Consider the following 60,948-nt stretch of genomic DNA (forward strand, 5'->3'; position numbering starts at 1 on the left):
TGGGTAACCACAGTCTGCACAAGCTGCAGCCTCTGAACCATCTTCAAGGGCAGCCCAACATAGAGTGCATTGAATAATCCATTCATAACATTATTACAGAATTGATAACTGAGGGTAGGCTATCCCTGTCCAGGAACAGTCACAGATGACAAACATACTTGTTTCTACCAAGGCCACCTGTGCCTCTAGCGACAGCTTTGAATTGAGGATAGCCCTAAGCTATTTAGCCGTTCCTTCAGCCCCATCCAGAACAAGCCATCTCCCTAATTCCTGAACTCAAAGAGTCTCCTATCCATAGTGTCTCTATCTTATCAGAATTCAGCCTCAGTTTATTGGATCACCACTGCCTCCAGGCATCTGTCAAACACTTGCACAGACTTCCCTGATTCAGATGGAATGAAGAGATCTTAGTTGTTACCCACATACTGATGACACCCCACATCTCTGGATGACAGTTCCCTGCAGCTTCACATAGATGTTGAACAGCAAGAGGGGGGGGAGACTAAAACTATGTGGGACCCTGCAGCATAAACTCCAAGGAAACCAGCAGGTGTCCCCAAATGCTGCTTTCTGCAGATAGGAGTGGAACCACTGTAACACACAGGTGTAAACTTCCAATCTGCAGAAACACTCCAGAAGGACACTGTTGGCAAATACTTCCAAGATATAAAGAAGAATTAACAGTGCAACATTCCCAGCTAAATGTAATCATTTAAAGTCACTAAGGCTGTTTCAGTGCATACCCAGGCCTGAAGCCAGACTGAAAGGAGTCCATGTAGTCCTCTTCATCCAGACATGTCCTGCCACATCCATTTCTTAGGCAAGGGTGTTTGACTGGGCATTAGTTGTCTAATAACTCAAGGTCCAGGGAGGGCCTTTTCAGGAGGAGTCATGCTGACTGCTCTGAAGAACAGAGTGGTATGATTCTCCCCTGTAACAAGGCTTTAATCACTCTATGGACCCACTCAGTTCCTCTTTGCTAGATCTCACCAGCCATGTTGGGCAAGGGTCAAGAGAGCATGTGGTTTGCCTAACCCCTGAAAACATTTGGTCTACATCCTCATGCTGCAATAATTGATCCCACAAATCTCATTCAAACAGTTGTCTAATTACCTCTTCAGTTCTGCAACAACCATGGTGTCAAGTTACGTTGAACTCAAAGTTCTTCACAAATGTATCACAGCACCGAGTGGTGAACTGTTGCTACTTGAAGGCTAGATTTGAGTAGTCCACTCACCACTCAAGAAAGCTCTGCTGGACAGTTCAGTGTGGTGGAGAAGTACACCTTCTTTGCCTCCACCACTGCCATATAGTGAGTGCAATTTGGTTGTAGGTAACCCAATCTTCAGAAATCTACAGTACAAGCCAATTTCATTGCTCATTGTCCCTAAGAAAGCCAGGAGCCTCTCAGGCTCCTTGCACTTAGAGCACACATTTAGGAGTGATTGTGTCAACATCTCTACTTGTCTCATTATTCCACAACATGACCAGGAGCTCACCAGGAGTGCTAGTCATACTGGCTGGAAAATCCCCCTTAGATTCCATAAAACAAGGGTGGGTGGGTAGGTATTGAACTATCTATTTATCTTCTGTATATCCCAACTTTTAGGATTAAAGAATAAAGCAAAAAACAACAACAACCCATCAATAACAATAAAATAGCCCAGCATAACAGCATAGTTTAAATTATTCTTTAAATCATGTGAATGTATCCGGGTTAATAACCTTGAATGCACAAGGAAAGTGGGCTTGCCAAATTTCCCTGGTCAGAGGATGTGGGAAAGATTCTACGATTTAGCAGCTGCTGCAGCAAAGGTCCAAGGTTTATTTTTATTATAATGAGCTTGATCCTGGATTCTTCTGCAGTTTCCACACAATCGTTAAACGATACAGTATGGATTATCAAAATGTTTTAAAGCAAGATTGTCCCACCAGGGCACTTTTGGAAATGGTGGTATGAGGGTAAATTCTCTAGCTTCTCTGAAATTGTGGTACTTAGGTTGCAATCTTTTGTATACTTACAGTTGAACAACTCTGAGTAAGCATGCATAGGACATGGCACCACTGGCTTGTAGCAGCCCCATTTTTAATGTGCATATATATGCTTGTTGGTATAATATAGCTGGAAGAGAAAATTCCACCCAGTGCAGGTTATGAATTTACCCCAGAACTTTGAATGATGGAAGAAGCATACAGCTGGTGGAAATATTCTTTCTGATACAACTTCTATGGGACAAGAGACATGTATCTTTTATTGATACATTACCTGCTTATTTATGTCCCAGCAGTAACTATAAGACCTTCTGTGTTAAGCACAACTGTCCTTGGACAAAGCCAGCTGATAAATCATTTTAACAGCCCTGGACTTCTCTGTCACAATTATTTATGATTAAAAGCATTTATATACTTCATTACAAACAACAGCTCAGGATGGTGTGTAACAAGAATACCAAAACAAAAACACAAAAATTAAAACCCAAATTTTACAGTACATTGAAAATCCATTTACAACAGTACAGCTCCCTTAGTAGCATAAACAAGTCAATTAAAATATTCACGAAAAGTCTGTTAATGAAAGTTCAACCAAGACATGGGTAATGATGCTCAGATGGCATCTGCCTTGCTTCCTGGTGGAGGTGATTCTATCTAAAGGCTGGGCACAGTAGAAAAGGCCTGCCCCCTGGTGGCTACAATATATACCTTCACATGTGGTGAAGGAGCCTGGAAGTTTAGATCTGCAGAGGTCAGGCCTATGTGGAGGAAGGTATTTTCTCAGGTAACTGGGCCTTATATGTTAATGGCAACACCTTAAATCTGGTTCAGTAGCAAATTGGCTACCAATGCAGCTCCTTGAACAGCAAAAATGTAAATGTCCACAGGCCACCCCAGTCAGCAACCAAACCACCAAGTTCTGCACCAGTTGCAGCTTCAGGGCCAACCTTAAGGGAATCCCCTACATACAGTACATTGCAATAATCCGTCTTGAGGCTACCAATACATGGATCATTGTGATAAGCCACAATGTTCAGGAACATTATCCAGGAACAGCCAAAACTGATAAAAGGTATTCCTGGCTGCTAAGCTCACCAGAGCTTCTAGTAACAGTGATGAATAAAAGACTACCTCCAGACTGCACATCTGATCCTACAACCCCAACCAGAACAGGCACACTCTGATTCCTGAGCTTGGGAGCTGCCCACCCACAGAATCATTCTTGCCTGGATTTAGCTCCAGCTTATTGGCCCTTCTTCTTCTTCTTCTTCTTCTTCCATAATAGGAAGTTTATGTCTCAGCCACTGTAGTAACATGGCAACTGAAGGAGGTAAAGCAAAATATACCTGCTAATGGAGGACTTTATTCTTATATCCTCTTCATTCCCAGTACTCACTCTCTTTCAGCCAACTGCAATAATGTGACATGAGGTCTGACAGCTTGGGCCAGAAAAGCCTTTAGTCCTCTGGCAATCCTTTTCAAATGACTGTGTTGGTTCAGATTGGAATCTCTGCCAATGTGTTGGTTCACCTCTCCCCTTGCCTCCCTCCCCTGATCTTCATAGATGGCAACAACAGCATGTCTTAGCTAATTTCAATTCCCTTTAGGCAGCTCCTCTCATCTCAATTTGCAGTAGCGTTATGGACTGATTGCTTTAGACCAGGCCCCATGTGTTAACTCACCCAGCAAGAATGAAGCGTTTTGTGCCTTTTGTTATTGATGTCAAAAACAATAAGTGAGAAACAAATGATTAAGCAGAGGAAAGAGTGCTAAATTGTAATCTTGTCAATGGAATAATGCATATAAAGAGAGAAAGAGTGCACTGAAAATAATATTTATTACGTATAATAATGTGGTAGCTATAAACTTCAGCTAAGAGTCAAATTATTTTTCACAACAGATTTTATTTTTCACAACAGATTTCTGGTAAATGCTTGATTTTATTTTAAAAAATCTAAACCATACAAAGAATTAAAATATTGTAGCATAACTGAATAATATGTGTGTGTTGTATGTGTAAGAATCTAAAATTAAAACAGATAAATTAAACCTTAGCATTTCTACTTTTATGCAGCCTATTCAATTGAGTCTCTCTAGGAAGTTCACAACAAACTAAAACCAATAAAATAGTAATAAAAGCCCCAACGATAAAAAATATTCAAACAGTATGGAACAGTAGCTTAAAGGTTTGCATAAACACAAGGTGAAAGGGCCAGCTTTAGTACAAAATCCAAAAAAATGTAGTTAAAAGACGCTGAGAACAGAAATGTCTTTACTTGGTACAAAAAAGAAAACAGCATAGGTGCCAGGTGAGCCTTCTTGGGGAGGGCAAGCCATAGATGGGGCACCACCACGGAAAAGGCCCTGGTATTGTATTGTATTTTGTATTGTATTGTATTGTATTGTATTGTATTGTATTTTTCCTTCCTTCCTTCCTTAAAAATATTTATCTGCTGACTTTTTGGTAGCCAACATCTCAATAAGGATTCCATAAATACAGAACCATATACAGAATAATAGCAAAGTATAAAACAATGACAAAGAATAATGCATGTATGGCTGTTCCTGAGCCTTACCGTTTTTCTTCAGGTTAAAGCAGTCCTCATGATGTGCATTAAACAGCTGTGACACTGGCCACAGCCAGTTTCTGGGCTGGGAGATGCTACTTTTTATTGCTAATGATACTTTCAATTATTTATTTCCTGGCTCTACTTTGTTTGTTTGTTTTTTGTTAAAAAGGTTGTTTTGATTTCTACTGTTGGCCCTCAACAGACCTAAAAGCGGATAGAAATATTTTAAATAAAGTATATAGCTCCCTCTCCATGAAATCCTTTTCAATAAAGTTACTATGAACATCTTGATCCTAAATCCCAGAGGAACGTAGGGGAATTATTGCAACTAAGCAAAATATTTTCCTTGTTCAGATCTCTGCACCCCTCCAATCTTCACCCCACCATTATTCAATCAATCACATTCACAAAGCAGTAATCTCCTTGCTCAATAAAATCAACACTGAGCATTTTATAGGTATCTATACATCAATGTATAAGAGATTCCATTTTCTCTTTGCAAATAACATTGCCATCAATCCCCATCTCAATCAGTTTTACAAAATCAATTCCTATCTCATGAATCACTCAACCTACCACCACTGTTGCACAAAACCTTCCTTCCTTCCCTGTATCACACAGGAAAGCTGGATTCCTATTTCTAAAATAGCCATTGTTCTTTTTTTAAATTTAATTTTTATTAAAGATTTTCTTGGCTTACAAAAGTACACGCCTTGTATCTTTTTCAGGTTGTACAGTCATTCTTACAAATCAGCTACATTTGTTGTGACATTAGTGTTGCGTACAGTATAAGGTTGGGGAAGAAGAGGGAGGAGAGGAGGGATGGGGTGGCGAGGCTTATATTCCTTTGTATAGTGTATGTGTGGGTTCTTTTTAACATGAGGAACAGGGAGAGCTGCTTTTTTGGCTAGGGCAGGCCCTGAAGGTTTCTCTGCTCTTGTTCTGCAGCTCTAAGATTCACCGTGAAAAGGATTTATAGCCAAGGGGCAGGAGCCCATCTGCAGGCCTGAGAGGGTTTTCATTGTTTCATTATTCACATGTGTTTGGCCCCCTACCTTTATTGTCTCTCTGGTAAGAAAAGAGTCTAGCTACAGATGGACAGTAAAAAAGAGCTGGCAAGCAGCTAGAAAATCAGAGTAGAGACTAGCACAGATAGCAGTGATGAGAGGGAAGAGAGCTTAGCACAAGGGGAGTCTTGTCCAAGGCACAACAGCTGGTGGTTGGGGGTTGGAAGAGCAGCATACAGAAATGACTGTCGTAATATAACATTAATAAGCACCAACAGCATGCTGCATGCTGTGCAGACAACCACAATAGAGATGATGAGAGGAAGAATCAGATCGCAGCAGAAATTGAAAGCAGGAGTGTGGGGCATGGAAGAAGAGGTCTTTAAAAATAAAAATAAATTTACAATCCAGCGCCTGAGTACCTCTAATTCCTGCCACCACACACACTATTGTTTAAATAAGTAACTTGCAGCGCAATCCTATATATGTCTACTCAGATGCAAGCGACTGAATTCAAAAGTGCTTGCGCCCAAGTAAGTATGCATGGCATGGGTAGGCCTTATCAGGCCCAATTGCCTTCTGGATCTGGCCCGCGTATGGTCTGGGAATCGCCGCGTGGATTGCCAGCACACATGTTCTTTCCCTCTCCCTCACATGGCGCCAGCGGCGCCTCTTCCCTCCCTCCTCCTGACTTCTCCCCGCCCTGCCTAGAGAAGGAAGGGGGCTGGGCTATGTTGGTGCCAGCAGCAGCAGCTCTTAAGCAGCCCCTCTCTGGAGCCCTTTTGCGTGCTGCTCATTGTCCCGCTGGTGGTGGCAGCCCCTGCTGCTCTCAAGACACAGGTAAGCAACCACCAGGGTTCATGGTCCTCTTGCATCATCCCCCCCCCCAAAAATATAGTCTGCCCCCCCAAGGTCTGAGGGACAGTGGACTAGCCCCCTGTTAAAAAAGTTTGCTGACCCCCTGATGTATAGGATTTCAGACTTAGTCCATTTCATGTTATATTAGCTCTTAGCCCAAGATGCTATTTTGTCATTAATAGTTTCTCTTAGGGCTAATTCATAGGCTATATACACACTGAGTTAAAGCAAAACTAGGTTGTTCTTTTTCTCAGTTTGAATCAAAGTTGGTTTGGGGGGAAACAGCATCAAAATGCAATATTTCATAAACAAAGCAGGATAGATGTGGATTGTGGATGTGTGTACACCACTTCCCAAACCAACAGTGGGAGTGTGCTGGATATAGAGTGAGGTGAGATGTGAAATAATAATAATAATAATGATGATGATAATAATAATAAAATAAATAATAATTTTATTATTTATAGCCCACCCAATCTGGCTGGGTTTCCCCAGCCACTCTGAGTGGCTCCCAGCAGAATATTAAAAACACGATAAAACATCAAACATTAAAAACTTCCCTAAACAGGGTTGCCTTCAGATGTCTTCTAAAAGTCAGATAGTTGTTTATTTCCTTGACATCTGAAGGGAGGGTGTTCCACTACTGAGAAGGTCCTTTGCCTAGTTCCCTGTATCCTTGCTTATTGCAGTGAGGGAACCAGCAGAAGACCCTCAGAGGAGGGCCCCAGGGTCCAGGCTGAACGATGAGGGAGGAGATGCTCCTTCAGGTATCCTGGGCCAAGGCCGTTTAAGACTTTAAAGGTCAGCACCAACACTCTGAATTGTGCTCGGAAATGTACTGGGAGCCAATGTAGACACACACACCCCCTCGGCCTTGCTGGTGTGGTCCAAAGGTGTATACATATTACTGTTTACTCCAGCTCCAGGAGCTATCACTGTTGGTGTTTGAAGTAATGTACACATGACATTAACTACATTCCATATCTATCCTTTTCAGACCATTTAATTGCGCTTGGGAAATGATTCTGTCATGAGTTCAGTACCTAGTCTTAAGCAAGCCATTCTCTACTTAGCCTGTGTCCCCATGCTATCTGCACTGTGTGAATGCCACAGATCTTTCATTGACTGTTGTGAGAAGTACTAAAATAAGGAATATAAAGCACTTCAAACACTCCCTCTCCTCATGGTCTGAAGTACTGCTTATGTACTAGCCATCCAGTACCCCAGTGCCCTCTAATCACACAATGCCCACTAGGCTTACCTCCCTGGGCACCAGTTGCTCAGCCACTTCATCCACCACCATCAGTTTATTTGTGTGTCACTTTTATCACAGTTAAAGGTAAAGGTACCCCTGCCCATACGGGCCAGTCTTGCCAGACTCATCTCACTCTATAGGCTGGGAGCCAGCACTGTCCGCAGACACTTCTGGGTCACGTGGCCAGCGTGACAAGCTGCATCTGGCAAGCCAGCGCAGCACACGGAACGCCATTTACCTTCCCGCTGGTAAGCGGTCCCTATCTATCTACTTGCACCCGGAGGTGCTTTTGAACTGCTAGGTTGGCAGGCGCTGGGACCGAACAACGGGAGCGCACCCCTCCGCAGGGATTCAAACCGCCGACCATGCGATCGGCAAGTCCTAGGCGCTGAGGTTTTACCCACAGCGCCACCCGCGTCCCTATTTTCTCACAGTTAACCATGCTCAAAGCAGCTCACGGCAACCTCAGGAAAGTTTACATAATAAAGTATAGCAAGCTTTGAAGACCATCCTAGTAACAATAACAATATATACAAATTTAAATAAATGATCCTGCAAATATGAATAGGCCAAATGCTTTATACATGAAATGGACATGGAAGTAAGGTGGGGTGGGATGGAGTTCTGCCATTATAAGCCTCAAAATTCAATAGCTTTCTTCTGAGTGGGCATGCATAGGATTGCACTGTTAGAATACTTACAATCCAATACTAAGTATCCATATTTTGATGCAAGTCCCACTAAGTATATGCAAGATTTCAGCATACCCTTTTCTGTTAGGGTAGTTAAGATTTTCTATGCAACTGGGCAAGCTGGAAGTAGTCATTTAGTTCTCTAGTCATGTCTGTTGTAGTCAGACCAGTAGGAAAGGCATTTTGCTGCCTTTTCCAAGCAGAAAAAATAGGTGACTACGTTCAAAGGGCCGAGATGTAGAAAAGGATGAAAGTGATGGCTAATGGGAAGGAAAATTAGGAGAAAATGAGCATCTGACTGACCAGAAAGGTTAAGTTGTAGGTAGAAATATTGAGAAAACTCTAAAGCGTCAACATCCAATTAAATCATAGGGTCACTCGCCTTGCATAGGATCAAAAGGAGGCTTGTGAGTCAAAGTGGATAATATAAAGGCCTGACTGGATGAGACAACAGAGATCTGTGATTGGATATCCCATTTCTTTACATTTTATAGAGTTGCTATGGAGTTGATACTGATTTGGAGTTGTGCTCCGTCAGCCCAAAGGAGGTTTAGTATTCTGTCCCTTCCAGTATGTATCATTCAAGGCTTGGATCATTGTGCTAGTCATTGCTGCATATAGAATAAACACCAAGATTTTAAAAGCTGAAATAAAAACTCCTTAGAGAGCATAAGGAAGCTGACTTATCTAATTCCAACTCCTGCACAGGCAGGATTTCCTACACTTAAAGCACGATTTCTTCAGCTTACCCACCCTTTCTGACAATGCAGCTCCCATTCAGTGAAATTATGCACCCAGGGATGTCTGAAGGATTTGTGGGCAGCTTGCCAGCCAATGCAGTTTGGGGTAGAACGGTGTCTGGTGGCAATTAAATCTCTTATCTGGTCCCTTCAGCAGTTCTTCATTCTCTCTTTCTCTCTCTCTCTCCTCCCCCCTCCCCCCAATTCCTGGCAGACATAAAAAGTAAATACGAAAACAGTTTAAAGGGACAGAGGGTTATTGTAAGAAATCCAGTGTCTCAGAGGAAGATGTCAGCAGAGAAGATCTGAATTTTAGTGCTTTCTTTTTGGGAGCAGTATCAGGAATTCAGGTGCAAGCCTAGGGAAGTGCTCATTGTAGGCAAAGAGCAGGCCAAGGTTGGTAGTCTAGTGCCCACCCCCACCCCCCACAATGGTAAATGAGGCTGAGACAAGGAGCTGCTTTTTGGATAACCATGGGAATCAAAGTTTATTCAGTGCAAAAATTGTCAATTGCACCATGGCTAGTGCTCAATCTGCAGGAGAAATCCCATTTCCAGCTCCATTTTAGGAGCCTTATACAGCAGTTTTCTGCAAGTAATCTCTCTGACATTTGTTCCACTGTATCTGCACTGCTACTCCTTCTACATTGTATTATTAAAGCCTCCAGATGCCAACACTATACATTTCTTGGTCACTTGTATATTATGAGATTTGTAGTATTTAAATTGTATGAATGCTTTCGTATACTCATGCCTGTATATTTTGCAGCATGTTGCATATATCGTGAGATTTGGTAAGAACGCACAACATTTTGGGGCACTCATTAGTAAAAGAATGAATTCATATTACTATTAGACATAAGCATGACATAAAAATGAGCATTTCCTAATATATGACAATTCTACATATATATATATATAATGAAGCATGTTTAAATAAGGTACCTGGTGACTATGATACGTTATGCACATGTATCAGGGTAGGGACTTGAGCATGATGAAGTAAGAGGAGGGCTAAATCCTTATTTGTCTCCTAACAACTACTTAATCTGAGCCAACTCTGAGGATTACATGCTTCATCCTGTGCAAGGACAGCAGATGCCGCAAGAGCTGTATAAAAACGGGAAAAGGGAGGTTCTTCTATCAAACACTCAAACCACAAAGAAATATTAAAAACATGACTCAAATTCATACACAAGTACTTGATTCCCCCCGCCCCATCCAACAGTTGCTACTGCTACATATTTGACAGAAAAACAAAATGAATAGCAAAGGCTCCTAACAATATATTTCATTGGTCTATATATACCTGGGGCGTATATTTGGTTCAAATGAATCCTGAGCAGCAGATTTGGAGAGGCTCAAGACTCTTCTGAAACAGGCGTCCCACAAACTGTCCCGAGCTAAATTTGGCTGCCTCTGGAGCCCCATTGGGGCTGCTTTGGAAAACCTACAGAACTCAGGCAGACTCAGACTGTCTGTCTCTTTAAAATCATTACGTTTCCCCAAACTACAACTTCTATCAGCCCTGGCCAGCATGATCAATGCCTATGGATGACTAGTGTTGTAGTTTAGCAACATCTGGAAGCCCACAGGTTGTCCATTCCTACTACAGAAGGATAGGGGGGGGGAAGGTGGGAGTGTAAGTTTCTGACTGAGAGCTCTAACTTACAACCAACTAACAGTTTTTTGTAGGGCTCTCCTTTTTCCATTTGATTGCTGTACTTTGGTGTAGAACGAAGAAACTTAACTGTTGTCAACTGGGAAAAAAACCCAACCCCACAGCCTGCAAACTTTCTTATTCATCTTAACTCCTTAATCCCTGTACCAAATCCTTCTGAAATTTTACAGATTACCAGTTTAAGGACTTGTAATGCTCTATGATGTTTAGCATTTTAATATACCCCCCCCCCACAAAAATCAGGGAGGTAAGTAAATCCCTTTTTAGTCCCCCACCCCTTGGTCAACTTCAAAGGTATCTGGCATAAAACCTCCACTACCTACCATTCTGAAATTGGGCAGGTTTCTGACCTAGGGGTACCTCATAATGTCTGTTATGTATGCTGTTTTTCCCCAAAACAAAAAAGAGGAAAAGGGGAATCCTTTTTTCTAACTCCCCCCCCCCCAAAATCTGTATAAAACTGATGGTATTCACCCCTTCAGAAGAGCCTTCCACAAATTTCTACATATTTCATCCAATTCAGCCATAAAATAAACAAAATATAGATTGCTGCCTTAAAAAAAGAAACAAACATGTGTGCCCAACACAAAAATGCCTGAACCTGTTTGTCTGAAATCAGGAAGGTTGTATACACTCAAGAGGGGTGACTGTTTTAAAATTTCATCCAAATATGTGAACAGGTAAAGGATTTATGACCGTTCAATATTTATCCATTACAAGCAATAGGGAGATAGGAAGTCTCATATATGTGAAGTTCTGATTTGTACCCAAGGTAAAGTGTTTGGTCCAGGAGTAGTGGGCTGAAGTCACACCAATCCCTTTCTGTTAGCAGTGCCACTGCTGTTTACCAAGAAGCAGCAGGACAGCAGGAATTGCATGGGTTTTCTGGCAGAGCCAATCCAGCATTCCTGCAGGTTCAGCCAGTCAGCCCTGACCTCTTCACCACATCATCCCTGCCAATAAACAACAACAGTGCTGCTGTCAGGGGGTTATTGGTGTAGCTTCAGCCTACTGAGCAAGTTTCTGGGATTCTTGTGGGTGGGTGTGGACGTCATGTGCATTAAATTCGTGGAGTGTTTGCAGCCTGTGTCCAGTACCTACTCCAACTGTATACATTTGCTTATCCCTAATACAGTGGTAAAGGTAAAGGTAAAGGTAAAGGGACCCCTGAGCATTAGGTCCAGTCGTGACTGACTCTGGGGTTGCGGCACTCATTTCACTTTATTGGCCAAGGGAGCCGGCGTAGAGCTTCTGGGTCATGTGGCCAGCATGACTAAGTTGCTTCTGGTGAACCAGAGCAGTGCACAGAAATGCCGTTTACCTTCCCGCTGGAGCGGTACCTATTTATCTACTTGCACTTTGACATGCTTTCGAACTGCTAGGTTGGCAGGAGCAGGGACCGAGCAACGGGAGCTTACCCCCTCGTGGGGATTTGAACTGCTGACCTTCTGATCAGCAGGTCCTAGGCTCTGTGGTTTAACCTACATACAGTGGTACCTCAGGTTAAGTACTTAATTTGTTCCGGAGGTCCATTCTTAACCTGAAACTGTTCTTAACCTGAAGCACCACTTTAGCTAACGGGGCCTCCAGCTGCCGCCACGCCGCTGGAGCACGATTTCTGTTCTCATCCTGAAGCAAAGTTCTTAACCCGAGGTACTATTTCTGGGTCAGCGGAGTCTGTAACCTGAAGCGTCTGTGACCCAAGGTACCACTGTACCAGCATTTGCCACAGATTGTACAAGGAGCACACCTTGTGCTCCTGCATGACTCTCATTCATTGGTACTTGCTCAATGGAAGTACCCAAAGTCCTATAAAGGACTGACCTTGAAAATAGCACTTGCTTAAGGCAGCAAAATATTTAAAAATTCAATCTTCCTAGAGACACGAATCCCTGGTGAGGGGGGAGAATTTCTTCTTTCTTTTCTTTTTCTGGGCCTTCACATCTCTGTAGCTGTTCTACGCCAGGCACATCTGTTATGGTATATATAGCTACTGCTTCTTCTTCCCTGAATCCCTGTTATGTGCATTGTACAAGCCATTCACAATCAATGTAACATTGTGTGTTCTGCATAAGGCAGTCAAAGTCAGCACACCCAGTACAGCAAGAGAGGGGCAGCACCAAAAATGTCAAGGAAGGCAACAACAGAGAAAAGACAGAGAGGCAACCCACAGTCTCTGAGTGGAGAAATTAAGATTTCCCCAAACATTTCTGCAGTGTTTTTTCTTCAAGGGCAAGAGTTCTCAATTTTCTCCTTTTTTATCAGTGCTCCCTTGGAGTTCTTACTCTCAGAAAGAAAAGCCCTTGAAGAAAACACATTATCACAACCCACTATCGAGGACCATCTTTCTCATCTTGTCCTAGTCTAATGCTTTACTTGATGGGTTGTTATGATAAGAATAATCCTTGGTAATGGATCTGTGATCATGACATCACCTAAATGATAGCTGCTCGTGCAAAAAGCTGTTAAGTCCTATTCCTGTAAACCGATTGTATGAATTGCCCTTAAAAATGCTGCTTTGCTCATCAGTTTCCTAGATAAATTTAAGCCAGCATACCCAAGCAAAGTGACATGCAAATTGGAACTCATGATTTTGTCAAAGATTGCAGTAATTAATAATTTAAATTCATGTTGATCCATGTTGGGGAGGGGGCAAAGTGAAGAGAAATGGATCAGAAAAAAAGTCAAGAAGAAGAAGTCAGGAAGACACTGCAAGACATGATGGGAAAAGACTGAAGGAAAAAGAGACAGATTCAAAGAAGAACATAAAGGACAAAATTCATTGAGTAAGACAACTGGGTTCCTTGGGTCATTCTGTCGTTGCACCATGAGTATGAAAGTGTCTTATCTGCTGTATACTTGATCTTTTGTTCAAATTGTATCTCTATCTCCTTCCTGTGGCTTTTCCTTCAGTTTCATTATCCTGGTGTGTGTGAATGACTTCATCTGATGGCAGCAATCTAACAATAGAAAAGCATTTCTCAAGCAGAGATTCAGGTTCAAAGCTTTGACTACCAGAAGTGGGGACTTCAGGCAAGGTATCAGATCAAAGTTCCTTTCTAAAACAGGAAAGAAGACATATACACTCTCATAAGTAAAGCAGTACACCCAATGTGAAGTAAAGTAATACACCCAATGTGAAATATTTCTCTTCTTTTTATACCCTTTATATTTTATAAGGAAATGCAATGCTAAACCAGAGGGGGAATGGATGGGGAAAGATGAGAAGTAATACGGGTTGTAACTGTGAAAGTAATGCTATTGGTGTTAAACACAGTAGCCGCGAATTGTGTGGAAAAGAAGAGTTGTGTTCACTGAAATAAATAGGTTTGGAGACTCACTGACAACTTGAGAGTCAGTGTGGTGTAGTCACCAAGAGTCAGTGTGGCATAGTGGTTAGGGTGTTAGGCTAGGATCTGGGATACCAAGGTTCAAATCCCCACTCAGCCATGAAATTCATTGAGGGATCTTGGACCAGCCTAACTTACCTCATAGGGTTATTATGGGGATTAAATGAGGGGGAGAACCATGTACGGCACCTTGAGCTCCTTAGAAAAAAGGTGGGGTATAAATACAATAAATCACTTAGTGATTTCTGTGCATTCTTTGTACAATCGCCTTGATGGATATGTTATACCTCCAGCATCAGAGTATGCCTCTGAATACCAGCTGCTGGGTATCACAAATGGGGAGGATGCTGTTGCGTTCACAAAGGCTGCCCATAGACATCAAGGTGGGCACTCTGAAAAGAGGATGCTGGACTTGTTATGCCTTTTGCTCTGATCCAGCAAATTTATTCTTAGGTTCTTAAGTTTTGAATCATAGAATTGTAGAGTTGGAAGGGACCCTGAGGATCATCTAGTCCAACCCCTTGCAATGCAGGAATATGCAGCTGTCCCATGCAGGGATTGAACTTGCAACCTTGGCATCACCAGCACCATGCTCTAACCAATGGAGCTATGAAACATTCATTTGATAAAATCACCTAAAATCATTTCACAGATGTGAAAAAGATATTAGAGAAAGAAACATCAGGCAAGGAGCTGAAAGGTTAGGATAAGGAACTGGAAATGAAAGTATTAAACACTTTTAAAATTATTCATACACATGCCTTTTTATTTTTTCACTGTGAGTTCTTTGGAGAGTGGATAGTATTGGATTGGAACAAAGAAGGTCTGCCTTTATGTCCTTTCTCAGTCCTGAATTCTCTGCTTGGCCTAAGATAAACCATTCACACTCAGCTTTCCCATTGGTAAAATGTAGAGCTGCAAACATGGCATGGAAATGCCCTTTTCCTAAAGGACATACCCTCTTTGCAGGCTGCATCCCCTCCTCCTGACACCAGATTTGATTATTTGGACTTGCCTAAGTGCTCTCTCTGGGTTTGTGTGGGTAGCTAGAAGAAATTAATGAACCTGTGCCTCCACGGTAGCAATCTAGGTTACAAAGCAACCTAGCTTCAAGAAAGCTACTCCTGGCTCTCCAGTATGACTGTAAGACTCATAGTGGGTATGAGAGGTTCTCTGGGGATTACAGGCAGCATTTTCTTAGGCTAGAAGGGCATTCCTTCTCCTTGGCTTCATTAATTTCACTTCTGGCCCCTGGAGCATTAAACATGACAGCAGGATGGTAATTCTTCACCTCTGTGTTTCTAATGGAATGATAATTGTGCATCTACTTGCCAAGTGCAGGGAAGTTCTTGCTCCACAGTCTGTCATGACACTTCCATTGCCAACCCATTTTGCTGACTGAGAATGTAGTTGTTTCTTGGATTCCTTGAAATAAAAGCTATAGAGAGATAAATAAAGCAAGAAAAATGTTCAACATACTAAATTGTTCCACCCCAGCTGTCATTATGCCAAGGCCTAAATGTATAACAACTGACCTTTAAAAATCTGGAAAGTACCTTGAATGAAGAACACAGCCAAAAAATAGAGGAAAATAATCTTGACAGCATGAGAGATTGGTTTATTTAAAATATATTCATTATGCCATAAGTTCTCTTTCCAGAGCCATAAACTACAAGCAGATATGGTTAGACATAGCCAGATTCACTGCAGGATGAAGTAAAAATTTGGAAGTTCCCCTGGTTCGAATGTAACATCTGCTTTAACTAGAATATACATTTGACCTGAAAATAGCTACCTTGCATTCTATTGTACACTAACAACATTCACATATGTTATATGAGTTTTGGTGGGAGAAAGTAGGCTGTGTGCCAATACTCTTCAGTTGCTTGGGCATCCCTTCTAATTCCTGGAATAGCCAAGCTAGCTTCCCAGTAAGGTGATGGGCCATTAAGGGGAACAAAGGAAGGGGCTCTGTGCAAGACAGCAAATGGTTGGGGGCCCCTCCCTCAACCTGGGAATAGTTAGAAGGACAAAGCCAGAGTTGAGAGTTGGGAGTGATGTAAGCTAGAGGCAAATCAGCAAGCTGGGAAGATAGAACAAGAGTGATGTTTGATTTCTGTTTGAATCCAAGGCTGTCGCTATGGAAGAAGCAAGAGCCTCTGGGGCCGTTAATGCTGTGAACCCCTCCTCACAGGCTCAGGTTGTATATGTGTGTGTGTTTAAATAAACCGTATGTCATAAAGACACCATCATCTCCACTTTACCTCATTCCAAAGGGAACACAAACCCAGGTTAAATGCTTGGAACCCTTGGAATCTCTCACTGCTTGGAGATTGGGGTGGTGTGCAATGTTATATTACTTGCCGAAAGGCAGGTGTGACGTGTCTCATTAGATAAAGCAGATGCTTAGAGAAATACAGTTTTATTGTATTTATTGTGTATTGAAATGTTTGTCAGTTGTAGACAACAACAACAACAACAACTTATTATTTATACCCCGCCCATCTGGCTGAGTTTCCCTAGCCACTCTGGGCGGCTTCCAATCAACTGTTAAAAACAATACAGCATTAAATATTAAAAACTTCCCTAAACAGGCCTGCCTTCAGATGTCTTTTAAAAAGAAGATAGCTGCTTATTTCCTTCACATCTGAAGGGAGGGCGTTCCACAGGACGGGCGCCACTACCGAGAAGGCCCTCTGTCTGACTGACTATGCTTGATACTAGGTTAGAAAGGTGGGTTATAAGTTTAAGATCAAACAGAAGTATTCTTCAAAGATGGCCACCTTCTGTCAAGTTAGACAACCCATGTTGTTGTTGTTTAGTCATTTAGTTTAGTCTTCGTGACCCCATGGACCAGAGCATGCCAGGCACTTCTGTCTTCCACTGCCTCCCACAGTTTGGTCAAATTCATGCTGGTAGCTTTGAGAACACTATTCAACCATCTCGTCCTCTGTCATCCCCTTCTCCTTGTGCCCTCCATCTTTCCCAACATCAGGGTCTTTCCCAGGGAGTCTTCTCTTCTCATGAGGTGGCCAAAGTATTGAAGCCTCAGCTTCACGATCTGTCCTTCCAGTGAGCGCTCAGGGCTGATTTCCTTCAGAATGGATCAGTTTGATCTTGCAGTCCATGGGACCCTCAAGAGTCTCCTCCAGACCATAATTCAAAAGCATCAATTCTTTGGCGATCAGCCTTCTTTATGGTCCAGCTTTCACTTCCATACATCACTACTGGGAAAACCATAGCTTTTACTATACGGACCTTTGTTGGCAAGGTGATGTCTCTACTTTTTAGGATGCTGTCTAGGTTTGGGATGCTGTCTAGGTTTGAGATGCTGTCTAGGTTTCAGACAACCCATATTGGCCAGCAAACAAGCATACTTCAACACCAGAGGACCAATGGGCATTTAGGGAGACCATCTGATCCCTTGCAACTTCCTCATGTCCCATATTAATTTATAGGGCCCACAATCTGCCTTTAGCATTAACCTAGCCCTAGGCACTATCCTATCTACGTGGGATCTGCCAAGCATAGTTTGGATTTGTAGTGAGAGCTTATTTATTAACTGGTTCAGAGGAGTTTCTCAGAAGAAGAACTGGTGAAATGGGAGAATCTGTTGTTGTTGGCTGAATCTTGTTGCCAAGATAGGGCCCAGAAGATTGGCTATTGCTCACTCCAAGGAGGAAGGTGCTATTTCAGACAATGCAAGGAGACGTAAGTGGTGCTCTCCTTGCATCCCAAGCTTTTGTAGTCTGCTTTTGAGAGAGAAATTATTTCTGGGGTTTTTTTCCTACCCCCTTTTTCTTCTACCTCCTAAGTGCAATTAGCTGTAACTTTTCCATATTTATGGCCCCATTGCTCCCTGCTATAGCAGTTATGGTATTGGCATCATATGAGAAGCAAATGTGGCAGAGCAGTTCACCTCTGCCTCTCTTGCACCATCTTTCTACATTCATTTGCCAGTGCAAGTTTGCACTGGAAGTAAGAGAATATAGCTACTTCCAGAATAAGACATTAGACCTTGCTTCTTCCATACAATTGTAGGTAGAAAGAAACTCTGTTTTGCAGCAGGAACTTTTATATGTAACAATGAGTTTACACCTTAGATCAAATCCTGTATGAGAATATGATCAAAGAACAAGCATAATGGCATGTTTCATGTAGGTCTGTTAATACAATGATATAAGCAAGTTTATACTGTGAAACAGTTGGAAAACACTCTAATAACCATCTGAGGATTTGACTGAAATGGTTAAAAATGTGAGTAGTGTTAAACACACAGTAATAATTGCTCTGTGGTGGCTCCAGTTTAGTAAGCTGCTTGGGACACACATTGCTAGACACCCCTAATTAACTGAAATAGGCACCTCCTGCAACCAAGGTAGGCACAATTCACCTGGAAATTCTATCATGTTATCTATGTCAAAATTAATGTGCAAGATCTCATACTGTGATCTCATGCACAGGAGAATATGCTAAATGTGTAGTGCTCAGGTAATTGTGCAGGCACCTGCTGTTTGTAATGTCTCTTAAACTGGTACTTAAAGTTGTAGGATGAACAGAGTTGAGACAGTTTTTCATTTTCTGTGTCAACCAGCAATTGGCCCATCAGTTATCAAAATATACCCCAGGCAGAAGTCGTGATCCATAGAACAGGATCTCCACAGCTGTGGACATTACAAAATTCCCTTCTGACCATAGCCCCTGCACCATGCAACAAGCTGTTTCTTAAACTAATGAAACATTTTGAATCAGAGTGATGGTGATGGCGATGATTGTAGTTAATAATACATATATGTAAGAAAACTCTGGGACATTCTGAAGTGCTTCAACACCTTCAAACCACCTTTGGATCTTAGATGCTTCAGAATCTCCCATATTTTTTTTCATGGACATATTCATGCTGACATATCAATAAGACAGTGGAGAGATGGCCAAATATTGAGAAAGCCAGGCTAACTAGCTGTAGTTAGTATTTTGGCTGGATTCCAGGACTGAAATGATTTATTTTGCATTCCAAGGCACTAATTATTAACATATACGTATTGCTTCTTTACTCTTTTTTGGCCCTTCCTCTTTAGCCATATATGCCACTAGCTCAGATTTGAGAGCCAGTGTGGTGTAGTGGTTAAGAGCGGTAGTCTTGTAATCTGGGGAACCGGGTTCGCATCTCTGCTCCTCCACATGCAGCTGCTGGGTGACCTTGGGCCAGTCACACTTCTCTGAAGAAGTCTCTCAGCCCCACTCACCTCACAGAGTGTTTGTTGTGGGGGAGGAAGGGAAAGGAGATTGTTAGCCGCTTTGAGACTCCTGAAGGGGAGTGAAAGGCGGGATATCAAATCCAAACTCTTCTTCTTCTTCTTCTAGTAGAGGAACAGATTTAAAGGGAAAATAAAATGTGTTGCATTTAAAACAGCATTCCAGCCAATTCTGGTTTTATACAGTTTCTTGGTAATCCTTGGTAATCTTTCACCTTTTGTTCCCCTTGGTTTCAAGTATATTTTAAAACATCCATACGCACTTAAGTAAGCAAAGTGTAAGACTATTTATTACTAAAAAGGGTCTTGGAGCAACCTACCCAGTTTATTTTCTATACCATTGCTACTTGGGTTACAAACCATTATAATCTCTTCCAAGTCACAAAATAATGGCTTTTCATCATCTCTGTTTTATTCTAGCATTCCATCTTTCTATTATCCTAAACATATGTAGAGCAAAGAAAAAACAGATGGGATTTCCCACTGCTAGTGCATCCTTGTAATGATGGTTATTTCCAACTCACAAAACACTCAGCTGTCAACTCTGATTTATTTTTGAAGCAAATTTGGATTCGGTTGCTAGTGGAGTGGTGCAGGGTTTTTTTTCCTACTTCCAACATCATCTTTTGTATGTGTGTGGAATGCCACTATCCAATCACAATTCAGCCTGTGTACCATCTATAATAATAATAATAATAAAATCTATTTCATTCTTCTAGTTAACAGTGTGCAATATTTTGTGGTTGGAATTTGTGTTCCAGCAGGATAAAGGATGTGGAAAGGAAAACATATTTGCAGCTTGCTCTCTTCTTTCAAGCTTCCTCATTTGAACATCCCCGTCTTCCCTCAGGGGGAAAGCACGCTATTAGAGATAAAGAAACCCCCACTATGTTCAATCCTGTCTATCAATAATGGATTTTTATCGTATAAAGACATCTCCCTTTAAATAAAACTCGTTCTCTCCTTTCAGTCACATAGCAAGCGATCACCTATTTGCTGAAAAAGCTATTCCCGCCCCCTTTACGGTTCTTTTCCCTTCTGTCTCCCCTTTAATCTATGCAACACGAATTCCAGCTAGCCGACTGCTATGCTAACTGCATACACCAAGGGCAAGGAAATTCCTTTGCAATAAACAATAGCTGTCTTCCACCCCTTTGGCTGCAACTAGGCAAGGTCAGTCCCGCTGCGGCAGCAGCTACAGCGCCTGGAAAAGACCCCCGCCTCCAGCTCCCCTATGCGTGCAGAACTCAGCAGCTGTACATCAGGAAGAGCCGGCCAACCCCATCAGCGCTATTGAACTCAACCCAAAGGAGCTGTCCAACTCCATCGTGGTGCTGAACCGAGCTAGAGCAACACAGCTGGGAAAGCAGTCTATCCGCGCCGCGGTGCTGAACTCAGCAACATCCGCTCAGCAAGGAGCTGTCCATCCTGCCGCGGTGCTGAAAGCTGACTCCTCTCCGACATCTTTCCAGCTGCAAGAACAGCAGCAGGAAGAGACAGCGGCTACTGTGGAACATGGAGGGAAAGGGCTCCCGGAAGAGCAGCAATAAGGCTGACTGTACCCCGCTGTATTTGCGCTGATCGGTTCCATCCCAGCCCGCTCTCGCTGTTTGGACACAAAGCCACCCGCAGCCATGGAAGAGGAGCTGAAATGTCCCGTGTGCGGCTCACTGTTCCGGGAGCCCATCATCTTGCCCTGCTCGCACAATGTCTGCCTGCCTTGCGCCCGAACCATCGCCGTGCAGACGCCGGAGACCGAGCAGCACCTGCCCGCCATGCTGCACCCCCGGGGCCCTGCGGCAGCGCCCGGAGCCGGGGCCGGAGCCTCCGGCCCAGCCTCTCTCGACTACGACTGCGGGGCCGGAGGGGGCAGCGGAGCAGGCGGAGGGGGCGGCGGAGGCGGCGTGGATCATGCGGACAAGCTGAGCCTGCACAGCGAGACCGACAGCGGCTACGGCTCCTACACCCCGAGCCTTAAGTCTCCCAACGGGGTGCGGGTTCTGCCCCTGGTGCCACCTCCTCCGGGCTCCTCGGCGGCGGCAGCCCCTCGGGGTGGAGGCACCAGCTCCTCGCTGACCTGCCCGCAATGCCACCGCAGCGCCTCGCTGGACCATCGCGGCCTACGCGGCTTCCAGCGCAACCGGCTCCTGGAGGCCATCGTGCAGCGCTACCAGCAGGGCCGGGCCGCCGCCTCGGCCGCCGCCAAGTGCCAGCTGTGCGACCGCAGCCCCCCCGAGCCGGCCGCCGTGATGTGCGAGCAATGCGAGGTGCTCTACTGCGCCTCTTGCCAGGTCAAGTGCCACCCGTCCCGGGGGCCCTTTGCCAAGCACCGCTTGGTCCCTCCGCCCAGCCAGCAGGGAGCCCCGAGCGGAGCGAGCGGCGGAGCAGCTGGTGGAGGCGGCGGGGGTAGCAAAGCGCCCGGGGCTGCGCGCAAGCCCCCGACCTGCGCGGATCACGAGCTGGAGAACTACAGCATGTACTGCGTGACCTGCCGGACTCCCGTCTGCTACCAGTGCCTGGAAGAAGGCAAGCACGCCAAGCACGAGGTGAAGGCCTTGGGGGCCATGTGGAAGCAGCACAAGGTAAGGCAAGGAGAGGTCCTGATCTTTGCTCTACAGCTCGCTCGCCTGCACCGCCTGCTGGCAAAGGCTGGAGCGTGTCACGCCAGATCACAACCGGCCATTGACTCCCGGTTCTTTCGTAAGGAGCCATTACCGCCCTCTAGAACTGAACTAGCAATCGCTACAGCAGATGAGAATCCCAACGCTATAGATAAATTGGCACTGAAAGAGTGGTGAAGGCCCACCCTATAAATCACTTTCAGCAGGTATTTATTTCACCCCTAGGTGGAATTTTTTTTGGAATGCCAGTAATGTACATGTACAGGTTTTAAACAAAAGGGTCCCGTCTTTCCCAACACCATTGAGTAAACCCAACCCTAGGGAGCAGGGTCACTGCAGCACAACATGTCTTGAGTCCAGGCTGAATAGAGCTCTGCTACTTCTTCTTCTAGAAATTTGCTGCTGTTCTGTATAATGGTCTTAATTGCTGTATGAACCAGCTCTTAAAGTGTATTGAGGGACAGCTGAACTACATGAAGTGAACTTTGAGTGCATCCCAAGATCTCCTCCAAGGTTCTTCCCAAAGCATTAGAGTACAATTTTTTTTTTAAGTTGCACAGTTCTGTACTATTGCCATTGTATTTACCATTCTAACAACCATTTCTCCCATTCTAAAGAACAATGGGCAAAGAAAGGTAGGAAACTTGTAGATGTCCAGATGTTGTTGGACTCCCATCAGCTCTGGTCAGCATAGCAAAAAGCCATGGATGGTTATTATTGTTTATTATATTTATTTATTTACTAAATTTGTATACCACCCTTCATCTTTTTTTGGATCACTCACAACAAGAAAAAAAAATCAAACCCCCACAAAATACATAACAAAAACAAGAACAAGAATAAACCAATAACCCTTGTCCCCTTCCCACTCGCTCCCACAACACATTTAAAAGGGTATCAGATCTAATCAGCCAAAGGCCTGGTTGAAGAGAATGGGAGTCCAGCACCTCCCTATGATGGGGCTAATGGATAGTGACTTCCTCAAGGCCACCTTGGTGAGAGACAAATAACATTATATTAGAGATACCTGACTAGACCTCTCTTACTAATCTGCTGTGCAACTTGCCTGTGCTTTCCACCCTCGGGAAACTTCTACTAACAGCTTTATAAACCACTTTGCAGCAGCAGAATAGTTCAGCGTGACCATCCTGAAACAACTAATTGTCATAGTAGGAATGTATTCATTGTAATTTGGTTTTTGGGGGATGTTTGCTAAGAAAAGCAATAGGTGTTTATTCAGAGTGAGGGAGGAGAATATGGAAAATTTCCTTGTAGGTTTCCGGCAACATTTTTTTTTAAAAAAAAAAAACAGTTAATGCAATTTTTGTTCACACATCACTACTCTGGATTTCATTTCCATTCTACAAGTCTGTTGAAAAACCAAGCTGTATTAAAGTTGCAGGATAAAATGTTATTTTCTTGGCTCTTAAATTATGGGAATAAAGAATCCTAGGTAAGTGAATAAGCGTAATCAAGTATTCCCTTCTGCTTTGTTATTTTTATTTACTATTTACTACGCATTCAACTATTAGCCATTCAATAAAATTTTAGGGTTTAAACCAATTCATTTCAGTTTTGATATCACAGGACATAGATTTCATAGATAAGAGCATGGCATTTGTATTATTTCTATTAAATACAGTTGTATTTTCTTTACTTTTGAGTACAACATGAAGCTCTTGAGATTGAGCTGAAAGCCAATTATGTCCATTCATCCTTGCTGAAAATAAAGGCCTACAAAGTATTTATTGATTATTCACATTGCACTTGGGTGAAGCGCTTTCTGTTATTAAATAATGCATACATTATACATTTATACATCAGAGCTCTCAGGGAACTGTGACAGTTATGTTCCTGTGGGATGGCTTGAATGCTGCTACTCTATTCTTTTCTCTCATGTGGTAACATTGGGCAGGGAGATTTTTATTTAGTTGCATTCAAAAATACATCTGCTTCATATATTCTGAGGTGATTCAGTCCCCTGAGGATTGTGGCATATGACCTTCCCAAATGTTTGAATCAATTTCTTAAATGAATTAAGTAGGAACTCCAGTAGTGAGTGAAGATTTCTGGCTCATGTAGCTCAGTATTCAACAACACCCATTGACTATTTTTTCTACCCAGTTGGTTGACCTCTTTACAGCAACCACTTGCGCTGCTGAATCATAGAATCATAGAGTTGGAAGAGACCACAAGGGTCATCGAGTCCAACCCCCTGCCAAGCAGGAAACACCATCAGAGCACTCCTGACATATGGTTGTCAAGCCTCTGCTTAAAGACCTCCAAAGAAGGAGACTCCACCACACTCCTTGGCAGCAAATTCCACTGTCGAACAGCTCTTACTGTCAGGAAGTTCTTCCTAATGTTTAGGTGGAATCTTCTTTCTTGTAGTTTGTATCCATTGCTCCGTGTCCGCTTCTCTGGAGCAGCAGAAGAAGCAGAAGAAGCAGAGGCAGCTGCTTTTCAGTTTATATTATAAGACTGGAACTATTCCTCTTCAGAAACTGAAGGACTTATCTGGCTCTTTCAACATTTGCCTCTGTTATTTTTAGTATGATCTTGGGGATCACCAGGAAGCACTGGGGCCATGCCATAGTTAAAGAACCCCTGATCTTCTCTGACATGGTCTTCCTGGTTAGAATCCACTGTACCCCAAAACTCTTAACTGCATAGTCTACATTATTCAGACTACAGCGTGCAAAAGTGGATGGGAGGCTACATAGCCAGGGTGCCTGTGGGGCAAGGTATTTGTTCCATAAATTGGAACAGTCAAAATAATTTCCCTTGATCGTTTAGACTGCCCACCTACTATTTAAATCTTCATAGGCAAACTGGAGCTATTTTGAACTGCACCATGTGGAGACATTGCACTAGATCTGCTTGCTAAATGGCTCCCCAGATTATTCAAAAGATGATTTAAGCATGACAAAAAGGCTGGCTTCCTAGACATATGGGCAGGAGGAGGAATCAGTTTGCAAAATAGTTGCAAGTAGCATATGCTCATGATGGGTGAACGCTCTCTACCTCCTCCCACAGCCTTATCCATGCAGGAACTCATAAAACCTGATGAAATGTGCAGTCCAATTCAGCCCATGGCACTTTGATTTATGATTTAGCCACTATTATGGGGCTCAGGAGGCTGTAAATTACGGAGAATTGCAGCATGCAAATATCCTGCTGCAGCCAGTTTTAAATATGTGGCTTTAACATGCTCTTCGCTTGGAAGAGAACAGTCAGTGAGGATGTTGGCTCCCTGACGTCACATTTACATCCTGCCAAGGATATTGCACTAGGATAATTAACACTTATAGGAGCACAAGATAATCACTATTATCACAAAAATTAGTTAATTGTGTGCTTATTTTCTTTCCAGTATTTACAACAAAAAGGATGAAACAGCATTAGGGGAAACCTGATGCAAAGAGAAATAAAAACACTGTACCTACAAGTTACAAGTTACACTGTCTTCGTGCTCATAGTTTTAGAATTAAGTTGAGTGATTTGAAATGGTGCATCGATCAATAAAGCATTTCATCCCACACCTTTGAAAAAACTGTTCTTATCAATTGTTACGCAAGGTGTAATTTAAGTTGTTGGTGACTCCTCCCAAATGCTTCTTTTTTATTGTGTGTACCATGTTGCAGCTGGCCAAGACACCAACACTGCTGCCTTTTTGGTGCAAGATTAAGACTTGTCTGTTCATCCAGGCCTTTTAAGATTTGGTTTTAAGTTCCTGTGTTATGGTTAGCAGTTTTGATGAGTTGGTTTGATGGTTGTTTTAGTTCTGTGTTGTATAGAGTATTTTATTGTGCTGGTTTTGATAATAGGGACCAGATTCAACTAAGCAGTTGCACTAGCAGGAGCCAAAGCAAGGAGTCCTGCCAGGGCAAGTGGGGCTTTCTGTCCTCTTCTCCCACCTGCTCCCTTGTACCCCCCAATTGGTTATGGGAAGGTCGAGAGAACCCCCAGTGCATTGCACAGGGGAAGGGGAAGAGGAGATGGTTTAGTTGGGCAAGCAGAAATACTTGCACTAATTGAATGGTTGTAATAACACAATGTTGAATTCCACCTTGGGGTTTTGTGCTGGTTGTTTCAAGTTTATTGGCATCTCCAGGTCAGTGTAGCATACATTAATGAACTAGATGGGCAGACAGTAGAAGGCTCCTTTCTTTGTTCCAGTCACTTGTGCAGTTTGGTGGAGAACAAATGCATTTGTTCATGTTCCTTTTTAGACCTGGGGAAACTAGGACTTCCGCCCCCTCCTCTCATGAAATAAGGAGTGCTATCCCCAGAAAAATGGATGAGAATTCTTTGGCAAAAAATCTCCCTCAGATTTCATAGTACAGTGGTACCTCGGGTTACAGACGCTTCAGATTACAGATGCTTCAGGTTACAGACTCTGCTAATGCAGAAATAGTACCTCGGGTTAAGAACTTTTCTTCAGGATGAGAACAGAAATTGTGCAGCAGTGGTGCAGCGGCAGCAGGAGGCCCCATTAGCTAAAGTGGTGCTTCAGAACAGTTTCAGGTTAAGAACGGACCTCCAGAACGAATTAAGTTCTTAACCAGAGGTACCACTGTACAACAAGAAGGCAGCATCTAATTAAAAGTTAAGAAGCTGGTCCAGTAAAAATGAAGTTGGTCTAATAAAAGTCAAATAAAAGTGCAAATACCGATTTAATTATAACCCAATGCTTTTTGAGCTCTTGATAGTAGTAGTTTGAGAGAAGTAAGCAGTGTGAGAACCTTAGATATATAAACTAGGCGCCAAATGACTCCTTAAACCAGGGTTACCATCACCAACATGGAATACCTAGTTGCCAATTTTGGGGCCAGATGGCTCAAAAGTTATATCAATACAACTATTTAGTTCCTGGAATTCATTCTGATTGTGCAGATAAAATATAACAGATAGAATTCCACGGGATGTGTTGCTAATGTGTGAAAACAGTCAAGATCCCAGGATCCCCAGGCATGCACCTCCAGATGGTGGAGACATCAGGCGCCATCCTGGCACCCAGGCATCTTCACTTTGTCACAGGTGACTGATAGCCAGGAGCAAAATGTGCCTGGCAACTGGCGAACCTCTAATGCTGCATCATTGGCTGCATACCCACAACTTAACCCAGTAAATCGTATTCAGTCATTGAATAGTGTTAATGGAGGAGTAGATTTCCCCAGAATTCAGTCCAGGAGTATCAGGTTAAGGGGAAGTGCATGTGCACAGAACTGGGGAGAGGAATTGCCATAGAACTAAGTAGTTACTGGTTATTGGCAGGATTTGCTCAGGACAGACAATGGGATGTCACATCTTCATGCCTTGCTTGTGAGTTTAATCATCCTAGAAGCTTCTGTTGGAAGCAGAACGCTGGACTAGTTGGAGGCTGGGCTGATCCAAAGCAGCTCTTATGGGAGGAATTGCATTTGGATGGGGCTACCCATTTCTGTTTGTGAACCAGCCCTCCGTGGGCTTAGGAATTAATCTCTCTGTTTTAGAATGTGGGCCTCCAAAGTCCTGAAACTTCCCATTCTCAGCAATTTGTAAGCTTCAGTCGGCAACCAGATCAGGTTGCCAGATGAGGGAAGATCAATATTAATCTTCTGCTGCTATTACATACAGAATAAACAATGAACTTTTATCTGAGAAGGAAAAGTAGGATTAATGCTTATTTGTAAAATCAATAAGGAACCTGTCTTTGTATGCTATGCTATTGACAGATTCTGGGACAAGTGGTTAAGAAAATTTTTGGGAAAATAGCCAGAGTCAGGAATTCTTAATGGCTTTAGTCAATGGCATTTACAACATGGGGCAATTTAGCTTCTTTCCATTATTGTGAAGGAACTTGTGGGCTGCATGATAGTTTACAAGGGTTTGGATAGCCTTTAGTGTGGAGGCATCTACTCTTTGGAATTCCCTGTGCATCAGGCGGGTGTCATCTCCATTGCATTTTTGTGGCCTGCCAAAGGTTTTCCTCTTGCAACATGCCTTTTAAAACCTTTATTCTAGTTTGTATCTCTCCTGGATTTGAATTGATTTGATGTTTGCACGTGTTGTTGCTGTTGTTAACTCCCCCCCCCCCCCCCCGGAGATGGATGCAAGCAAGAGGCTGGGCATGCAGGCAGGTGGCCCCGGTCAACAAGTGGAAAGTTTGGCAAGGTCTAGAGATGGAATCGTTTTGGCAAGTTGTAAAGGGAGGCTTAGCTTTGGCAAGGCTTACAGGGAGTGGGAGTGATGTCTTTAGAGATGGGTAAGGAGTGGTGACTATGGTGAGTAAAGGGTGGCTTTGGAGACGAGGGAAGGAACTAGGGCAGGGTAGCAGTGAGGTTTGGGTTATGCAGGTGCACCAGCAGGCATGCTGGATCGATATCAGCTGTTCTGCCAGGGGACTTTTGCAGTCCCAACCTTGCCGTCACCCTGCCCTGCCCCAGCCACATCTAGATAAGCAGCAGTGACACCGGTGTCAGAAGGGTGGCTCAGCAGCTCCACCCCACTCCACTACTGAGTCCAGATTAGTGCTTTTCTCGTGAGAAAGCAAGTCAGTACAGATTAATAATCCCATATGTTATAATCCTGAAAGGAAAAACAACAGTTTGCAAAATTCTGTTAAGAATGACTCTGAACATACAATTTTGTGCAGTTGGAAGTAAGTCCTACTGTGTATAGCAGAGCTGCTTCCCGGGTACTTGTGTGCAGGATCACAGCCTAAGCATGTAAAGAGAGCCCTTTAGAGTGACTAGAGGACCAAAAGAGTTCATAATGAAAGGAGCTGAAAAGAGTGAAAAGAGTTCATAAAGGCAATCTGTCTTGATTAGACACATAACTTGCTCACTACTTTAAGGGGTTCATTTTCTCTCTCCTATAAATAAAAACCTAATGATAGCAAGCACTAAAATGTTAGATAAAGTAACTGTTTTAGGAATAACCTGTAAAGAATAAAGATTATCTGTTTTATACTTGGCGTCACTGGGCTTTCCCCCCCTTACAGGCACAACTGTCTCAGGCTTTAAATGGCATTTCAGATAAAGCAAAGGAAGCAAAGGAATTTCTGGTTCAGCTGAAAAATATACTACAGCAGATACAGGTAATAATTACAGAATTCTAGCTGTTTTGGATTTCATATCAAACTGCAGTAACTAAACAGGCAGATATTAAACATGTTTTGTAGTATTATTTTAATAGGACTATATGGCTACTTGTGTCGCAATCCAGCACAACACCTGACTCTGTGCTAGGTTGTGTCCCAAATGCATTGATAGAACGAATTATAGTGATCACCATTTAAACAGATTGTAATGATAATCAATTCAAGCTTCCAATGAACATCAGTACTGACAATCCTATAGCACCTACAGTATTGGCATTTAGGTACCTGCTTAATACTCATGTGTTTACCCAGGCAGTTCCTGAATGGTGATCCAACTATATCTATCTATTAATCTGATCTACTGATTATTGATGCATTTTGTGCTTGGTTATGAATGTAATTTTATTGTGGATTTTATGCTGTTTATTGCCATATATATCTTTTAAATTAATGTTGGAGGAATAGGCATTTTTTGCAAAAAGAATAAAGAAAGAAAACTGCATTATTTTAGGGCACACTCCTATGCACACTTATTTAGAAGTAAACACTTTTGAAACCAATGGGCATTTGCTTCTAGGCAACTGTGTGTAGAATCTGAGTGTTGGTTTGGTTTATAAAGGTTTCTTTGGCTCCAATCCTGCCCAACTTTTGCTTTTTAGAAGTTGCTTATTTGGTTAACTTTGTAAAATGTTAATCCAATAACATCAGCCAAATAATTTTTTTTAAATCCTGTTCACACAGACACACATACCCAACACATTTGTTATGTTTACCATCTAATCTAATGAAGAGCTCTGGAGAAGAAACTACTATTTTGATTTTACAAAGCTGGAATGCTGTTCATACTTACTCAGGCATAAGTCCCTAAGACTTCAGTCAGGCTCAGTAGAATTGAAGCTACGTGTTTCTTTCTTTCATGACTTTACAGCAATACACATGCCCATGTACTGAAACAATACATTGATTGTCAGCTGTTTTGTTTCAAACTGAATTATTTTCCGCTTGTACACAGTGCAGTTACAAATGAATTTCAGATTGCAATGACACCTTTGAAAACAAATTTGGAGACGGTGGGGACAGTTCACCACAAACTCTCTATGCAAACAAGTCCCATTGAAACGAATGGGAGTTGTGCATATCCTCCCCATGATGCCGAACCATTTTATAGTAACATTTCCCAGAACTGCAAAAAATTAAATATGCTAAAGATTTAGACTTTTTTTAGTGTTCCACCATAACCATTTTGATAGCATCCCCACAGAACTTTTACAACAAGCTGTTATTAACGTCACGACTTGTAATGAATCACACAAACAGCATGCTGCCAAATCCTCATTTTAAAAAAAAAAATCCCCAGGAAGATGAAACACTGGCAATGCATTGAGTAAAAGAGGCTTTCGGTTGTAGAAGGAAATGTGGGGGTCTTTTTGTCTTCAAGGAAAATGGCTTGGACTATGAAGCCTGTCTGGTGGCTCAGTGTGATGCCTTGGTTGACGCTTTGACTCGTCAGAAGGCAAAACTGCTCACAAAAGTTACCAAAGAGCGTGAACACAAGTTAAAGGTGAGTGAAAATTTCATTTGACAACAACCATAAATGCGTATGCTTATTTGAGATAGCATCTGCTGGGTACTGCCCCAAGATCAAGCCCCATTAGAATGAGAGCCGTTTGTTATCATGGCAAATGAACTCTAAAACCACATTTATGTCAAGTCAAGGACATGCAGGACATTGTAGGAGAACGTTGATGGTGGTGGTGGAAACCAGTGTGTTCACCCCTTACTGTGTCTGCTGATTCTTTCCTGAAAATGCTCCCTGGCCATTCCCCACTGCTACTGAAACCAGGCTTACACCAGGATAGATAAAGAAAAGATATATTGAGTTGGCCCATCCGTATCCAATTGTGGCAGGTCAATGCCCCTTTAAACCTTACAACTAGGGCATGCTAGAGATAGCCGCTCCCTCTTTGTTTCCAGTCTATGGTAATCAGAGGTATATTGTATCTGAGCATAGAACTTCCATTTTTTATATGTATTTTATTTTTAATTTCTTTAATGGATTGTCTTAAGCATGAATTATCCAAATTATTTAGCACTATTAAAATTATGATGAAATTCTTATAAAGAACTAGGGCTAAGTAATGACAACTAAGTGGCACTGATGCAGATGGCTGCAAGAGCCTTTGCTTTCCTGCTACTGCTTCCGAAATAAGTTATTTAATTCGGTGAAAGCCCAGAGGATTATCTACTATACATGGAATTTCCCCCTCCCCAGGTTGTTTGGGACCAGATAAACCACTGTACTCTGAAACTGCGCCAGTCTACAGGGCTTATGGAATATTGTCTGGAAGTAATCAAAGAAAATGACCCTTCTGGGTTTTTACAGGTATGTTGCCTCTTAATGTTGTGATTAATGAGAAAATAATAATGAAGTCTTGTACTTCTGAAGCCCCACGTGTGCTCGCCCATTAAGCATTCATCCTGATTTGTTTGGAAGCAGGTTAGAAGATGCTGAAAATTTAGTGAGCACTTACCCTAATTTGTTCAGAGAGAGGTTAGACAATGTTGCATCGAGCGTTAGCCCAAACTTTCCAATGCATCTTCCCCAACCACTTTGCTTATCACAAAAATTCTATAATTTGCAGAAGCAGGTTTGTTGCACAATCAACTGGAATTGTGCAACTGGAATTTTCCAATATGTGACCGAATCCCACTCAAAGATAGTGAGAATCTGGAAGTGCCCTCTGATGCATGCACAGGTCTTGTGCATTCAAACATGGGATACACCATCCATTTCAATGGCAGAAACCAGGGATAAGTGGACTCCTCTGAGACTGGTCCATTTGCATTAGTTTAATCTCTCCCATGTTTTTCTCATAATGGATTGTTCCATGTACACAGGCAAAAAGAATTGCCACGCACTGTTCAAGACTTGGTGGCTACAACAAAAGCTGAGGACACAATTCTGGGCCAGCCCTAAAGTGTCCTATATAGAGTACCTGTACCCACAATTTACTTGAGTCATGATCAGTTTTAAATGATTATTCTATAGCTTGGGAATTAAATGTTTCCCTTTCAGATTTCAGATGCTTTAATCAAACGTGTTCAAGTGTCTCAGGAGCAGTGGGTCAAAGGAGCTCTGGAACCCAAAGTATCTGCTGAATTTGATCTCACTCTGGATAGCGAGCCATTGTTGCAGTCAATTCATCAGCTGGACTTCATTCAGATGAAATGTAGGGGTGAGCTTTTGTAGATTGCTTTTCTTTCTCTCTCTTTCTCTCTTTTACACCAGGATTTCAAAAAGCAGCGGGTGACAGTGAGGCACCTCCGATGGGCCTCAAAGATGGGAATTTCTTATCCAGATGTAACCAAGCATTTGTGTGATGAGAAAACCCTTTCCTCTTCCTGTGACCCTAACAAGCTCAGACAGTAGTAATAGATAATGTTAGACATCTGAGAATATGAAAAGCTTCAGACTGGGCCATCTGCTCTTTTCTTAAGTGAAGACGTTTACTGACATAACTGTAACTTTATAAAAAAAAAATAGCCTTGCCCCATTTTGGAGCATTGCAGATCAACAGCAGAAGTCATTTCAATTACCCATACAATCATGCTTGCCCTCATTCGTAGGCTGCATTATTCTTAAAATGTGTGAGAGAACCATATTCATATAGAGCTGACATTAATTTGTTCCCCAAAATTCTTCTGTGGGCTAAATATTCTCCAGTATGCTCTGTTTGTACATTTTGATATTTGATGCCTGTGTTTTACATCTAATAATATCTGATCTCAATATTTGCCATTTTGCTTTAGTATTCGAGTTCAGAATTTCATAGCTCACATAGAATCGTAAAGCATTTCCGTGTATTCGCTGCATGATATGCAGTGATCATTACCATTTGACAGTTTGGTCAGTTATCATGTGCCGGTATAAGTATTTGTATTGATGGCTAATGTGAAATTGTATTCAGTATGCAATAGTATTGTCTGATGTGAAATAGTATTGTGATTTTTCACCTTAATTGGCAGCTGTCATCCAACAAGATTTGATGTTTGAAAATGGTTAAGGTTTAACATTTGACAACAGGGGAAATGCTGCAATTCAGTGATTCAGCATCTGCTTTCCCTGCAGAAGGTCCCAAATTCAGTCCCTGGAACCTCCAGATAGAACTGGGCATGTCCCCAGTCTGAAACCCAGTCAGTTTAGACAAAAGTGAGCTAGATGGACCAAAAGTCTGACTCAAGCAGTTTCCTATGTTTCTAAATTCTGACAGTAGTTGATAGCCTATGGCTTACTGCATTTGCTATTCGAGCCTAGCAATTTATATATACACAGACAGAGAATATGTGAACGATAAGGCATTCAAATTTTGAATTCAAAATTCAGATGTAGAAATCGTTAATTTCAAATTTCCTTTCTGCTGTAGCGTAAAATTTTGAGAAAGAGGAGAGCGTCATGTGGACATGGCAAATGATGAATGCTCTGAGGATAGTCTATATGAAAGGGAGAAACCTTATGAACTCACAGCCTCATTTATTGTGAGCATAGGGCATATTAAGCAGTTTCCAGAGGCACAGGTGAAACTTTTCCTTTGTCAAAGACACATAGACACATTATAGCTGTATAATCAATGTTGTAGCCCGCACTGGGACCTTAGGGTGAAGGGTGGGTAATGCAACAACAAGTTTTTTTACAATCAAGTGGTGTACCAATTTTATGAAATAAACAAATAATAACAGCTCTTTGAGCTGGTGTATCATTTGATAGGTAAATTCTATTGCGTAAACTTGTCCCTGATTTATCCCATTTGAGCCAGCATATGCTAAAACAATGGAGGTGTGAATTCAGAACCCTAAGGACTGTGGCCCTTGGAGGCTATGTCCCAGGAGGACATTGGATCAGCTGGTGCAGCCTGCACCTTTCTGCAAATTATCCCCCTCAGTTATGATACTCCATTTGTATTTTGTACAAAGAGAGTGAATGCCTCAGCAAAACCTAGCAGCTTCTCTTCAGTATCCCTTTTGGCATTCTGAACAGGCATTGCCCAGAAAGATTGTTCTTGCAATTCTGCTGCTTGGAAGAGCAGGCTAGAGCCCCTACTTAGGATGAAAGCTACTGATGAGTGGCTGCTCCAGCCTGATGATTCTTTTGAGCTGCTTTTTATGGGAATGTGCATATTGCAAGTGCCCAAAGATCAGCACAGGAACAAAGAGGGACAAACAAAAATGAAATCAAATGAAAGACAACAATGGGTCAATTTCCTTTGATGCACTACAGAAGACTGCTAGGAGATTTCTGCTGGAAGGAATTGCATGGTTCATAGGTAAATGATGTTACCAGCACTGTTCATCTTTACAAGAATCATTGGTAAATTTTTATCCTTGTTCATCCAAAGCTCATTTGATTTCAGTTGGCTTAATTCTGAACTCTAAAGGCTCAATCTAAAGCAATTAGGTCAGTTAATTTGACAGCTAAATCCTTGAGGAACAACAGAAAAATGCTTGAATTTAGGAAAGTAGTTAAAGGCAAAAATATGCTCCCCAAAAGGGTATTGTTTCCTAAACTAAATGGGTTATATTAATGAAGCCACTGAAAGAACATCAGGAAATTGCAACATCAAAAATTTAAAAACCCAGAAAAGAATATGCAGATGAGGAGAATTTAAGGTGAAGTCTCTCTTAGATTGTATAATTGCAAAAGAACCTGGTCTCAATTTGGATGTATTTTATTATTATTTGATAGCTTCTATTTGCCAGTGTAAACCACAGAGCCTAGGGCTTGCAGATCAGAAGGTCGGTGGTTCGAATCCCCGCAACGGGGTGAGCTCCCGTTGTTCGGTCCCTGCTCCTGCCAACCTAGCAGTTTGAAAGCACATCAAAGTGCAAGTAGATAAATAGGTACCGCTCCGGCGGGAAGGTAAACGGCATTTCCGTGCCCACATGACCCGGAAACTGTACGCCGGCTCCCTCGGCCAGTAAAGCGAGATGAGCACTGCAACCCCCGAGTCAGCCACGATTGGACCTAATGGTCAGGGGTCCCTTTACCTTTACCTTATTTGCCAGGGCAAGAATTTGGACTGTAATATTTCCATTATAACAGGTGTCTTCTTGTATGTTTAGGCATAAAGAGGGATGCCGTGCTTCCTTTCTTCAGTGACAAACCATCTATATCCAATTTGCCCCATATTATGTTGGGATGTGTGTCCATCTCTCTCCCAGTGCTGCTGCCTTCTTGGTCTGAAGCTGGCTACCTCTAAGGCCAAAGCAGCAGAGATGTTAATTTTGCCACTTCCAGCTCTTGGATTCATAAGCTATTGCCTGCATGGGCTGTTTTCCTTTTTTAAAAAACCCATATATGCAGTTCCTGAGTTTAGTGGATGCTTTCTGAAAAGGACACACCAATTATCCAAAAGGCTCCATAGGGAGAGGGGTAAAGATGTCTTAGATGCCTCTTCTCATCACTCTCTCTTGGCGAGAGTGGTAATCATGGGTGCAGTGAGTTGGGTTTCTATGGCAAGGCAGTTGCAATTTTGTACGTGCAATTTGTACAAAAAGCTTGGGTGGAATGTGAGTTGTCTGGGAAGTTAGAATGAAGAAACCAGGGGACAGGAATGGGTGCAGATGTTCTGTGATGGTTTTCTAGTAGTTAGGCTGTCCAGGGATGTCTATGTTGTACTAGGACAACTTTAAGCTTAAATGAATAATATATATTTAAATGGTGGATTATTATAAATGGCAGAATGAAGTCATGAAATGCTTTTAACAAGCTTCTGTCCTTATTCAACCTTACTGAGAGATGAATGTCTGCCCTTAGCTATGCTATGTTTTCTACTAAGGAGAAGGAAAATGAGGATCAGACTGTATTAAAATGTGTGTGCATTTCTTGCCATTGGTGAAATAACTCTTCCTCTCCAAAAGTATAATTTCATCAATAATACAGAAAAGAAGAGCTTCTTTAGCATTGCTCTAGGAACAGATTAATTAGTAATGTTATGTTAGAGAAATCTTGAATTATTACCTATTAGTAACATAATTCTTAAAACAGCAACTGTAGATATTCACAACCTATTGATACTGTAGATATTCACAGTAGCTATTTTACTAGCTGTAAGGCACCAAAGATTTCAAAACTGGGACTCTTACTGGCTAGGCTTCCAAACCTTGGGTGATAGTAAAAAAAAATTACTCAGAGTAAACCAACTGACATTAATGGCTGTAACGTGGTCATGTTCATCAGGTGGCACAATGGCTCAGTGTGGCTGGCTGTTCAAGCCCACCCAGGGATGGCTGTGGGTAGGATTCCTGCATTGCAGGGGTTGGACTAGATGGCCCTTGGAATCCCTTCCACCTCTATGATTCTTTGACTTCTATGTTCATTAATTTCAATGGGTCTAACTCTTGAGTAAACTTTAGTTGAACACCACCCAGAACTTCATGCACCTCTCGAGGCAGCATGTCTGCTAAAGAGCTTGCAGGCTGAATTTTTTTACCCAAATGTCTAGACAGCATTATGTGCCCCACCAGCTGACTTATACCTTGTCACATGGCCAGGGAAGCCAGCATAGTTCTGCCTGTCCTTATTAAGTCTTATGTTCTGGGCCTGCTCTTCAAACAGAACCTATATACTGTTGTTGTCATCCACCTTCCTTGCGAGACGATGGAGTACAGCTCTGTGGATGAAGTCAAACCACTGTGTAACAGCACTGAAGTGAGCTTCCCTTGGATGCAAGCCTGGGCAGTGTATATGGAGGTCCTGGGCTGCCCAGACAATAATAACAGTAACAGTAACAGTAACAGTAACAATAACAATAACAATAACAATAACAATAACAATAATTTACCGGTATTTATTTATACCCCACCCATCTGGCTGGGTTTCCCCAGCCACTCTGAGCAGCTTCCTGCAAAATATCAAAATACAATCATTCATCAAATATTAAAAGCTTCCCTAAACAGGGCTGCCTTCAGATGTCTTCTAAAAGTCAGATAGTTGTTTATTTATTTTACATCTGATGGGAGGGTGTTCCATAGGGCGGGCCCCACGACCGAGAAGGCCCTCTGCCTGGTTCCCTGTAATTTCGCTTCTCGCAGTGAGGGAACTGCAAGAAGGCCCTCGGCGCTGGACCTCAGTGCTGAACGATGTGGGTGGAGACACTCCTTCAGGTATACTGGACTGAGGCCATTTAGGGCTTTAAAGGTCAGCACCAACACTTTGAATTGTGCCCGGAAATGTACTGGGAGCCAATGTAGACACACCCCCCCCTTGGCCTTGCTGGTGTGGTCCAAAGGTGTATACATATTACTGTTTATTCCAGCTCTAGGAGCTATCACTGCTGGTGTTTGAAGTACATTCCATATCTATCCTTTTCAGACCGTTTGAATTTCAGCACTTCCTTCAGCTTCTATAATTGGGACTCTTAATGTTTGTACCCATACTTAGCTTTCTAGTAATAGTTTTGTATTGGTGTCCAAACAGCCATCTGTCACACAGATTCCCTCTGCTGTATTACAAAATCCTCAAATGCATCACTTCTAACATGTCTCCATCCTGGCTGAGTTTTGATGGGACTCCACCTAGTGCTGATTTCTGTGCTGGCCACACCCTATTCCAAACATTGCTCTCCACTCATTGGCTCTACTGTTATGTCACCAGATGCTTTCCTGCCCATGTGTTGCCTCATGCATTGTGATCTGCTGGCTCTGCTTCAAAGGTTAAACTACAAAATTTCAGCCACAGAATTCTTGCAGGAATAGAAATCCTGTCTGGTGGAATCTAGACACATATCAAAACCGCTCTGAAAATGCTTTTTTTTGAAAAAGGGTTTTTAAAAAAACACATTGAATTTTCCATAAGCCTCACCACGCCATCTAGTGTCACATTGTATATTGCACTTAAAACACACTTAAAACGTTTTATTTGCAGCTGTATAGCTGAGTCCACTGTAGATGGCAAGCTTAACTGGAATGTCACCTACAGGTATTTACATTAAATCCCTAAACTCTTTTGTAGTGAGAATTTTGTCAATAGACGTATGATACACATTTGACGCAGCACCTTTTACCTTGGGGCAGAAAGAATGCTCCACTATATCACCATGTGGGCAGTTAGAGGGCATATGTTGCCTATGGGTTACACAAATCTGATTTATACCAATTGAAATGCCAGCCTAGTTAATATCAACCAAGGTGACATTTCCCCTTCAGCCAATCAGTAAAAGCAAGGGTTTCAGAGATAAAGTGCTGCAACAGTTATGAGCAGAAGTAAAATAAAAGTTAATAACACAAGAACATTAGTCTTTAGTAGAAGAATGTATGGTTCAATTATAGAGATGCAGGTTCTAGGTGAATAAAGGTAAAGGGACCCCTGAGCATTAGGTCCATTCGTGGCCGACTCTGTGGTTGTGGTGCTCATCTCACTTTATTGGCCGAGGGAGCCGGCGTACAGCTTCCGGATCATGTGGCCAGCACGACTAAGCTGCTTCTGCCGAACCAGAGCAGCGCACGGAAATGGTGTTTACCTTCCCGCCGGAGCGGTACCTATTTATCTACTTGCACTTTGACGTGCTTTCGAAATGCTAGGTTGGCAGGTGCAGGGACCGAGCAATGGGAGCTCACCCCATCACAGGGATTCGAACCGCCGACCTTCTGATTGGCACGTCCTAGGCTCTGTGGTTTAACCCACAGCGCCACCCGCGTCCCCTAGGTGAATAGTGAGTGCCGAATGCACACCAATGCCCAGTTGCATTATTCTGTGTTCAGGCTATGGATAACCATTCTGCTTCCAAATAAAGAAAAGAAAAGAAAAGAAAAGAAAGCCAAGAGATGAGTTGAAACGTGGGATCTTGAACAAACTGGATGTTCAGTGAAGTAATCAGATGGTGACTTTGCCAAAGATTCACTGTTCACCACTTTCCCAGATATGGATATTCCTTATGGTTAAAAACAAACAAACACAAGGCAGTGTCAATTGGTCATAAAACTGCAATCCTCGGGATTGTTGCTCCAGAAATGTTCCCCTGAGTGTTAAGTGCCAAGAGAGCTGCAGCTGCAATGCCAGTTGCGATGTGTGTGGACTTTGCTGCTTGTCACACGGGTGAGGGCAGAGTTGCACTAATCGGTGCTTAGTTTCTGTTTCAGTGCCGCCAGTCCCACTCCTGCAGCTGGAGAAGTGCTGCACTCGAAACAACAGTGTGACCCTGGCCTGGAGGATGCCACCTTTTAGCCATAACCCAGTGGAGGGCTACATCTTGGAACTCGATGACGGAGACGGTGGCCAATTCCGAGTGAGACCTTCGTTCCTCGTTGATTTATGTTTGGCATCCTTAAACAACTGCTTGTATTGCCTACTGGCGTTTAGTATCAAATTGAAAATCTTTTCAATCCAGTCTTAACCTGTCCCTGAAGAGGACCATTCCCTTCCCCATGACAGAAGAATAAGGTCACATCCACATCATATATTAAAAGGACAATTCCCCCCCCAAAAAATATTTTTTTATTATTTTCTTCATATGATCTTTTCCCAACAATTCTTATTATCACAATATAATCCCTTTGACGCCACCGAGTCTTGACTTCCCTCTCTCCCCGTAGCTGGTATATACATCACAATCTTATTGCGTATATTATTCTCATATCCCTACTATTACATTGAAGGTATTATTCCAGTCCTGCTAGTGTCTTTAAGCTTTTATGGTTCTCCTTTAAATATTCAATGAATTTACTCCAATTGTTATAGTATCTCTGGTCCTCTTGGGCCCGGATTTTCCCTGTCAATTTGGCAAGTTCCACAAAATCTGTCATCTTCACCTGCCACTCCTGGATGGTTGGTAAATCTTGTGTTTTCCATTATTGGGCCAGTAAAGTTCTTGTGGTGGTTGTGACATACATAAACAAATTCTGATCTTTTATTTTAATCTCTCTTCCCACTAGACCTAGCAAAAATGCTTCTGGTCTTTTGGGAATATCTTGAATATCTTTTTAAGTTCATTGTAGATTGATTCCCTTGTCACAAGTCCACCACATATGAAAACAGTCCCCGTCTACTTCTTTACATTTCCAACATTTTCTGTCTCTCTTTCTATACATTTTAGCCAATTTTGGCTATATTAAAAGGACAATTATACCACTTTAATGGTCACAGCTTCCTCCAAACAATCCTGGGATCCCCTGACAGAGCATCCTTAACAAACTATAGAGCAGAGGGTGATGATATGAATCATGTTTTTCAGTGCTGGCTTGCTGTTTGTGGAATGTCTTGCCAGGGTGTGATCATTATCTGTTTTTAGGCACCAGTCAGATAGCCAATCCAGATAATGATGGGGTCCACGAAACAAACAAACAAAAAGATTCCCTTCCCTAATCTAAGGGGATGGGGCTTAGGGAGAGAGGGAGATTGGACTGGCAAGTGGTGCAAGCAGGGGCAAGCCCCCCAGTACTGCAAATTCTCCTTGCATGGTCGCAACATTAATTGTTTTGCAACAAGAAATTACATGCGGTTTACTTTGAAGGGTCTTACTAGGAAAGATCCCAGGTTAAAAAGAATTTGGTGAACTCAGTTGCTGCCTTTCTCCTTGTCTAGGAAGTGTATGTTGGTAAGGAGACCCTATGCACTATTGATGGCCTTCATTTCAACAGTACATACAATGCAAGAGTCAAAGCCTTTAATTCATCAGGAGTGGGCCCTTATAGCAAGACTGTTGTTTTACAGACTTCTGATGGTGAGTAACTTTAAAGATATGTAAAGTTACTTCTAAAGATTTCTCTTTGTCTAAAATCTATGGAAGCTTTGAGATTCTGGTAGTTTTCGGAACAACTATTTCCAACTCAGTTATAGAGTCCAGATGAACTGCTGGGCCTTGCTGTGTGTGAATAGAAGCTGTTGGTGTGTTGTGTGGGTCAACGACACGCAATTAGGTGACAGGAAACTTGGTTACAGTGAAACCTAATTAAGATTGGGCTTGCTCAGCCTCCATAAGCATCACTGCATTTATGTAGGTGCTTTCACACTTTGTACTTTGCTCTAATATGGACTGAGAATGTCCCACAATTTGATAGACCTATTAATGTTAGTTGGCAAGGAAAAAATAGGTATAAAAGGAGAATTCCCTGGGTACCCAGTACTCTTTGGTGAAAGAACCCCAGTAGGGATTTAAAATCACAAAATATGCAGCAAAGTAAAGCATGGAAATATAGGCTGTTAGACCTTTAAAATATATCGTCGTGAGTTCTAAAACTCCCCTCTTCCAAAGTTCCGCACTTCCCCAGCATAGAAGAAGATCACATGTTTGATGAGTTTAAAATGGTTTACTTATAAACTCTCCAAAGGTCAAATTCATCTGCTTTTCAATACAGCATTCAGAAAACACAGGCAGTGAAACTTGGCCAAGTTACAGTAGGAACACAATAATGCAGTCAGAGCTTGGAGCAACCAGCTCACACCTCTTTACACGTTTTTCTGGTAGAATGAAATACAACAGTAGGCTTGATTACCTTCTACCGAGCAAAGCCTGGCAGGGCAGATTACTCTATAGCATTAACCCCTTCATGTGTTAATTAGATTTAAGCGTATTGTGTATATTAGGTTGGTTATCCCACAGTTAATGCTTTGAATATGTCCAGGGCCAGACCAAAATATTGACTGAACTAAATCTCAGTAAACCTTTGAACTTTTTAACCATCATTAAACAACAGAAAAAGCATCAAATTCAAAAAGCATTGAATTAGAGCTGGAAAGGAAAAATCAGGAACAGTGTAGATTCTTCTTTTTATCATTTTGTTCGTTTTCAAGATGCAGCTTGTTCAAGCAGCACCTACAGATGAATATTTTTGTTCAATTTCATAGTGTGTTGCTGATTCTTCTTTTGAAATTGTCATGTAAAGTCATATGACACCATGCAATTGATAGGTAGCAGCCCCACCCACCTGTCAAAGTGGCCCACTCAGGGTTAGTGAGAAAAGGAGTATTGTGTGGCACACACATAGTTTGTAGAAAATATTGTGTGGGGTTTTTAAAAATAATAATAATAATAAAAAATAAATCAATCATTTTTCATTGTGAGAAATCAGTTAATTTTACTACCTTATTAACTAATGCTTTAAACTCTTAATGTTTAACACCATTTGAAACAGGGTGAGGGAAAAAGTGGTCCTGTGAAACTAGAAAGATGATGAAGTTTATGGAACTGAAAACTGTACATAGACCCTTGAACTATTGGCACCTAAAAGCTAGAAGCTACTTCTGTAGAAAATGGAGATGTCCATTGCTTTTACAGCCCCCTTTCCCTAATTATATATCAATGATGAATTCCAGAGCTTAATTACATTTTCTCTCTGTGGAAATAATTTCCTAGCAGTGTCTTATAAAATATGGATGTTAATTCAGGCTTCGGTTCTCTGTAATTACACTTGCTATCCATATGGGCAACCGAAGAAATTAATATTGATTAATGATACTTAACTGCCATGAATCACAAAACACATGTTAATCTCATCCTCTCTTCATATTCATGTTGCCAAACTATGTCAGGAAAAACCATTTGTTCCCAAGAATCTCTTTTCTTTTTTAAAAAAGTCTTCAGATGATCATAATTTGTAATCAACCTGGCCACTGATAGAGCAAAATATGCAAGCCTGAGCGAAGGGATAAGTTGCAGCTAAATTCCCAAGATGAACAATTTTGGATTGTGAGAAGATGAAGATTTGCCTATTTGTTATTTAGGTAGCTGAACCGGGATGTTCAGTGTCGTACAACAAAGCTAGTTGCTAAGGCTAGAATTAGACATTCTAGCAGATGTGTAGCTGCTGCCAGAAACAGAAGCCTTAACTCTTAATTCTTTCTGGTAGTGATATAGAATGAAGCTACCACATTGTGAATTTCTGTGGCTTCACAAGAACCAGCCAATGAAATCAGAGTAAGAACAGGGAAATCTGCAGCACAATGATGTCATGCAATATTTCACAATGATGTCATGTAATGCCACACATTTTCATCACTAGATTTGCTCCGGGGGGGGGAGGTGGGATATAAATGCAATAAATTAATAAATATAAGAAACCATTTTGTTGTACATATTATCATGCATATTACCATACATTGGCAGTTGATGTGTAATAAAAATTCTCCTTATCACTTGACAAAGGTGATAAAAGAGACCAAGTTATGTTGAGGTATATAGTTGAATAGATTGGTTGTCTGTATGGACTTCAGCATAACATCCTTAGCTCTCAGTTACTGAAATAAATGGAAATTAAATGTGATTTATTTATTTACTGCAGGGATAGGGATCCTCAAGCCTAGGAGCCAAAGGTGCCTCCTGGACTTGTCTACCTGGCCTTTGGGACTCTCCCAAAGACACCCCCAGCCACAGCCCCTCTCCCCTCCCCTGCTTTGCACCCCCTCCAAATAATAAATTACTATTACTATTACTCCTTTTTGCCTGGCAGCAAAATGTCATTGGATTTTGATCCTGCTTCTTGCTTGCCTGGATAGAGGATAAAGAGAGGTCTGTGTAAGAACTAGACTCCAGTGCAAAAGTGCACTTTGTCATACCGTCCAACGTGCCACAGAGGAAAAATTGGAACACATGACTTTGGGGGCTGCAGTCCCCCAAAACACATGTCTTTGGGGGGCCCCACTCTCAACGGGAGCCAGGTGACTTGTGCGAGAACCCAAGCTTCCCAGAATGGGTGTCTTTTGGGGCTGCACTTTCGTGGGAGTCAAACGGGACAACCCAGGATAGAGTCAGAAGCTGGGATGGTTTCTGTAATACCAGGATGTCCCGCTTAAAGTGGGACAGTTGAGGCGTATGCTCTGTTGCTCTGCCCTCTTTTGCCATTGACTCAAACTACCAGTGGCATGTGGCCCTGGAAGGTTTCCCAGAAGGAAAAGAGTTGCTTGGACTTAGTACATTTGTATCCTACCTGTCTTCCATCATGGAATTCAGGGTAGCCAGGCCACAATCTGTCTTCTTCACCTCCTAATCCAGTGCTACTTTTCCAAGATAGGGTGTAACAAACCAGTGCCTTTTGTGGCATCCTTCTAATCCGTCTGCACTTTCTTTCTCAATAGTGGCCTGGTTTACATTTGATCCCTCTTCAGCCCATCGGGACATAGTCCTTTCAAACGACAACCAGACTGCTACTTGCAGTAGCTATGATGACCGCGTCATCCTGGGCACAGCAGCTTTCTCAAAGGGAATCCACTATTGGGAACTGCATGTAGACCGTTACGATAACCATCCAGATCCAGCCTTTGGAATTGCTAGAATCAACGTCGTCAAGGACATGATGCTAGGAAAGGATGACAAGGCATGGGCTATGTACGTTGACAACAACCGCAGCTGGTTCATGCACTGCAATTCTCACACCAATCGGTAAGCATCCAAGGACATTTTCTCATGTGCATGTGGAACTTTCCCCCCTCAGGAAGTCACTTCTCAAGAAGTGGGAACCCTTCCAGCATTTCAATTCTAGACATTGCAAACTTTCCCCATAAATCAGAAGCTTATTGCTGTGTAGTTCTGTTGACATTTGTTGACATTATAACTTCATTATTTTTTATGGCATCTATGGACCAAGCTAGATGCAATATGAGCAGCCACTTAATTTAAACCTGGGCCTGCTTCAATCACATATAAATCAGTGAATGGAGAGGAGACTGACAATAAGGACACCCAAGTGGCGTGTACTAAACTTCCCCACCAAAATATTACCTCAAGACAGTCTCTACTCCAATCACTTTTCTCTTCAACCAAGCTCTAATTTTGGAAGTGTGGATGGGGCAGAAATCTGATTCATTTCTCACTTAAACAAAAACTTGCCTAATTCACAGTTTCTGAAAGAATACATGAACTGAAACACAGTCATCCTTTGAAATCTGCACTTCTGTAGATTTTCCAATGGAGTTCTCCAGCAAAATAATGTACTCAAAAATGCATATACCAGGGTAAAATGTATGTATAAATGTGCATAATAGTGAAAATTGCATTATACATTTGGAATACTGAATACATTTCTGTTCACCTCACCTCACCACACAAAAGATCCAGTGGAACCTCAGCTCCCAAACCCCTTGGGAGCAGAACATTCCCGCTCCCAAATGAACAATTTTTTTGGAAGCCGAACATCCGATGTGGCTTCTGTGGCTTCCAATTGGCCGCAAGAAGCTCCTGCAGCCAATCAGAAGCCTCACCTTGGTTCCTGAACCGTTTTGGGAGTCGAACGGACTCCTGGAATGGATTAAGTTTGGGAACCAAGGTTCCACTGTATTGTAAAGTTGGAAAAGGTTCAAAAGATGGCTATCCAGTTGATCAATGCGATGGAGCAACTCCCCTATGAGGAAAGGGCACATGGTGAAGCAACCTGGTGATGATTTCCTCAGAATCTGAACTGCTACGTAGACTGAGCCAACCCATATTTAGAGGCGTTGTGTAAGTTGGCTGCTAATTTCTGTGCCAAGTGAGGCCTTGTGTGTGTGGCAGAAACATGTCTGTTGGCCTCCCCACCTCATACGCCTGACTCCCTTATGTTGGAGATGATATTTGCATAAAAGTGCATAGGCTATGTTCACACAATTTGTATCCTTGGCAAATTGAGGGTATGAACTATAAATTCAGAGCCTGCACATGTTGGCATGGATCCACATAACCACCCCCTGATTAGAGTGGTTGCCCAGTGCATGGAGACTGAGCATGGCAAGGGGGTGTGGTCAGCGTCTGTGTTCCTGAACATGCGTACACCACACATACATCCATGTGTGGAATGACTATCTGCACAGAGGTCAAGGTACAATTTTGCTTGTGCTGCTGTAAAGAGTCAAAGAAAGGCTCTCAGTGGTGGTGAAATCTGCAGCGAGATTCAGGCATTGTTTCTTTGTTTATTTATTAAAATGGTCAGTTGCTTTATCTTGCCCAGGGCAGCCCAAAGTGACCTACAGCCAAACAAATAGTCAATAAACCCCACATAGAGTAGAGACATTAAAACCAAGAAGAATGAGAAATCCATTAAAAACATCCCTCCCACAGTTGGATCAGCGATGGCATTGCTAGATCCTGCTAAAGGAGAAGCTTTTCAGTGCAGTGTCTGAATTAGTGCTTCACTAATTTAAACGCTTCCTGTGGCATTCTTCTCAATAAGGTTTTTTTTAAATCTTTCCTGCTGCATGCTGGGATTTTATCCATCTTTGCTATGCCCATTTTAAAATGTGGAGAAAATAATGTGACACCTAAGATTTGAATGGAGAAACTGTGAATCACTTAACATTGTCTTAGAACATAATGAAAAATTGATGTAAAGGGAGAAAATAAGGATAGCCCTGCTAAACAACAGCAGCAGCAGCTCATATTTACCATTTATATGTGACACTTTCAAGTATTCTACGCCCATCACATAGATTATCTAGTTGCAGTCCTTACTACAACCCTGTAAGGTTAGTGCTATCAGCCCCCCATATTGCAGATGATAGTACTTAAGACTGCGGGAAATTGGTTTTTCTAAGGCCATCTAGTGAATTTATGGCAGAGATGAGAATCAAGCCAGGGTCTCCTAGACTTGTAGTTCACTTTCCTGAGCACTATGCTACACCAGTAGCCTGATAAAGACTTGACTTTGATTTCACCAAACCCGAGCCCTTGTCCAGCTTCTCTGCCCACAGTACCCACAAAAAGAATAATCAATAAAGCTTGCTTGGAGATCCTTACCATTCTGTCAAATCCTGTCTATTATCCATTTCCTCGTTGTTGAGCCAAGCAGCTTAGCTATGATTAACTCCAGCCTTTCCCCCCTCTACTAGCCCTGGAATGCTGATTCTATATTTCAGGAATGGAATTCCACTAGATCCAGAACTTTAGCATATGTTTAACGTGTGAGGTGGAAATGAAATGCTATCCTGGTCCCTTCTTTCATGAGCCCAAGACTTATGATCCACAGCTCAGGAACAGATAGATTGATTGCATTTATTTTAGACAACCTGCATATTGCATATTACACTGGCATAGCAGGGTCACAAATACTGGAGAGAAAGTAGAATGAATGGCTTGAAGGGTTTCTAATCAGTTTGCAACCCATTTATAGGTTGGAAAAATAGGCTTGAGATCTGCTCAAAAGTTCCTAAAGACAATGAGCATGTTTCCATTTCTTTTCTCAGAATAATTTTAAACCTGCCGAGAGTAATGTTTTCCCCAAAAACAATACACATCAAAGGCTCAGATATCTGCCCCTTTAAAACCCTGATTAGATTTAAAGAGGAAATAATGTTAATCTCTACTAAATTTAGCACACTGTGCTGCTTTCAGGCCATGTTGTGTTGCGACAAAATGGCAGCACTCACTCATTGCCCTAGAAACCTACTTTATTAATGTATTCTCAGGCATACTGGATTATAGGCACACAATCTATTTTATGAAATATCACCAAAGCTTAATAAAAAGCTATTCTGTGGAGGACACAGAAGGGAAATACTTTTTCAGATTATTATTCATTTTAAAATATATTATATTATATTATATTATTATAAACATACAAATTGAGTGCTATTGCCTTTACTCAAAATAAATTACAGAATATCACAAAACAGTGTTCAGACAGAAGCAACTAAATACATTAATGTCAAGACCATAATTTTTGCTTCTAGCAGCCATGGGATGCTCTTAGCATTCCCCCCCCCCCTATTATTTGCTTATGACCTTTCAGGCTGACAGTTTCACCCAATCTAGACAGCTGAGTGGTTTGTCCTACCTTTGCCAGCCACTACTTTATGGTGGGAGTATTTGGTATTAATCAGTTTCTGTTACTTACAGTTTTTAATAAATTTAATAAATTTAATAAATGTTACTTTACAGATTTAATAAATCTGTTACCAAAGGATTCTGAGCTGTCAGTACAATGTCATACATACGGTAAATACAAATGTCAAAACTGTAGGATATTTTATAATTTTTTATCTTGTTGACTTCCTTAACAAGGCTCTGTCCAATATTGGGTGAACCCCCCCCCCCCCTTCCAGTAGACCTCCCTGCCCTATCCCATGTTGTTGAGGGAGGGTCTAGACTCTCACAAGTTGCTTTTCCACAGCATCAGGTGGCAAAAGGGGGCAGAAAACTACCCCCTGTAAACTTTACTAAATAAACTTAAGATCAAAACCATTGTCACTTAATTGAAAAAAACTGAAACCACTGAAGATCAAAATGTATTTGACATGTGTGCTCATTAAAATTAATGTTTCACCATTCATCACATCGGTGAACTTTATCACCTGATATTTCAACCAAAGAATATTACTACAATGATATTTCGCAAAAGAACCATGCACTGATTAATGCACAAATGTTAATTATAGTAGTTTACAATACTTGTTTCACAATCTCTTAATCCTGATGTAATTATTACTTCACATTCCCTCTTATGCTAAGGGAAAGTAGTCTTAACATCCTCCCTTGTGATCATAGTAATTTACCATAAACATTGCACAATCCCCTAAGACTTAGTGTTATGAATAAGGGCTTGGAGACAGAGAAGCATGGCTGGAGTCCTATTTATTCAATGGTACTTTCTTCTCCCCCCACCTCTCCTAATTTCTTTATTCAAGGAAGACAATAATACAAAATGTCAAACAAAGGTGCATCCTTGCAGGACTTCAGTACTACACAATAGTTTCGTTTAAATTGATCTAGTGACATAATAAAGGTAAAGGGTCCCCTGACCATTAGGTCCAGTCGCGGACGACTCTGGGGTTGCAGTGCTCATCTTGCTTTAATGGCTGAGGGAGCTGACATACAGCTTCCGGGTCATGAGGCCAGCATGACTAAGCCGCTTCTGGCGAACCAGAGCAGTGCACGGAAACGCCGTTTACCTTCCTGCCACAGTGGTACCTGTTTATCTACTTGCACTTTGACGTGCTTTCGAACTGCTAGGTGGGCAGGAGCAGGGACTGAGCAACGGGAGCTCACCCCGTCATGGGGATTCGAACCACTGACCTTCTGATCAGCAAGTCCGAGGCTTTGTGGTTTAACCCACAGCGCCACCCACATCCCTTAGTGACATAATACTCACCCTTTAACTATGCCTTTCCAACCCATTGTCTTACTGTGGTCCTCTCCTCTTTTTATAATGATGTTATGCATAACTGTTCCAACAGTAGTCAAACTTGTTTAAATATGTGTGTTGTTTTCTTCACTCTCCTGTATCCATTGAAGAGTGAAAAGCCATACCTCAGTAGTAGAGCATCTGCTTTACATGCAGAAGATCCTGGGTTAATTCCCCAGCATCTACAGCAGGCATGACCAAACTTGGCCATCCAGATGTTTTGGGAGTACAAGTCCCATAATCCCTGACCACTGGGATGATGGGAGTTTTAGTCCCAAAACATCCGGAGGGCCAAGTTTGGCCATGCCTGATCTACAGGTAGGGCTGGCAGAGATTCCCTGTCTGAAATCCTGGAGAGCTGCTGCCAGTCAGAGTAGACAATACTGAGATGGATGGACCAATAGTTTGGATAATAAAATAATAATAATAATAATAATAATAATAATAATAATAATAATAATAATTTATTTATACCCTGCCCATCTGTCTGGGTTTCCCTAGCCATTCTGGGCGGCTCACAACAGAATATTAGATACACAATAAAACATCAAACATTAAAAACTTCCCTAAATAGGGCTGCCTTCAGATGTCTTTTAAAAGTCAGATAGTTTTTTATTTCCTTGACATCTGATGGGAGAGCATTCCACAGGGTGGGCACCACTACTGAGAAGGCCCTCTGCCTGGTTCCCTGGAACCTCACTTCTCACAGTGAGGGAACCACCAGAAGGCCCTCGGAGCTGGACCTCAGTGTCTGGGCTGAATGATGGGGGTGGATATGCTCCTTCAGGTATACTGGGTTCAAAGCCCGTTTAGGGCTTTGAAGCTCAGCACCAACACTTTGAATTGAAATTTAAGATTATATTCCGATGTCCCTATGTATTCTGCTAAAGAAGGAGGCTGATATAGCTTCTTTTCAAAGCTGGTTAATAACAATTATTCCCCCTGCAGAATACATGTTTTTACATTCAACTTCCATTGATGTTGAATTTAAGCAAATACTATGTCACTCATGACATTTTTCATATGAGTTAGAAATTGTTAGTCAACTTCATAGAGAACCAGAAGAGTTTTGTTTTCCCTTTTGGCTGTAGATTTGCTTGAAACTGATGCTAAGATTATGCCTTGCATGTCAGGATGTAATTCTGTTGCAAAACTCCAGTGACATTAACAAAGCATAAGTGTGTGTGGTCAATGCACATATTCAGGGAATTTCTGGCTCAGTGGTTCTATACGCTATAGTGTTGGGCTAGCCTACCTTCCCTGAGGAAAAACACATTACTGTAATGTCAAATCAGTCTTGCATGTAGTAGTTGGCTGAATCCATAAGCATAGTTTGATCCTGCCGTTTAAGCAGCTGTTCCTGTCACCTTATCAAGAGTTATTAGTAACAAACACAGATTTACTAGAACCTAGTCTCATAGCCTTTGAGTTCCTATTTCATTTAAGCAACATCTTTTCATGATGGCCAGGTCAGTTGGAAACATATGCATGTAGTTCTTCCCTGTTTACTTTCAATCAAAATCTAATAATAATAACAGTAAGCACAACAGAAACAACACAAATACCTCTGCGTATTAGTTTAATATAATACAAAATTGGAGTGATATTTTAGAAGGGAACAGAGCCTTAGTTCATTTTTAAGAATTCCGAGGAAGGCAGATGTGCTACAGGTACAACTTCTTCTAGCAGGGATTGAGCAAAGAGCAGCTGTTGATTGTCTCAGCTTGAGGGCTGTTCTAGGGAATGGTGCCCTGTGGTTGCCCTAAAATTGACCTTTTCTATTTCCGTAGCCTTGCCACTTACATACATTTTCATACAAATTTGAAAGCATACATATGACTTAGTTGCGTAGAATTTTCTTTTCACAAAACGTTATACCTTTTACCCCCTTGATACAGATAATGTTGATCGTGGAAACATGTATCAACTTTAATTAGAAATCCTGGCATTTGAAATTAGTTTCTTGCATTGCATTTAAATGAAGGGTTGAAATCAAAGCACCAACAGTGTTTTACAAACCACCAGGGCCGTCTTTACCCGGGGGTCCAAGGGGTGCGGGGCAGCCGGGCGCTGAATTCTTGGGGGCGCCAAATGTATACCTACTGTATACTGGTCCCTCTCAATCGGCGGCAGTGAAAAGCAATGGAGCGAAAGTCCCCACCCCCCTCCTCCGTCACGTCAAATATTCCCAACGAGTCAGGAAACAAAAGCATTTTTTTCTGCTGCATCGTTGTTACAGTGAGTGATTCCCCCCCCCCCAAAAGCTAAACAACTTTGAATTCGCCCCCCTAAAAGAAGATCAACAACTTTGGCTTCCCCCCTCCCTGAAAAAGCTCAATAAAAATTAATTTGGGGGCGGCTAAACTAAATTTGGGGGCGCTGGGCGGATCTTTACACCCCGGTGGCACATATGCTAAAGATGGCCCTGCAAACCTCAAACCCAAATAGCGTTACGTGGGGTCATATCCAACACTGCAAATCAAGATTTGTAAAATTGTAGTTCAGCAATTTCAAATTTAGGAAATATGCTAAGTGTGGGCCAATATTTCTTTCAGGTTCAACTCTACAAAATAGTAATGATTATTTCATTCTATTCCTGTGATTTCGTAAGAGATTCCTGCATTAAGTACAATACATCAAAGTAATGTAGCTAACATAGGCATTTTTGTCTCTGATCCTTAGAACAGAAGGGGGTGTTTCAAAAGGTGCAACTGTGGGAGTTCTTCTGGACCTCAACAAGCACACCCTGACCTTTTACATAAATGGGCAACAGCAGGGACCTCCAGCATTTGAAAATGTGGAGGGCGTCTTCATGCCTGCATTAAGCCTCAACCGAAACGTGCAGGTAAACTTAATTTTCCCACAGATTTATTTACTTGCTTTGGTATCCCACCTTTCCTCAGAGGAGCTCCTAGTAGCATACATAGTTCGTCCCCTCCTCATTTTATCCCTATAACAATTCTCTGAGGTGGGTTAGGCCAAGAGATGGTGACTGGCCCACCATCACCCATGAGCTTCATGGCTGGGTGGAGATTTGAGTCCTGGTCTCCCAGGTTCTGCTCTCACTCCACACCATGTACATTGCCAATCTTTCTGTATAAGCTGGAGCCATTTCAAACTCTGGTCATTTTTCTGTAGGGATTCAATTGCTTACTGACACATTCAATTGCAAATAGACAAACTTACGGTAGGTTGTACAATTAAAGCAGATTTGATCCTTTTCTTCAACAAACCTGCCCCTTTCATATAACTTCCCCACAAACTTTGTGCAAACAAATCAGGATGAAAGCTATAAAACAAAACCAGGTTGTCTGGGAGTAACCAGAATCAAAATGAGAGAATGGGTGGTACAATTTCCTTTATCCAAATAGCCCAGTCAAGTAGTACAGTATTATTTGTTGGTGGACTGGCACAAACCACATGAAAGTCAGAAGTTTTGGATGAAGAAAATCTAACTAGTTAAAGGAAACACAGTCGTGTGTTGGTTGTCCAATGCCTTGGTATGTGTACATTTTGACTCCCAAACGCCGAAAACACAGAAGTAAGTGTTCCGTTTTTTAAACGTTCTTGGAAGCCAAACGTCCGATGTGGCTTCCACGGCTTCCAATTGAATGCAGGAAGCTCCTGCAGCAAATTGGAAGCTGTGCCTTGGTTTTTGAACAGTTCCAGGAGTCAAACAGACTCCCGGAATGGATTAAGTTTGACAACCAAGGTACCACTATAGATAAAGGTCTACCAGACACTCTTTATATATCCAGTATAAATTCCCCCTTAACTGAGGTGGTTCTGGGTGTGGGCAGGGCAGGCAGTCATTTGGGCTGCATTCACACAAGCAGTGTATTCTGTTTCTCTGACACTTCCCTAACTTCTAAATTCCACACTATATTTGAGCTTTCACATGATATAAAACAGGGGTCAGCAACCTAAGGCCCATGGGCCACAAGTGGCCCACGAGGGTAGTTTAACCTGCCCCCGAGCTGCCCCCAACCGAGCTGCCTGCTCGGCGGGTCCCCGCACGCGATCTGGCCCACAGAGGGATCTCCACTGGAGTGAACTGGCCCAGGCAAGGTAAACCTTGCCGACCCCTGATATAAAAGACTCTTCCAGAAATCTAGTGGGATATAGTGAGAGTTTAGCACTCAATTCCACGTGAATTGCTTCCAGAAAAAAATCTGCTTGCAACCCCATTAACTCAGTGAAACTCAGTGCTGAAAGTGAAATGTGGGGCTGTATACCTGCATACAGATCTTTCCTGCCATTTTCATGGGTGAATCATGGGGGAACAGAAGCATGCATGTGCAGAAAGGGTGAGGGAGTGGCAATGTTGTCCAATGACATTCATTGTTGCGTCATGAAAGAGATGAGAGGAGGTAACTCCTAGCAACCTCTTACAGAACCCTGGGTTTCCATGGAACCCCAGTTGAGAAAGGCTGCTTTAGACTAAGCACTGACCCACACAGCATTTTCAGGCCTGAGGCTAAGGAGCTTCTCTAGTCTGGCTGAGCTTATGGAGTTTCTCCACACAATGCATGGAGACTGCATAGCTAACTAAGGCTGTGAAAGCATTCCACAATATGTTTCTACTTAGCAATTGCCTGGAACAGCAGTAGTCAGCGTGGTGCTCTTCACATATAACAGGCTAACAACTGCCATCTTCCCTGACCATCGGCTGTGCTGTCTGGAGCTGATGGGATTTGGGAGTCCAACTCCCCTTGTTGGCTCCCCTTGTCTACTTGTGGTGGTGGTGGGGGGGGAGAGTTCTAATTTGTCAAAAGGGCAACTTCAAGTGGTCAGAACTGTCTTTTTAAACTGATGAAAATCCCTTCCGCGTTGACTGGTTCCTATGCTATCAAACTCATGGTATAGTTGAAGGTTTCCTGCTTCATCTTCAAGTTTCAGTTCTAAGTCTTCTTTCGTTTTTTTCTCCTCGCAGGTGACTCTGCACACAGGACTCGAGGTACCTCAGACTGTCAGACCACCAAAGCTGCCGAGCAACTGAGCTCCTCTTACGTAAATCTGAGCTGGATTTTATAATCTTTCTAAATAGATTTTGGCATAAATATATACGAAGCATTCGTCATTTAGATCAAAATCAGAATTGGTTATTAGACTTAAGTAACCTAACGCTGTTTTTTGTCTACATGCATTTCAAAATGTTACAGCCTTCTGAGAGTGCTTGCATCACCAAATTTCCTGTGCATTAGCAGTGCGTGAAACCTGATTGGTCTGCCCATCTAAAGTCAATCACATAAGTGGATTTTTTTAATATCAAAAAATGCCTCATTCTCTTTTTCATCCATTTTTCCTTTAGCCACTCAAGTGGCACATGCCAGAGAAAGTGAAAAGTACTTTATCACCATTGATTAGACTGGGATTAAATTCATTGTTGTTATTGTTTTCCATTCCGGTCTCTGAATGTGGATGATAACAGTCCAAATACTGTAGGTACTGTTTGGATATAAATCCCACTGGTTTTTGGACTAAGTGACCTCTGAGGCATCCTCCAGATTTGGGCATGATGAAACAGGAATGAAATTGTTTGTGATCCCACTGAGGTCAGTAGCATAATTCTCAGTGATTCCACTGTGAGCAAGGACTTACCATTTTTAAAGCAATATATGCTGCAGGCCTCAAACTGATTGCTGCAGAATAATGCTACCAGACCTCTGCACTGGTGTAGCTGCTTGCAGCACTTGACTGAAGCTCATGCAGCACTAATGTAACTTCATGATTTGTGACTATGTGGTTGAGAATATAATCAAATGATTTGCAAACAGAGCAGATCTCTGGAAGAGATTCACTCATTAAAACACAGATAAGAACATGTGGGGAAACAAAGCAGAGATCCCATATCTACTCAGTAAAATAATAATAAATCTTTAACATCTTTATGTGATTTTAGATCCTCTTCTTTTACCTATGTCCCCCACTCCACCTTTCTAGTCAATATTCTATTATTCAACAGGACTTAATTAACAAAACCACTAAACCATATACCATTCATATCCTCCTTCTTCCAGTCTAGCAAAATGGACTTTGCTTAACTTATCACTCATACATATTCTTCCCACAAGTATTTGTTGGATTGCAGTTAAGCCCTTTTTGAAGTTGTTTCATGGCTATCTGAGATGCCAGCTGAGTCAATCTCTCAGCACGTAGCAACAACTTCGTTTTTAGGGCCAAACTAGATGTGACATTAACTGTGTCTGTGCATTTAGCACACTTAAAAAATAATAAAATTAGCTGATGTGGTGCTATTCATTGGCAGCCAGGGTGGGTGGGTTGCTCCCAGCTCAAAGAGCAGCTTCAAAGGAATGATTTTAGGAAGGATGCATCTCTCCACCCTGCTTCTGTGATCCCAGTAGTTACCTATCCCTGATGTACTTTAAATGCAAATATGTATTTAGTATGAGGTCTAGTGGCCAGGTTCAGACAATTTTTCTTGGCTTCATAAACCATGGTCAAAGTGGACTACTCCTTCTTTCTTTACCCCTCCTCTCCTTATGCCAGCTTCAGCACTTAATTATTGGTTTGACATTAAGCCAGAGTTCCCCATTACTGTACGTCTGAACCGGGGAAATCTGGGTTAATCACAATTAATTAACTAGGATACTAAACGTGGTTAGTTAATGAGATTAAGGCTGGATCTAGACACATCAAAAAACTGTTTCTGGAAAATGTGTTGTAAAGCTCATAATGGGAAATCACATTGCCAAAGAATCGAACTCTACAGCACCATATGGTGTCTCAGTGTTATAACACATTTATAATGCTTTTTTTCCTTTTTCCCTTTTTTTTTTTTTTTTTTTTTTACTTATGTAGCTGAGTCCTAAGTCACAGTTCCTCTGATCAGACATAATAGAGGACTCTGGTTAAATACCAAGCCAGGAACTAAGTACTGAAGGCAGATTTCAAGAGGCGGAGGAAGGAGCACTCAGTCCTTGTTCCATGTTTCATGTACCATGATCTATGGTGCAAGGAAATATTGTTCAAATCCTGCCATAGGGTAGCAAATGTTCCAGTCTGTGGTGAGATGGTTAGTATTATCAACATCATGCAGCCATTACTTTAGTTTGGATGAAGATGAGGCCTTGCTCAATCAAGTTCTTACATAACTTCACCATATGTTCTTTCAGAGTATTATTTTACCAATTATCTACCTTTCTAATGATGCTATCACTCTTTGTACATTTAGATGTGCATCTAGGCTAATACACATGCTCTCCTCCTGTTAAAAAGCAACACATGCCAACAGAAGTCCCAGGTGATGCAGGTGTTGTTGCAGGAGTTGGGAAGGAATGCTGGAATGGTCTTCCACAGAAAGAGCCAGGTAAAACTCTAGTGTAGAACAGGGGTGGGGAAACTGTAACCTTCTAAATGCTGTTGGACTCCAACTCCCATTAGCCTTACCTACTATGGCCAATGGTCAGGGATGATGGGAGATGTAGTTGAGCAATATATGATGAACTACCCCTTCCCCACCTCTTACCTAAAACCATCTCCCTGATATGCTAGTTTTATATGCATGGGGAATATGTTTTGCCGGGAAGCAGGAAAGACAACCAGTCTCTGACCGGCAGTCTGAAATTAAGGACACCAGAAATGGATATATCACAAGAACATTCTGCTCATCTGCTATAACACTGATATAATTATGTGCCCTTAGTTAATACAGTTGTACCTTGGAAATCGAACAGCTCAGTTCCCGAATGTTTTGGCTGTCCAATGTTGCAAACCTGTTCTGCTTTGTGAACTAATTTTGGAAGTTGAATGTCCGACAGGGCTTCCACAGCTTCCGAGAGGTCCAGAAGCCGCACTTTGGTTTTCGAATGTTTTGGAAGTCGAAAGGACTTCTGGAATGGATTCCATTCGACTTCCAAGGTACGACTGTATAAGAATTTTATACATTCCAAATCCAGCTTTCTGCCTTGAATAACACCTCAGATATGGGACATACTGATAAGTAGCATGTGGTTTATTTGTTTTTTGTTTGTTTTTTTAAGAAAACCTTGGCTAGTTCAGATGTTAAATTGGGCCAGGAGTCATCCCAGCATCTGCATCTGCAGTATGTGAGTCCATGGGTATAATAATTAGCAAAACACATTATCTCCAGCATACATTTCTGAACATCAGAGATAATGGGAGTTGCCTATGACATTCTAGCTCATACATTGCATTGTAAAAATTCATTGCTGTGACCCTTCTGCTGAAATCAAATGTGGCTCTGAAAATCAGCACCTCAGAACCATGGAGACTAGGCATGCCATTCCATGCAGACATTTACTGTTCAGAACATCATGGTAGGCATACTCCACTCAACGTACATATGGAGTTCTAGTCATTGTTTATTATTCATACAGGTATATTACATGGAAATCTGTGGTGCACAGGGGTGTGCATTTGACATGGAAACTGAATTTAATGCATCAACTGAATTTGTGATTATCATGCTTATACTGCTGCAAGGATTCAGTGATTGGGCTTCACACAATTCCTAGAACTACTACACAACAGCATCTCATGTGCATTGATCCAAATGCATCCCTATCATAGTTTCTGTGATTCGATGTGGAACTTCATACGCAACTCAAATGAGCTTTCCATGCATGTATGCAGAGAGAACTATAACAGTGGAGAGTTATTGGGGAAGGATTAAGAAGTGGGAGAATTAGGAATCTCATGGTGAAGAAATGGAGGGAACCGCCAGTTAAACATTTCCATGCAATTCCAACTTTTTTCTTTCAATCCCTGTTTCCTCCAGTCTTGCAAGTAGCAAACAGACACTGAGACTGGCAAGGAAAGAATACCAGCGGGTTGGACAGAAAGGTTCCCTTTCTCTGACACAGAATGGTCTGGAAAGATTCCTTCCACTGATGGGGGGGAAACTCATGCCATTACAGGAAGTTCTTTCCATTGGAGGAAGGAAGCATTTGGATCCAACCAACCCCGTGAAAATGTGTAATTTCCCCTCTTAAGCCTGCAAGCAAAGGTGCTTTCTGTTAAGATGTAGCTCTTTTTATTATACTACTTTAATTTTCAGATACTTCTATATGACTGTGATATACTGAAAGTAGCGACAAATGCTGTTCTATTTATTGAATTTCTTGTTTAAAAGTTATCAAATTTTGTCCAGGGTTGTGTTGTTGTTTTTAATTTAGCAGGGTCAGCATCAAGCCTACCTCACCTAACATCTTATGGACCCAGCTCACTGTGACCTAAGCCTTGTCTGAATTTAGAACTTGTACAGATAGTAATGACTTATTATACAGTACTTCTTTGGAAATACATCATATGGCCATGATTCCCAAATGGCTGGGCAGCCATTTTGCTCCTGTGAATCACAACAGCTTTATGGGCCAGAGGTGAGCGTTGGGAATAAGGTGATGCAAAAGACTGAGAGGGTTCTGTTTCTGATCCAGCCTAAAGCCAACAGATAGGCCCAAGAAACCCGGTAATCCCATTGGTATTAGTCCCATTTAGTAAAATATTTCAGAATCACAGTTGAATGTTAGTGCCACATTTCAGTAATATATTCCTTGTTATACAACCTTGATACCGAAAACATTGGGCTTTTCTTATTAGCAGTAAAGCAGCACTGCTTGTTAGTGTTAGATTGAGCTTCTATCTTCACTTTCAATGATCCCTTGCAATTTAAATTCTTGCAATCCAATTTTTAAAGGGATTTGAAATCATTTTTATACACCTGTTGCAGAGTTCTTTTTTAATAATTTCTCTCTGTGTATATATAGATATGGCACCATAAATTGGTGTGGTGCACTTGCACTAGACTTTCCTTGTAGATTGTGACTAAAAAAAAAGGTGTAACACAAGCTTAGAAGACTGAAGGCAATGCATGCAGTTGGAAGGGGGATTCTTCCTTGCTGTGGAGAAGTGAATAATCCTCTCCATTTCTGTTCTTTCTCGGATTCTAAGGGAAGAATAAACTAGACAAAATCTCCATCTCCCTTTTATCAAAACTAAGGGCCATTTCATAGGAATGATTTTGCAGCTTTTGCATTTTTAGGTGTACACTTTAAATATCTCTGGTACATACAAAAATCATGTAACATAGGAAGTACTAAAAAGAGCTGTTAAAAATATGTTAGGCTGGATTCACCTAAGAAGCACTGTCAGCGGAAGCCACGTGCAAGGACTTCTGCTTGCACAATTGGGCTTCCCTCAGTTCCTAGCTATGCAGCTGTGGGAACAAGAACAACAGGAGGACGAAAAAAGGCAATGATAAATCATATAAGCTAGAATGAATTACAACAGAGTGTCCCTGCAGGAAAACATACACTAATAACCCAGCTCATTTATCTGATTATTAGTATGCAAGCATGGACTACGCAATTTGTGCATTTACACTAAAGGAAAATGCTGTTGCTGACTTTTATTCATATAATTATTTCAGACAGCTGCTACAAAGCTTTTGCTACTGGCTACAGTATTTCCCCCCCAAAATTAGCAACCCTGCTTTATGACATTGCAGACCCACCATTAGCTTCCCGCTTCTCTAGCTGTTTCTTTTTATGTAATAACTTTGAATCTTTGAAGGAGTGGCCCCCCAAATTTTCCTCCATCCCCTTTGAAGACCTCAACTGATGAATCCACATTACTCAGTTGTCTTTATCAATTGTGGGGGTGAGGAGGAAGAGAGAGAGAGATGTTTCAGGAATGATGAAAAGCCTTTTACTTACTGTGCAGTGTAGAGAACTATCCATTGTCATTCTTCCGCCTTCATAACTTTCCCTGACAAAACGGCCCCATTTTATACTGCTGCAATTAATTAGAAGAAAAAATGATATGCAGTTGCTCAATGGTTTCCTTCCTACTGACAGATTTTTAAAATAGAAAACCCTACTTTTGCTGATTTCATTCTATACGTCATTCATTCCATCTCCCCGCCTTGCGGGAAACTGTTTTCTCTTTAGGAAAAAGAAATCTTTGTCTGAAGGGACATAGCTCAGTGGTAGAGCATCTGCTTTGCATGCAGAAGGTCCCAGGTAGGGCATCTCCAGGTAGGACTGGGGATAATTCCCCATCTCCCCTGGAAAGTCACTGTCACTTGGTGTAGACAATACTGAGCTGGAGAATGGACTCAGTTTAAGGCAGCTTCCCATGTACTGCAGAAAGGACAGTGGTGTTTACTCAGAAGTTTGTTCCATTGAGTTCAGTGGGGCTTATTTCCAGGTAAGTGGGCAGAGTTACCGCCTGAGTTGACCTATCCAGGTCTGACTTGCAAGTTGGATTTTTTCAGATTTAGAAGGCAGGCCAGAGAGCCTGTCCCTCCTGAGTCCTGACTGTATGAATGAAAGAACAAAGTATAAAGAGAAAGGCCACAGTTCGACAGTGTACCTAAAGCCACCATGGGCTTAAAAGTGTCTAATTTACCTTGGATTATAGCCAAAATATATTGGACTGAGGGGAGGGGGGAAGGTGAAATAAGCTATATCAGAGTTTTAAGAGGAGATATTAATATGTAATGTAATGTATTATGTATACATACCAATCCATCTTAGTGTATATAATGCATTGTAATGTACCGGCGTAGTCAGTTATTGATTCGTGGTCACATTCCATTGTAGTGCTGTAGATTTTTTTAAAGACTTGTTCCGCAAAACGAAAAGGGGGGGGGGGACGCACTTGGTTTCCAAGTTTTTTAGGTGTTTTAGAGAAAGACAAAGTGTGTTGTTTTGACTTTTATCCTCCTCTTTTAATATGGACAATAAGTTTTAAGAGATTATGGCTCCGCCACCCACCACAATGCA

At 41.9% G+C, this 60,948-nt stretch overlaps 1 protein-coding gene across 4 annotated transcripts; it reads left to right on the forward strand.

The window, feature by feature from the left end:
- Positions 1-19,651: 19,651 nt before the first annotated feature.
- On the forward strand, positions 19,652-60,106 carry TRIM67 (tripartite motif containing 67). 4 transcript variants are annotated; one of them, XM_083434086.1, is made up of 10 exons: positions 19,652-21,981; positions 29,006-29,101; positions 30,543-30,665; positions 31,377-31,487; positions 32,181-32,340; positions 39,227-39,384; positions 40,680-40,818; positions 44,169-44,472; positions 51,863-52,025; positions 54,114-60,106. In XM_083434086.1, the coding sequence occupies exons 1-10, from the start codon at positions 21,034-21,036 to the stop codon at positions 54,177-54,179; spliced, it is 2,268 nt and encodes a 755-aa protein (XP_083290212.1). In that variant the 5' UTR covers positions 19,652-21,033; the 3' UTR covers positions 54,180-60,106. The 4 variants fall into 4 exon arrangements, with proteins under 4 accessions (XP_083290212.1, XP_083290214.1, XP_083290213.1 ...); XM_083434088.1 differs by having other exon boundaries at positions 39,239-39,384; XM_083434087.1 differs by having other exon boundaries at positions 32,181-32,334.
- The last annotated feature ends 842 nt before the right edge of the window (positions 60,107-60,948 follow it).

This window comes from Podarcis tiliguerta (genome assembly GCF_965153285.1).
Source record: "Podarcis tiliguerta genome assembly, chromosome: 3".
NCBI lineage: Eukaryota > Metazoa > Chordata > Lepidosauria > Squamata > Lacertidae > Podarcis > Podarcis tiliguerta.

Bases quoted from the DNA above. Each gene is read 5' to 3' on its own strand.
- TRIM67 (XM_083434086.1), top strand. From the start codon at position 21,034: ATGGAAGAGGAGCTGAAATGTCCCGTGTGCGGCTCACTGTTCCGGGAG. The intron at 44,473-51,862 runs GTAAGCATCCAA...TCTGATCCTTAG, and splicing joins TGCAATTCTCACACCAATCG to AACAGAAGGGGGTGTTTCAA. The intron at 52,026-54,113 runs GTAAACTTAATT...TTCTCCTCGCAG, and splicing joins GCCTCAACCGAAACGTGCAG to GTGACTCTGCACACAGGACT.